We start from the raw sequence: 72089 nt of genomic DNA, 5'->3' as shown, positions 1-72089 counted from the left end.
AATCAGGTGGGTCATACCACAAGGAACAGAGAGAGCGAACCTCCACGGTAGGTTTATCGTGTGGAGCCCACCATCATGTCTATGTGCTATCCAACCTGTCCATCATGTAAGCCCCTACTAGATGAAGGGACAACCTGAAATTCCCCAAAAATCAGGCATCGTAAACCTCTGGCGGGCCACACTAGGTGATTTTATAGATTTTAGGCATGATTCTGCTCTGTTCCCTGTGATGTGGTCCACCTGATTTTTGGATCTTGCTGATTTTTGGATCTTAATTTCCATTTCTATGGTTACACTCATTCCACCGTTCAGATGCGGCACAATCATCACAGTGAGCCCCACAGAAACTTGTGTATATGGTACAATCAACACCATGAGATTATATCTGTCACTTTCTAGCATGTATTTTTCTGTTGAATCTGAGCCATTGTAGTTTCTCTTTACTGCTTATCTTCAAGTAACCGATGTAGGGTTGAGATTCTCTCTGAAAGTTTCTGTGACATGATCTACAACCTTGAGGCCCGTTAGCTCAATTGTCTGCATCATCAAACAAAGGGCCCCATCTGTACAGATTCAAGGCCCAACAAGGATGGTATAGGTATCCTAGGCTGGGAATCGTGAATGGAGAGGAATCATAGGATTCGCAGCCGGAAGTTTTATATAGAATATGCAGGCTTCCGATTCTAGAAGTGGGGCCCATGGTTCGGTAATCCAGACCGCTAGTCTGTTGGGCCCCCAAGGTTGGATTATACCCAAGAAAATCATATTGATAATACAATCTTATTCATTTTTGGTCCACACATAGATAGTTAGGAAAAGATGCAGCAAAATTCTACATTCAACTGAATAAAGGAGGCTGGATTCAATACAAATCTTTGTAGGCTAAGATTATCATGCAACTGATGTGTGGAGCCATATCCAATTCATCCATCATGCATGGGACTTCTTGTTATCCTAGCCGTCCAAAAATCAGGCTAATCCAAAATATAGGTGGGCCACACTATGTAAACTCATGCCTAAAACCTCTAAAATCATGCATGTGGCTTAACTGCCTTGAAATGGTCTGATTTTTGGAGATGTCCATTCATCTTGTTGGGCAGCATATTCATAATGGATTAGATGGCATATACAAAATACTCTTGGCCCCCACACACACCGGAAGGTTTTAACGGTAGAGCTCTTCATCCCAACTGTTCCCTGTGGTGTGGCCCACCTGAATTTTAGGAACCTGATTTATGTGATTTGAGGGAGAACATGAGGGGGCACACATGATAGATGGATTGGATGTCATGTACACAATACCATGGACCCCACACATCACGTTATAGGTTGAGGCTTCTTTTTTCTTTTTTTAACACAACTGGCCACACGCTACCGTGGTATTAATAATGAAACGCAATATATCTACCACCTAGTCATGAGTTGACTTAAAAAGATTTCAAAGCATAAAGATTGGAAAAGTAAAAGAAATAAAAATTCAAATGTTGGCGGCTAGGAAATTCTTATCTGTGAGATTCTGGGGCAACGTCCATCCATGTTACGATGCTTTAGATCGACGGTCTGGATCACCAAATCATAGGTCCCATCGACCCACCAATTGAAGCTAAGCACATCTCCAAGTGAAAATTTCAGGATTCCTTCATGGGAGTTCGAGTACCAAAAGAAGGAAGGCCATATTTCCCATGCATTGAGAGGGACCCAACTAAAAGAGTGGGTCCCATTGCTTAGGGGAGCAGATTAGGTGAGACCTCACAGTGATGTATGTGCCTTAAATCCACACCTTCTAATTATTTTGAAAGCTCATTTTATGCATTATCTCATAAATGAAGCTGACTCAAACCTTAAGTGGACCATATCATAGGAAACAGCTGTGATTGAATCCTCACCATTAAGAACTTCATAGATTTCACCGGAATGTTTATTTTCCATCCAACCTATTGATACGGTCACAAAAACCTAGATGAAGAGACCACACAAATATTATCTTGATCCAAACCGTTTGTGACCCACAAGAAGTTTTTAATGGATAATCACCCCTATTTCCTATACTATGTCCCATCTCGGATTTAGAACCACTTCATTTTTTGGATCATACCCTAAAATGAGCTTTCAATACAGATGAACGGCGTGGATGTAGTCACATACATCACGTTGGGCTCCACACTCCGGGACCCACCCACCTCGGTAGATCAGCGGTCTCACCTAATCCGCTCACGGTCGTTAGCGGCCTACCGAACTACGGTAGTCCGTGGCCTACCAAACTGAAACTTCTTCTCCAATACGTGAAAAGATGCAAAGCAGATATTACAGGTACGTTGTCCTTGGACTGTGCACTGAAAAGAAGAAGCGACGCCTACGCACTAACATGAACCATCCTCTCATTTCTCTGGAGAGCACCGAATAAAGATCAACATAGAGAAAAGATCACCGTCAAATCTAGCCGTACACACGCAGATGGCAAATGCGTGCTGATACACACCGCCCTCTATGATTTTTTCAATCGAAAAAAAAAATTCCATCTTTCGGATCGATGCGTGCACAAATCCGTTTATGTGCGCATAAGGCAGGCCCATCCATGGTGAAGGGACACCTTGAATAGACGGTGTCAGATCCGACGGCTCAAGTACCACCAAATTACTGTATTCCATGGCCTCCTGCTGGACGGACCGATGTGACCCGTTCATTTTCAGTTGGGACCCATGTGAGTTTCAGCCAATAAGAGCCCGAGGGTTACCATACTTTGGTAGTCCTGTGGACCACCATACTCCTTTTCCCCATAGTGTGGAGTATCATTGTAAAAATGTTCTTTGATTTGTTGCATCTAAGACTATTTGAGAAGATGGTAGTGGATGCTTCATGCCTCACTTTAGTATAACAATGGACATGATTTTTGGGCATTTGGGGTGTGGCCCTCTGAACAAATGGTAGGTATTTTGAATAAAAGCAAAGAGAAATGAGAGGATGGACAGCTTAAGATCATCACTTCATTGGACAGCTTAAGATCATCACTTCATGTAGGATTTGTCTACCTAGCCACTGTCCACACTCGTTGGACAGCTTAAGATCATCACTTCATGTTCATGGCAATAGATCAAAGAGACTAACACATATCTATATGTCCAAAATCATGAGTTAATGTATTTATCTTGCATCTCATCGATAAGAAGCCAAACATAAAATAACAAATGCATATGATATATCGGTTTTACTATTTTGGTACATAAAACTTAGATAAGTTGGTCAATGTTAGCTAATCTCTAACTTGCATGGGTGTGGTTGAAAATGTGTATCTTTTTCGGTGGTCCCTCAAATGCCTTATTTTTTAATTAAAATGATTAAACTGAATATTTCTATATTAAGACAAGACCGACATTGCCTTTTAAGTTAGGATTACTCTAAGAAAGATTAAGAAAATGAAGAAAGGTATTGATTTGAGGATTTTGAAATGTACTTCAAAAAGAGACTTTTAATGCCCTCTTTGTCGTCGTGTGAGAATGAGAATTATGTTTGTCACTTCCACACGCATGTAAATGATAGCTGTAGGCAATAGTAATGAGATAAATTTAAATTATTGAAGACCTCGTTGTGGTCGCGTAAGAATGAGAATCATGTTCGTCGCTTACACACACATGTAAATGATAGTTGTGGGCAATGGTTATAAGATAAATCTGGCTTATGGATAAACTTTTAGCAAGCTCTGGCCATTATAGGTGCGTTTATTAGATTATTGTGTTTTCACACACCCCGCATGAGTACTCCAACACACGACCTCAGTATTGAAACATACTGTCTACCATTGAGCCATGGGTTGGAACCCAAAGGCAATGCAGGTCTAGTCCCAATATAGAAACATTTAGTTTAGTTGTTATAAGAAGACAACTGATGCACTAAAGAGAACCAAACACATAGAAAACATCAAAGATTTATGTGTTTTGACATTGTACTTTACAAATAAGCCCTTGTCGGAAAACTAATTCTCAAAAGGATTACAGTTTGAACAATATTTTAACAAAAAAAAATAAAATCAGAAAAGAATTTATTGCGTAACCTTAATTAGATCCATAAACAATATTTATACCCCATACATGGAAACACCATGTTTGGATCAAGTCGAATCTTTAGATCAGGCAAGCTCCCCCACCTTTCATTGGGGGTCGTATCTGTAATTTTCATCACATCATTTTACAAAATACAAGACATCTATCCCCATGGTTATTTTAATAAAAAATGAGGCTTTTGAGAGAATAAAAAAGTTACACATTAGAGAAGTATGATATTCATGGCTCTCCCATGAGAGATTTCTATGCATGATCAGCGGTGTTGAGATGACGGCTCGCATTTCTAGCATATGATCAAGGGTTTGTTAGGGATGCTTGACTAAAAATAATTCACCTATTTTTCAACCCATTGTGTTTTGTTTGAAGGAAAATGAGTGTCACGTCATGTCTAAGATAGAAGGTTGGAAGGTGATATAGTTTACTTAATGCAATTAAGGGAGGCAAATAGAGTAGTAGATTGGTTGTTTAAATTCGTCAATATTCCTACATCTTAATACCAATTTTTTTTTCCCCTTAATTCGCCTCTTAGGCTTTGCTGTATTGAGGTTTATATATTTATTTTTTCTTTGGAAGTCAGTTTATCACATCATAGACGTATCCTCGCTAATTGGGTTTATTTACAAGATACAATAATTTTGTTTAGGTGGGCCTAATTGATCGAAGGTCTATATCTACTTAAGGGTTGGATACTGTGATTAGGCATACTAGTGGGCCCCATTAAAATTGTAATCAATCTCAAATTGGTGTAAGGGTGGTGACTGCAATTCACCTTTCTAGTAACCTTGGAATAATCCTAAATCATTCGAAGAATTTTGAGGAGTTTTAATGGGTTACAAACTCCTCCCTTTTACAAATACTTAAATAACACTGGCTCTCCAAACTTACTCATTTTCATTCACATGCTTCTCTAAGGGAGTAATATGAGAAACAATCTGTTTCAATTATGTAATAAGGTTTTATACAAAAATCTTGTTACGCCATTCTACTACAGACCATATCCTTAATTAAATAATAAAAATTATTTTGATAATTTGAATATCTTGCATGCAACTAGTTACTAAGGAGAATTTCATTCAAGTAGCAACATTTGGGTAGTTATTGTGCATTGGTGGCATCTAATGAATCTAGATACGCTTTAGATGCCCTAAAAATAAGGTTGACCCAATATCATCTATGGGGCTAAACAAAAAAAAATTGGAGAACCACCCAAAAGCTTCCAAAGTCATGAACCATCTTACCAAACCACGCAATGCACCATCTTTCCAAGAAGAAACTAGAAAGGTGTAAGCCCAAAGTCCTTAATATCAAGTTTTAATTGGAAGGCTGAGATGAAACCATGATGTCATCATCCACCTAATGCCACAGTGCCATGTGGGCACTTTGCCATTTTGAGACACGTGGTCAGCACATCTAATTAAGAACCTCACTTTTTGGGCCACGAACAAATATTATACTACATGAGGGGCATTCATTACCTTTTTACCAAAATTCCATGTGCATGATGAGAGGCCCAATTTCGGCCCATGCTCCTAAAGGCTCTGATTTTTTATTGTTTTATTTTTTAAATTGAAAATGAAGTTCTACTTTTATATCTATTTGTTGTCAACTTATCATTCAATGACATCTTAAAGTAACCATTTTGAGAGAATGTGGTGGTCCACACACATGCACTTGGAAATAGCACGTGGAATATCATCAGACCTTTTGATCAGTGGACAGGCCATGACTACTTTTCATTTTAACCGTCCACTGGTTGTCCACTAATCAGCCTGTTAGGACACAAGTTCACTGTAATGTATTTGATCGCGATTCATCTAAACAGTGGCCCATAACTTGGACACGTCAATTTGGGTACCATACGTACCACGTTCAATTTCAGGGTGCATGTGCATGGACAATCAGTCTCTCCCAGAGTAACAAATCCTTCCTCATGATTTTTTATTTTTTTTTATAACACACGCACACACACCCCACACACTCACACCGTAGTGGGCTTTCACCACCTATGGATACTCAAACCGGTGACTAGGTGTTGAAACTCCCGAGAGTCTACCACCCGAGCTCCTACCACCGAGCAAGAGCAAGGATCCTTCCTCGTGATTATGGAATGAAAAATAATCCATGTTTAGTGGGTAACATGATGTGCTGGCATGGAACAATCTCAATCTGGTTATAAACAGAACATACATTAATTTCTTAAGCTAAAGACAATTTTCCATGCAAGTGTCATCAGGGATCAAAGTGGGCCATTTAGACTTCTTTTGAAAACGACGGTCCACGAATGTGGGCCGTCGGCAGACCCGCACTATCACACGAGTGGGGCGACGTGTGACGTCCACGTGTCTCCATCAATTGGAACAAAAAGTGTAGACTATAAACAAAAAAATCAGGATAATGATTAGGATTGAGAATTAAATTAAACTACATTTTCTTTATGTCATAATCCAGTGTTACCAACATACATGAATTTCTAGCTTGCTCAGTGGTTAACACTGAAGTTCGGTGCATAAGCCAATTCTATCACCTGATTTAATGCACATGGCCATTGATCTAGACCATCCATTAATTATGTCAGCGCTTATGAGTTGCTCTTGGAAATCTTTTCAATCAGGCCATCCTAACCATTGGATCAAATAATGTTGTATTAACGGTCCATTAAAAAAATTCATTGATTAGGTGTTTGAGGAGGTTTGATGGTTGCGATCTTTTGGCCAGGGCCAATCGAAGACGTGGACCATGGATTGGACGGTTCTGATCAATGCGCACGGTCACCGACTGGATGATGGAGAGGCGGATATACACTGAGATGCAGTGTATAATTTTAATAAATTCCAATGGTTTGAGCTCGTTTGTGGCCACCCAACTCAAGTGCTGATGATTCCATACATGGAATATAGAAGAGTAGTGATTTACAGGCCAATGAGCTTTTCTCGATGCTGACGCCACCTCCAATCCAACCTTTTCAAGGGAACAGGACACAATCTCAGCCACTATCCCTTCCCTTAAATGGGCCTTCGCCACGTGTTAAAGGTAAGAAGAACCGAGCACTTGTCTTTTGGACACAAAAAGGAGAATACCCATGGAAGGAAAAGAAGATAAAATAAAAGTTGGGAATTAGAGTTTTTTTCGTCTCAACCACCCCATGTGTTTGATTAGGACAGGACCATAGTCATCCGTCCACTGCAAATATGCGTGTATGTAGCTAATCCAGACTGTCCAGATTGTGGGGCCCATTGCTGATGGAGCATTGTTAAATAATGATCTCATCGATAAGCAATCCATATTCATTGGACAAGTCCAATGCTTCAGACCATACCATCAGTGGGTTTGGCTGTGTACCATGCATCCAAGGTGGGCCCCACAATTTCTACCGTCCCGATTCATGGATGTATGCTACATGTACGTGGATAAGCCACCAACTTTTGAACAGAACGATGGTAAACTATCACGCTAGTCCGTTTACTAGAAAATACTCTGGCAGTGGTTGATGCTTCTTACGCTTGCACGCTAAAATTGTACAATGGGAAAACGTATAACTCAGATGGGACCGTTCAATTCATGGGATATAATCCACAAATCTACTGAACATGTAATTGTATCTAGCTGATTGTTGGAGATCTAATGAAAGGTTGAAAATGGAAAAATCATAAACCGTCCAAATTTAAGAAAATATTGTGTATTTAATCAACGGTTAAAATCCTCTAATCAATCTAAATATAAGTATATAAGCCATCCAGATTAGGTCCCACTGTTTTGATGAATTATCTTCTGTAGTTGTAAGCTACGTATAAATTTTGTGTGTGCATGCGTGTGGAATATCACAGTCTACCAGAGTACATAAGATGGATATCACCTGAGCTTTTGATCTTCCTGATTTTTACCTTCCTGTCGTATTGTAGTCTTGAAAAACTGATGGACGGTGTGAATTTGTCACGGTCATCAGGTAATCCGCTACCGTTGGACTGTATAGTAGGCGGATTCGTTCAGGTGGAGGGCCATGACAGTTGGGCCCAACTTGATGCATCTGTTGTATATCTACACTGTCCATCCGTTGTTAAATATCATTTTAGGAGACTAGATAAAAAATAAAGCAGATCCAAATCCCAGGTGGACCACGCCACAGAAAAAAGTGGTAATTGAACTCCCACCATTAAAAACTTCCTAGGGCCCACCATAATGTTTATTTATCATCCAACCTATTTATAAGTTAAAAAAAGACTTGGATGAATGGTAAAAATCAATGTCAGTTTGATCCAAAACTTTTGTGGGTCATAAGAAGTTTTTAATTTTCAATTACCACTGTTTTCCTATGTTATGGTTCATCTGAGATTTGGATCTGCTTCTTTTTTTTGGATCAATCACTAAAATGATCTTTTAAAACTGATGGACGGTGTGGATATACAAAAGATACATTGACATGGGCCCCACGGTCACTGCCTGACCAAACTTGTGTTACCCCGACCTGACCGAAGCCGCTCCCGACTGTATCATCAGAAAAACTTCGATACTCTGGCTGAGTTTTAAACTTCATACACTTGCACTCAAAATTGTACATCGTAATTTAAACTACACGACTCAAATATTGGGCCCCACCAATGAACGGTCAATTAACTGAAAAATAAACTGAATTGATTTATATTTATTTATTTATTTATAACTTGTTAGTAAGATAAACTGAATTGTTGTTCTAACTGGTCGATTAGTTTTTCGAGGTCACTTCATACTCTGGCAGGAAATGACAATTGATAAGTATTCACGAACAAATTGTACACGTGGCACATCTATCAGGAACTGAACCGAATAAACCGTAAATCTGATCTGTCGAATAATCCTAACATCTGATTTCTGTGGGTACCTGTTTGTTGAAATAACACCATTCGATTTCTTTTTTTAATTTTAACCGTCCAATAAATGTCCATCAATCCAATAATCGGATAATAAAATACGTGCAATTTTCAGTTCATAATACATCTAAAAGACCCATAATTTAAAAGGTTTAATTGGAATTACGTACTATGCACGTACGCACTTTCTAAATAAATATTAAGTGCCTGTGTATCATCCATCGCACCCTACCAGAGTAACAAAGTTTTTCTTTCCATGGGATTTGGGCAGTCCAATTTCAAGTGCATATATGCCACGTGTACAATTTTGAATGAACATGATATGAGCCACTCACCCTTAGCCACGGCATATGTTTATCGGGGAAGATATTACGTACAACCAGTTGTAATATAAGTTAAGGTCCATCCAATAAATAACTTCCGAATTTTCATGTGTGTGCAAAATCCAACCCGTCCAATAGGTTGATTCATAGTAGAATATAACGTTGTACAAAATTGGCTCAGACCACATTAGTATTTTTATATTTATCAATGTTTAGAAATTGATTTATAAAGTGTGGTCCACCAGATGAGTAGACGGGGGTGATTTTTGTACTAGGAGATACTCATGGAGGGTTCAACCTATTGGAAGGTTTGGATGTCAAATGCACTTAATATTTTGGAAATTATAAGGTGAGTAAACTATAACATGTAATCCAAGCGGTTGGATTCCACCTCATGCATTACCAACAGTGTTGGAAAAGGACGTACCAAACACACACACACACACTCTCTCTCTCTCTCTCTCTCTCTCTCTCTCTCTCGTGGCTTCTTACTTATAGATCCCATGACTCTTTGTTTTTTCATCATGTGACCCTTCACAGCTGCTATTTAAGCTGATTATCAACTTCTCCTTGCTTCTCTTCATTTCTAACCAAGACATTTCAGTGTTCCTCCTGTCTACACTCCAAAGATGATGCCCCCACAGCAAGAGACGGAGACCGTTGGCCGTATCCCAGCCGTCAGCCGATTGGAGAACGTCTCTGTCCATGCCGAGCCGACGGGGTTTGAACTCTGCGACACGACTAGCAATTTGAACGGTCGGATCGAAGCCTGTATGCCAGAACAGCCACGGACGGCTGCATGCGGACGTTCAATCATTTGGAAAACGTTGCACCCTGTGACATTGAAGGTGGGATTATGATTTAGGTTAATGCAGTGATTTTGTTATGTGTAGACGGTGGGGATCATCCGCCGCCATTTTCTGACGGTGATGATTCAGCCACTGTTTGCATGGCATGCATGGGTAGAAATCCGAACCACCCAAATCGTACCCATCAGAGCGATTTTCTTTTCTTTGGTCCTCCCACAATGGGCCCATGATCTGGATGGTCTGGATTGATGTTCACACATGCCACGTTTACGTGGGTGAGTCACCACCACTTAGGCCGCATGTCTCCTTCTTCTTTTTACTGTATGATGGTTAAGCTACTGGCGCAACATGCGCACGTTAGCAAAGACCCAGCACGGGGCTAACGTGGGTTGTGCTAAAATACGCAGTTCGAGGACGTGGCGTACAGTATAGACCTGCCATCGCCCGCGCCCAAGCCGGACCGGGCCTTACTCAGCGGCGTGACCGGGATCGTGCGGCCAGGAGAGCTCCTGGCCATGATGGGCCCATCTGGCAGCGGGAAGACCACCCTCCTTACCGCCCTCGCTGGCAGGCTCCCGGGCAAGATCTCGGGCAGCATCACGTACAACGGTAAGCCCTTCTCCGGTTCAGTCAAGCGTCGAACCGGGTTCGTCACCCAAGACGACGTGCTCTACCCACACCTAACCGTCCTCGAGACGCTAACGTACGCCTCTATGCTAAGGTTACCCAAGAAACTCACCAGGCAAGAGAAACTCGACCAGGCCGAGTCGGTCATAGTGGAACTCGGTCTGACTCGGTGCCGTAACAGTATCGTTGGTGGGCCCCTCCTGCGGGGCGTATCGGGTGGAGAGCGTAAGCGGGTCAGTATCGGGCACGAGATGCTGGTGAACCCGAGCCTGCTGTTGTTGGACGAGCCAACGTCCGGTCTGGATTCGACCACGGCCCAGCGGATCGTGGCCACCCTGCAGGGGCTGGCGAGAGGTGGGCGGACCGTCGTGACTACCATACATCAGCCATCCAGCCGTTTGTACCGGATGTTCGATAAGGTGGTGGTCTTATCGGAGGGGTACCCGATTTTCAGTGGGAGCGCGGCTCGGGCATTGGATTATTTCGGGTCTATCGGTTACGTATCGGGTCCGGCCGTTAATCCTGCGGATTTTCTCCTCGATCTTGCCAACGGTATGGAATATTATTACTTTTTGGAATGCTATGCTCGCGCTTGAGAAAAAGTAACCTATGCGCTCATTGATTGGTCCACCAGGTGGGTCTCTTGATGTGTGGACCAATCAATCATCAGTTGGGTTGATCTACTCTGCATTGTGCTCAACATTCACCTTGTGCATATGGCCAACGTGTCAGATGTGCACAGCATACAACCGTCGGAAAGGTATGGCCCACCATGAAAATAACTTGATGCAAACCTCAGTCTGATCCATTCATCAGGTAGGCCACACTGATTGATCTACGTGGGAAACCTCATGAGTGAAATAACCTGATTTTTTACCTATATAATCCTCATGGTGGGCCTCTTCTTTTGGATGGATTGGATTTTGTCCAAATGGAGACATGTTGACCATATGCACAAGGTGGGCCATATCTTTATTAACCATAGAGATGTATTTAATCTGTTTTTTAAATAATAATTTTTATTTGGGGTATATTTCCCACTTCTATTTTGGGCATCTGTTTTGAAACCTTTCGAATTTGGAAAATATGGTGGTCCATACTATCAACCGTTCACATAAATTCGATCCGGGCCCACCAATTGAGGTACCATATCATGGAGCATCTTAAAATTAGAAATCTATGATGGCCCACTTTTCAACGGTAAAAGTTCATTGATCAGAGAACACATGCTCCTCGTGAACGGTATCCATCAAAGCCCTTTTATTTTTGCATTTCCGTAGCCAGGAAAATACCATCCACACCATGAAAATTTCTTTCATCTTGCGGCAGTCATTCATGTATAGTCGATCACAACCGTACATTCCAGGAAGGAAAAAAAAAAGGAAGATCAAGATCATGCATCATCATGTGGATTTTGTCCACGTGGAGACATGTTGACCATATACGTAAGGTGGGCTGTATCTTTTATTATCCAGTGAGGTTTATTTAAGCTATTTTTAAAAAAATATATATTTTTTTGGGTATATATTTTGGCATCTGTTTTGATACCGTTCAAATTTGGAAAATATGGTGGTCCCTACTATCGAACCGTTCACATAAAACAATTCGATCCGGACCCACTAAATGAGGTGCCGTATCATGGAGCATCTTAAAATTAGAAATCTATGATTGCGCACTTTTCAACCGTTAAAGTTCATTGATCAGACGTATAGGATCATCTGGTCCGATCAATTTCTTTGGTCCACCCACCTAATCAGAGAACACATGCTCCTCGTGATCTGCATCCATCAAAGCCCTTTATTTTAGTATTTCTGTAGCCAGAAAAAATACCAGGTACTCCACGAAAATTTCTTTCATCTAGGGTGGTCATTCATGTATAGTCCATCACAACCGTACATTCCACAAAAATAAATCAAGATCGTCCATTACCATCTTGGAGTGGTGTGCATCTCGATGCACTGTAGGTGATGATCAACTATACACAAAACAATGGTGTATTTGCCTTATCTTTTTCTTTGGACGGTTGTTAACGGTTGATATACACGCAGGTGTGATACTGGACACAAAGCAAGGGGATCAACTCGAGAATCATGCTCGGCCAGAATCCGACGATCAGAATTCGATGAGACAGTCTCTCATATCGTCTTATAAGAAGATCCTATACAATGGATTGAAGGCTGAGATTCACCAAAATTGCATGGACCCGAATCTATATTCAGAAGGAAAACCATCTTTCCGGGGTAAGTTTGTTTCTCAATTAATGAATCCACATGTTGTTTACACTCAATAGTTAGGTGGGCCCCACATGTGATCAGATTTTAGAAAGATGGTCCCCACATTTTTCAACTGTCTGATAAAGATGGTCACATGATTTTAGTAAAGATGGTCCACTCCCTTTTCTTCTTTTTTTTCAACCGTTTGATCGAGATTGCATGGTTTTGACAATTGCTGGCACAAATGATTTCATGTGGACTCGGGCCACTCCACACGTGTGGGGGAAACGCACGTGCGTATTGAATGTGGACCGTTTCCAATCTTGTATACACGTGTGCCCAGTTGATGAGTGGAATAGATTGATGTTTAGGCCTGACCATATTGGGTAATGGGCCCATAAGATGAATGCATCCAATTGAGACTTTGATCTAACAATCAACGGCTGTGGCAGGTTCTGATGATCAATGGACCACAAGCTGGTGGGAGCAGTTCAAGGTTTTGCTGATAAGGGGTCTGAAAGAGAGAAAACATGAATCCTTTTCGGGTCTGAGGATTTTTCAGGTCATGTCCGTTTCCATTCTTTCGGGTCTCATGTGGTGGCATTCGGATCCTTCCCACATTCAAGATCAGGTAAATGGAGTTATCTCAACATTTCCTACCGTCGATCTGGGCCATTCATCTGGTGTGGCCCACCACTTACGCCATGTGTTTCAATTGTCGGGCCGGTCGGATCAATGAACACGTGTGTCCCACTTCATGACCAGACTGGAAATGGGCCCCACCTGGCGTGGAATAACGTCTCACGTACGTCTTACCAAAATTTTCCTACTGTTGGCACGTGTAAAACCTAAGAGTGGCCCACCACGTATGTGCAATGGCATGAAATCAAGGCCGTTCCGATCATCAGGTAACCGTCCATTTTAATGTGGACTGTTGTTCAATTCATTTTAACCGTCCATTTCCAGTAAATGTGTGTCCATTTAATAACAAACTAGCCCAATTTTCGGGATATGCCAAATTAAGGTTGTGGCCCATCTGATGAACGGATCAGATCTCGTATACACTCACCACATTTGATTCCATTAACGAAGTTTAAAGTTCAAATGAAAGCTTGCATAAGATGCTACAATTATCAACGGTGATGATCTCCCTGCAGGTGGGCCTCCTTTTCTTCTTTTCCATTTTCTGGGGTTTCTTCCCTCTCTTCAACGCGATCTTCACCTTCCCTCAAGAGCGATCGATGCTGATCAAGGAACGGTCCTCGGGCATGTACCGTCTATCGTCCTACTTCTTCGCGCGCATGGCCGGCGACCTGCCAATGGAACTCATCCTCCCAACGATCTTCATGATCATCACGTACTGGATGGGCGGCCTCAGTCCGTCGCCGACCAACTTCATCCTGACCGTCCTTGTCATCCTCTACAACGTCCTAGTCTCCCAAGGACTGGGCCTGGCTCTTGGGGCCGTCTTGATGGACGTCAAGCAAGCAACCACGTTAGCGTCCGTGATCATGCTCACATTCCTTCTAGCAGGTGGATACTACGTGCAACATATCCCACCGTTCATCGCATGGCTGAAATACATTTCCTTGAGTTATTACTGCTACAAGCTTCTCTTAGGAGTGCAATACACTGATCATGATTACTATGAGTGTGGGCCAGGGGTCACATGCAAGATTGCTGATTTCCCAATCATCAAGCATCTGGGCCTTGGCAATAAGGGCTATGATTTGATGGCCTTGACCCTGATGTTGGTGGGGTATAGGCTTGTGGCTTATTTGGCTTTAAGGAAGGGCCCACTTCATTAATCATGGCCAAATAAGATTAAGGGTTGGAAAAACAAGATTACATCCTTAATCAAAATTGTGTTCTTCAAATTGATTTTTGGGGGATGACTTCAATACATTGTTTGGGAAGAAGATTTCTTATACGCCGACGGTGCGGTGCGGTGTGTAATGGTTTTCGGGTTCAAACCCGTTTGGTTTGGTCGGTGATGCGTGTTAGGGTTTAGGTGTTGTTTAATTATTGTAATCTTTTTTTTTCTTTTCTTTTCTTTTCTTGTTTAAAATGTATGTATATCATAGAACTTGTTATATGCAAATGTTGAAGATTACTAAATGTGAAATAATAAGGTGTTTGATTTTCTTAAAAGTGGAGAAAGCAGATATGATAGTATTGAAATAGACCAATGGATTATTGTTTAATTATTGTAATCTTTCTTTTTTTTTAAAAATTGTATATATATCATAAAACTTGTTATATGGAAATGTTGAAGATTACTAAATGTGAAATAATAATGTGTTTGATTTTCTCATAAGCGGAGAAAGCAGATATGATCGTATTGAAATAGACCAACGGGATTATGATCTATGGTGCTTCTTGTTTTTAAAGCAACGTGCGTTCGGGGCGGTAGTATAAAAATATAATTTCCCATCTCTCCATGTAGCTTTCTTGTTGAAAATCAAGAACACGAAAATTGTATCTAGAGCTACTTAAAATCTTATGTATATCTCTACCATACATATCGAGAATTGCTATGCAATTAGACGATTCCAAACAATTAAACCAAGGTGAAATGATATGACATGCCTTTTCAAGCTATTAAAATTGATAGCGATCGGACTCACATGGAACGTTTCACTCAAAAAAGATCTACTTTTAATATGACTTTATTGCAAAGATACAATATTTTTCGCTGAAAAAGAGATCTATTTTTTAGGACCACCTCGTTGCAAAAAAGAAATCTACTTTTTACAATCACTTCATAACACACCTATAATATATGAGAGCATATTAGTTGCTAACTGGGTGGGTGTTACCCTTACCATGTGTGGGTCACCTTGATAAATTTCTTGTATATCCCAGTATTCCATCCATTTTCTCATCTCATTTAATGATTTTATTAAAAGATTTAAGCAGATCAAAATCTTTAGTGGACCACACCATTGTAAAAAAGAGACGAATGACCATTAGGCTCTAGAAGTCTTGATTCAAGCTTATATTTATATTTTCCCTTCACCAAGAGCTGTTTGACCTTATCAACAGGTTAGATGGCAAATAAACATTACATTATTTGTATTTTTATTTTTTATTTTATTTTTATTATTATTATTTTTTTACGGTGGGCTTTGGGAAGTTTTTAATGGTGAGAGTTCAATCAGCACTGTTTCTTATGGTGTGGTCCTGCTTATATTTTGGGACCATGTCCTAAAATAAGATAGAAAAACATATGGATGGCGTTATGGGAAAAATGGACCGACCAACTAATGCAAGCCAGATCAGCGCTTCAAATGACAGCAGGCACGACCCAATCGTCTAACCCTCATCTCCCCGACCAAGTGTAGAGAGAGGTCGAGCTTGGTCTCTCAACACTAGGTCGGAATAGTCGTTGGTTGATCATGCACTACAAGAAAACAACTACTCAAGTCGGCACATCTCAGGTCGGTGCGCCTCAGGTTGGTAAGACCCACTATCGATTATATTTGACTTGACCTCAATCGCGTCTATCCGCAATCTCAGCCAAAGATTCAAGAGAACGACTCCAATATGGATCTACCCAGGATTCTAACCAAGGATCTAGAAAGATCCTCCCACTAAACAAGGAGTCTGAATCCTACTATGACTCATCCCTGCCAAACAGGGAAAGGCCCTCTATGCTGCCGCCTCTCCCCATCTATAAATAAGGGTACCCCCAATGGTGAGAGGTACGCACAATCTCTAGCCCAAAGGTTCTCCATTCGACTGAGACCCATATTCCATACTTGAATTAAGCATCGGAGGGTCCCTTGCACGATTCAGGTTCTTCCTTACCTGTTCTTTGTGCAAGTTCACCAGTCCAGGTAGGGCTAACCAGATTTCTGCATCAACAAATGGCATTGATTTATAACACATTATCAAGGTGGCCTCGTAGTAACACTAACGCATAATCCCCTCTCCCACCAAAGAAATCTACTTTTTACAATCACTTTGTTAAAACATCTACTTTTTACATCACTTCATCACAAAGGTAGGAAATATTCCACAATAATCAACCAAAATATACATAAGAAAAACGTGTAGAAGAGGATTTTATACCTCACATTAGAGCTGGGCATCGGTCCGAATCGAATCGGATTGGGTCCAACTCGATCCGATCCGAAAGCTCAATTGCCTGACCCGAACTCGATCCGATCCAAGACCGAGTCTGGGTCACCTGACTCAGACTGATCCAAAATGTGGATTGCCTGATCCGATTCGAGTCCGACTCGATCAGGAAAACCGAGTCGGATCGGATTGGGCATGGTTCGGATCGGTCCAGATGTGAGTTAATATATGTCACGTATGCAATATTGAAGTGCCTGTGTATTAAGTGTCATACGGAGCGGGAGTATCATACAACTCCTCTTTCCAATTTCATCTCATCTTCTTCCTGCGCCTCCACATACTTATGCCAAAACCCTAATTTAGTAATCTCTATCTGTGAATTTTTAAAGCCTGTCTTTCTTGAAATTCCAGTCATACAGTCTCATTTCGCTAGGATTTGCAGAAAAGATGCTGCCTTTTCTTGTAATTTCAAATAGGAGGTTCTTGTCTACCACTACAAAGGTAAATAGCTAGAAGCATGGAACCCATTTCAGAGCTCTAAGGACGCGTTTAGATGTACTATCGAATCGAACCGCAATTACAATTTTGTATCAAGTCGGGATTGTGACTTAATTTGAGTGCCTGTGTATCAAATACATCTGGTCCAGATCAGATCGGTCCAAATCGGATCCAATCGGATCATATCGGGTTGGATCAAGTCCAATCCGAACTCGACTAAAAAAGATTTCAGATCTGGATGAGGCTACCCGATCCGCACCAATTTAGACTGTCGGTTCGGTTCGAATCGGGTCGGATCTGGTTAGATCGGGCTGGATCCACCAGATCGGATCTGAAATGCCCAGCTCTACCTCACATAGGTATGTGGAAGGCGACTTTTGCCGATGAAGCCACATACGAAGGTTGACTTCATGGAGATGGACTAGAGTACTCCTATAATATTTTTGTGCCGTTAGAATAATGGTGGTGACTTATTCCCTCACATGTCGCTGACTTACAACTATATAGACCATCTAAGTTGTGGGTCCCATTGTGGATGTAGCATATATCTAAAATCAGTTGATAGTAGTGATTGACCATTAATGAGCTACAAAAGTTTTGGATCAAGCTGATATTTTTTTTCTCCCCTTCATCCAGGCTTATGAGACCTTATCAACAGTTTTGATGGCAAATAAGCACTATCGAAACAATGAGGTGCTGCCTAATAAGTTTTTAATGGTAGGGTGTTCAATCATCACTGTTTCCTGTGGTATTGTCCACTTGATAATTGGATATGCTTCATTTTTGGGATTAAGATCTAAAATAATTCGAGACCGGGTCCCACCTAATCTACTCTCCACATGGAGGGTGACTTTATGGAGAAGGGCTATTACCAGCTCCGGTGATTCGAATACACATCAATTATCGAGCTCCGCTGTTGTCCACTATAGACGCATTCCCTCATGTGTCGCTGATGTACAACTATCCAGACCATCTAAATTGTGGGTCCCATTGTGGATGGAGCATATATCTAAAGTTAACATTATGGCTACCAAATGGTGGTTAAAAGTAAGATAGTGAATGTTCCAAATTTAAAGAGAAAAAATGGTCAATTTTTCAGTTATGCTTCCTCCACAAATGGGCCGTTTAGATTGCCATGCAACTAATGGGCCATCATTTTTCTGCAAAACTAAGTCCAGCCCAAAGGCCTCTAGGATCAGTTAAAATCCGGCCGAAATCAGGGTTGGGCTGAGCCTGGCCAGCCCAACCCACTTGTCGTCTTAGGGCTCCACCGAAACTAGCTTGGTGGACCCTATTTTGACTTTGGTTGAATAACCCGGCCTGACCTGGCCCGAACATGTATGCACCTGACCCGGCTCCGACAGTGGGGATCTTCATGTCAGTGGTCTAGATTAGATTCTATTGCTAAAATCCAGAAATTTGAGTGGGATCTGATCCATTTTTCAAGTTGGGTGATATGGAAAAGGACATGGTTTGAGATTTGGGTCTGGTCAGGTTTGTTTAGGTTGGGCTGGGCTAGGTTGGCCCAAGTTGCAAATGCTCAACGGCTAATTGAAGCGTACCATGATAGGCCCCGAATTGAAAAGTGGGAGAGAATTTTTGATACTCTAGCAAAGTGTAGTGCGATGATTGATATGTATAATATGGTAGCAATGCTCTTAGAGTTGAGATTTTGTTTTTTGTTTTTTCCTTTTACTTATATATATATATTCAAATCATAAATAGACACCTGATACTTTTAGTAACTAAAGAACTCACGGTGATTTAAAGCCTCACATGAGCATATACATAAGACAAGGCGCAACATTCATTGACTATGGCCACCCGAAGTAGATAGCATCCAGCAGGGTAGTAAATGCGTTGTATACAATGCCAATGAAAAATTGTCATTTTGTTGTTAACAGATGTCTTAAATTTGAAAAAATTTGATTAGCCTAAGAAAGTTTGGGTGAAAGTCCAGCAACAAGTTACTTTGGAACTTCTGAGAAATTCGACCAGTCAAAGGACACTTCAATTAGCCCAAACTCTGGTTCAACTAGTCAGAGGTTATGCAATTGTACGCTTTGAATAGCCCGAGCTCTGGTTCAATTAGTTGGAGGTTACGCAGATTGTGCGCGGACTGTGTAAATTTGAGGCGGTTTCCAAATTATTCCAAGTCAGTGCAAAAGTTAGAGTTTCCCAACTATAAATAGGAGCTCCTAGGGTGCTCCTAAGGTAATTCGAAGGTCATTCTAACATATTCCAAGGTTTCCTAAACTATTTCAAAAGGTTTCTAAATAGTTCTAGGGTTTCAAAGGGTGTAGGAAAGGGTGAGATTCGAGGTTGTTCGAATCGGATAAGTCCTTTCTCTTTATAATTTATGCTTTCATAGTGGATTTATGTAACTTTGTGTCTTCATTTTTTTCCAAAAGGGTTTTCCACGTTAAATCTGTGTTCTCTTTGGTGCTCTCGGATTGCTATCCTAGATTAATCTCTGTGTGATTCCGCAGTACAATCCCCAACAAGTGGTATCAGAGCAATCATTGGGACACAGATTTGAATTTGCAAGATTAGCATCAATGGGAAGCACTAGGTATGATATTGAGAAGTACTCAGGAAAAAATAACTTTGAGTTATGGAAGATCAAGATGATCAGTTCCTTAACCAATCAAGGTGAAGATAGTGCACTTGAGGAGCGAAAGCCGACTATGACTGATGATAATTGAAATACTCTTGATAAAAAAAGTATTATCCTCGATCCGATTGTGTCTCACGAATGAGGTTCTCTATAATGTTTTGAGGGAGAAAACTACAGCTGGTTTATGGGCAAAGTTAGAAGATATTTATGCTAAAAAATTCACTGAGAATCGCCTACACTTGAAGCTACAGTTGTTTACCTTTAGATTGGCAGAGGGTGGAGATGAAGAGGCCCACATTAGTAATTTTAATAAACTGATTTGCAAATTGCTGGACATGGAAGAAGTGATCAAAGATGAAGATCAGGCATATATATTTTTGAATACTCTACCGCCATTATATTAGTCATTCAGGGACTCATTGTGCATAGCAAATAAATCCCTAAGTATAGACACCGTTATCTCAGCCCTTCAAGGGAAGGCCATGAGAAAGATACATGGTGGCAAAGGGACATCTTCTGATACACTGTTTACGAGAGGCAGAAATTCTGAACAAGGTACAGCATCTTCAATGTCAAGGTTTAAGTCCATGGGCAAAGACAAAGGTAAGTTAAAGTATTGAAATCGTGGGATGACTGGACATATGAAGATGGATTGTACAAATTCTAAAACAAAGAGAGAAGACTCTGAAGCTTCATCCAGGGAGGCCAACGCTGTCATGTCTGATGAATATACAAGTGGATGTGAAGGTGATGTTTTGTCCATGTCTATAATCGGCCACTTATACAATAATCATAGGAACGAGTTTATTCTAGACACAGGAGCATCTTTTTACATGACTCCTCATCAGAGTTGGTTCACCAGCTAAAAAGAGCGCGATGGTAGACAAGTGTTTATGGGCGATGACATTGCTTGTAATATTGTGGTTGTTAGTACGATGTGCATCAAGATGTTTGATGGGACAAAGTGTACCCTAAATGAGGTGAGGCACGTTCCTGATATGAAGAAAAGTCTAATTTTTCTCGGTGCACTCAAGGCTATAGGATAAGAGTTCACTAGTCTTGATGGTGTCCTTAAAGTATCTAAGGGGGCACTTGTAATCATGAAAGCACAACGACTCGGTAACATTTACTAGTTGATCGGGAGCACTTCAATAAGTGGAGCTGCAATGGCTTTAGCGGATTCCACCTCCGCACATGTGTGGCATGTTAGGCATGACCACATGAGCAGGTAGGGTATGAAGGCTGAGACACGTGAACAGAGATACGGAGCAGGTGGAGCAGCCACCTGTGAGAATAATCACACCGCATAATCGCAGGTTACATGCAAGGTATATGGACGACTCTAATATCGCATATGCTCTAGTTACAAACGAATTGGATCCGTCTACTATTCAGATGGCTCTAGGTGAGCCCGATGCTGAGAAGTGGAAGGTGACTATAAACGATGTGACGGTACTCATTATACCAGATCAATACATGGGATCTAGTGGAGCTTCCAGTGGGCCGGAAAGCTATTAGATGCAAGTAGATCTTGAAAAGGATATAATATAGATACAGAGCGAGGCTGGTAGCGAAGGGTCATACTCAGAGAGAAGGGATCGACTTCTCAGAGATATTTGTGCCGATGGTATAATAGATGTCTATTAGATTCGTATTGGTACTGGTTGCCCAATGCGTTCTCGAGCTGGAACGGATGGATGTAGAGACTGCACATATGCACGAGAAATTGGAAGAGCTGTTCTTCATAAAGCAACCGAAGCGGCTCGAAGTTTAAAGGGGCAAAGAACAAAGGTTTGCAGGAGGTCGTTGTACGACCTGTCGCATATGCAATGGTATAAAATTTTGATTCTTCATGGTGAGTTGAAAATTTTCTAGGAGTGAATACAATCACTGCGTTTATTGCAAGACACTGGGTGATGGCACGTTCATCATCCAGAAATAGTATGTTGATGATATGTTGATAGCCTGTCATGATATGTCTGAAATCAACGTACCGAAGACTCGATTATGAGGGACATTCGAGATGAACGATCTAGGGGCTATAAAGATGATTTTCGGCATTAATATTTATAGAGACTGGAAGAGGAGTAGGCTTTAGTCTCAGGTAGAATACCTTGAGTAGGTATTGATCAAGTACGCGATGGACCAAGCAAAGCTGGTAAGCGTTCCTTACACGGCTCACTGCAAGCTTTCCTTAGGACAATGTCCCAAAACAGATGAGGAAAAGCAGGATATGTCACATGAGCCTTATTCGAATATGGTTAGCAGTGCAAGTCATAGTCTATATTAAACCGGTTATTTCACAGACAATCGATGTTGTGAGCAAATACCCCGACAAGCAACATTGGGAGGCGGTGAGATGGTTACTTCAATACATTCGAGGTACAGAAGACTACGTCTTAACTTTTGAAAAGACAAGAGCAAAGTTGGTTGGGTATGTAGATTCAGATTACGTAGGCAGTGTGGATTCCAGAAATTCGACTTCATGTTACTCGTTTGTACTAGCGAGTGGAACAATTAGTTGGATGTCGAAGCTTCAGTTCGTGGTGGCTCTTTCCACGATCGAAGCTGAATATATGGCAGTGACAGAAACGTTTAAGGAAAGTATTTGGTTGAGAGGCATTATAAATCAGTAGAGGCTTTAGCAGGAGGCCGTGTCGGTTAATTGTGATAGCAAGAGTGCTATCAATTTGGCTAAAATTTTGTTTATCACTCACGTACTAAACACATTAATTTTCGTCACCACTTTATCCGATAAGTGCTTGAAGAAGGAGGTGCAACTCTGTAGAAGATTCACACCAGCGTGAATCCAGCAGACATGCTCACTAAAGTCGTTCCTACAGAGAAGTTCAAGTTCTATGCAACTTCTCTAAGCTTGGTGATGTCGTAAAAGGAAGATGGAGTGTGCATGAGAAGCATTGATTAAAACTATGATGTGCTGCAAAGATAAGAGAAGAGGTTAAAAAGCTACACGTTTGAATATTGAAGACATGGTGGAGATTGTTGTTAACAGATGTCTTAAATATGAAGAAATTTGACTAGCTCGAGAAAGTTCGAGTAAAAGTCCCGCAATAAGTTACTTTGGAACTTCCAAGAAATTCGACCAGTCGAAGGACGAGTTCAACTAGTCGAAGTGTCCTTCAACTAGCCCGAGCTCTAGTTCAACTAGTCAGAGCTTACGTAGATTGTGCGCTTCGACTAGCCCGAGCTATGGTTCGACTAGTCAGAGGTTACGCAGATTGTGCGCGGACTGTGTAAATTTGAGGTGGTTTCCGAATTATTCCAAGTCGGTGTGAAAATTAGAGTTTCTCAACTATAAATAGGAGCTCCTAAGGTAATTCTAAGATCATTCTAAGATATTCCAAGGTTTCCTAAACTATTCCAGAGGGTTTCTAAATAGTTCTAAGGTTTCGAAGGGTGTAACAAAGGGTGAGATTTGAGGTTGTTCAAATCGAGTAAGTCCTTTCTCTTTGTAATTTATACTTTCATAGTGAATTTATGTCACTTCATGCCGTGGTTTTTTCTCGAAAGGGTTTTCCACATTAAATCTTTGTGTTCTCTTTGTGTTTGCTTAGTGCTCTCGGATTGCTATCCTAGATTCATCTCTATGTGATTCCGCAGCACAATCCCCAACACATTTAAGGCCCATACTAAAAAGAACATACTTATCATTTCAAGTTGGGATTCTTTTACCTTTCACTGTTGGTTCCATGTATAGTCTATCCATGTGGCCATTTTTTTAAAATGTGGATTAGCACTACTTCGATAGGACCTAGCTATAGAGATCCTGTTAGGGACTTTGTGGGGCCACCGTAATGTATATGTTTTATTTATTTTGACAAATCATTTTAGGGCCTGAGACCAAAAAGTAGTCAAAACCAAGGCTCAAGTAGATCACACCACAGGAAAAAGTAGAGATTGAAAGCCTACTATTGAAAACTTCAACTTCTTACTTGCTATAGAAGTTTTGCGTCAAGTTGATATGTATTGATCAAGTATGCGATGGACCAAGCAAAGCCGGTGAGCATTCCCTACGTGGCTCACTTCAAGCTTTCCTTAGAACAATGTCTCAAAACTGATGAGGAAAAGCAGGATATGTCTCATGAGCCTTGTTCGAATGCGGTTGGCAGTGCATGTCATAGTCTATATTAGACTGGTTATTTTACAGGCAATCGGTGTTGTCAGCAAATACCCCGGCAAGCAACATTGGGAGGCGGTGAGATGGTTACTTCGATACATTTGAGGTACAGAAGACTGTTGAGAAGTGGAGCCACATCTGGGGCCGCGCTCGACCGGTCGTGGGCCCTGCTTGACCAGTCGTGGCCCCCTGCTCGACCATTCCTGGACTGGCATGACTCGAACTCCAGGGAGCATCGGTTTTTGGGTCCAAGGTGCTCGACCGGTCGCAGATTCGTTTCTGAATCTGATGCGAACTGCGGATTTCTGTGTCGCCTTTCGCAGGGGTGCGAAAGGGAAGTTGTCAAAACTATAGATTGGGGTCCCTAGGGCTATTTTAGGGTTAATGTGAATATTGAAAAATATTTTTAAGGTGTGGGCAAGGAATTTTCTATGTACTTCCAAGGGAGAGGTTAGTATATTACCTTGTAATCTCTGTTCGTTCTTCATAGTGGAAGTTTGCATCCATGGTTTTTTACCCTAGTTTGGAATTTTTTCACGTATATCTTATCTTGTGGTTTGTTTGCATAGTTTTGATCTGTTTCTAGTTTATATTTCTTCTTGTTTATCGTTTGTGGGTGAGGCCTGAGATTGGATTTAGGCTCACTGCGTTGTTAGCGTGCTGCGCAACAACTGGTATCAGGACTATTGGTTTAGTTCTATTGGGAGCGATGACAGAAGAAGGGAAAACTAGAATTGAGAAGTTTGATGGTTTAAACTTTGCCTTCTGAAAGATGCAGATGGAGGATTATCTGTATCAGAAGAACCTCTATATTCCTCTAGGAAGAAAAGAGAAGAAACCAGAAAAGATGACAGATGATGAATGGTTTTTACTGGATAGGAAGGCTTTAGGAACGATCAGACTCTCTTTGTCTAAGAGCGTCGCCTTCAACATATCCAAGATGAAAACTACAAAAAAATTATGAAAGCCCTAGCCACCATGTATGAAAAGCCCTCAGCGTCCAACGAGGTTCATCTTATGAAACAACTATTCAACATAAAAATGTCAGTGGGAGCGTGGCTGAACATCTAAACGAGATCAATATAGTCACGAGCCAGTTGGAATCCGTTGGCATTATTTTTGAGGATGAGGTCAGGGCTCTATTGACTTATTTAGTTTATGAGACAGTTGGGATGGTTTGGTGATTGTTGTAAGCAATTCTTTAGGGTCGACAAAGCTGAAATTTGATGATGTCGGTCTAATTCTCAGCGAAGAATTTACAAGAAAGGCATCAGGAGTTTCAGGAGATTCAAGAAATGCTCTAAATGTTGAAGGAAGAGGAAGATCGCCGAATAAAGGAGGCAATAAACACGGGCGTTCTAAGTCGAGGAAGAAGTCCAAGGGACTGAAAGACAAAGACGGGTGTTGGCATTGCGGCAAGAAGGGGCACATGAAACGTGATTACAGGGCGCTTAAGAAATAAAAAGGAAGCTCTCAAGGTGGGAAGGATTCAGTGAATTTATCTGAGAAGAGTGATACAGAGGCGTTGATTTTGTCTCTTGATGCGAGGAATGAGTCTTGGATTATAGACTCGGGTGCTTTGTTTCATGTCACTTCATGTAAGGAAGTTCTGCGTGATTATGTGTCAGGTGACTTTGGGAAAGTCTACCTGGGTGATGACGAGCCATGCAGTATTGTTGGAAAGGGGGATGTTCATGTAAATCAAAAAGACAGAACAGTTTTGAAATTAAAGGATGTCAGACATATACCGAGTTTGAGAAGGAATCTGATCTTAATGGGGCAGTTGACCGATACTGGTTTTGTGACGACATTCACCAGTGATTCCTGGAAGATCACAAAAGGTACCCTGGTGATATCTCGAGGCAAAAAGGAAGGGCCTTTATATGTGACTTTAGGATCGTATAGTTCGCTCTCAGTCGCATCAATTGGAGTGAATGGGCAGTTATGGCATCAGAGGTTGGGACATATGAGTGAGAAAAGGATAAAAGTGTTATTGTCAAAAGGGAAGCTACTGGGGCTGAAGTCTATTGACTTGAAATTCTGCGAGGACTGCGTGTATGACAAGCAGAAGAGGGTAAGCTTCAAGAAGACGGGACGCGCTCCAAAGACGCATCTGTTGGAGCTTGTACACACTAATGTGTGGGGACCAACACAGGTATTATCTCTTGGTGGCTCACGTTATTTTATTTTTTTATTGATGATGCTAGTAAAAAACTGTGGGTCTATTTCTTAAAGCACAAATCTGATGTATTTGATGTATTTAAGAAGTGAAAAGTTATGGTAGAAAACGAGATAGGTAAAACAGTAAAATGTCTCAGATTTGATAATAGGGAAGAATATTGTGATAAGAGATTTGAGGAGTATTGTGCAGCAAATGGAATCAAACATCAGAAAACGATTCCAGGGACACCGCAGCAGAATGGTGTGGCTGAGCGCATTAACAGGACCATCCTTGAGCGCGCCAGGAGCATGAGGTTACATGCAGGGTTGCCCAAGACCTTTTGGGTAGATGTTGTGAATACTGCCGCATATCTCATCAATAGAAGTCCCTCAGCACCATTGGATGGTGGGCTACCAGAAGAAACGTGGACTGGGAAAGAAGTGAACCTTGCACATCTCAGAGTGTTCGGTTGCACTTCATATGTTCACATTGATGCAGAGCACAGAAACAAGTTGGATGCGAAGTCCAGGAGGTGCACGTTTATAGGCTACGGGCAGCATGATTTTGGCTACAGGTTTTGGGATGCAGAAAACAGAAAAATCATCAGAAGCAAGGACGTAGTCTTCAATGAAAAAGTGATGCATAAGGACAGTGTGCAGGAAAATAAGGCCAAGGAGAAAGAATTCGTAGAGTTAGAAGAGTTACAGGACACGGGTGTTACAGCGCCACAGGATGATCATGCACAGGAGCATTATGAGGCAGAGCCACATACACTGGGTGTGAGGAGGTCTACTTGGGAGAGGAGATCCACAGTCCGATACTCACCCTCCTTACATTATCTACTACTGATAAATAATGGTGAACTAGAGTGTTTTGAAGAGGCATTACAGTCGGATATACGGGTTAAGTGGGAGCAGGCCATGGATGAGGAGATGGACTCTCTTGAGTTTAATCGTACATGAGAGTTAGTCACTCTACCCAAGGGTAAGAAAGCTCTTCATAACAAGTGATTTTACAGACTGAAAGAGGAGCATGATGGTTCGAAACGGTACAAGGCCAGATTGGTTATGAAAGGGTTTCAACAAAAGGCAAGTATCGATTTCTTTGAAATATTTTCACCTGTGGTGAAAATGTCTACGATTCGCATGGTCTTGAGTATAGTGGCTAAAGAGGACTTACATCTAGAGCAGATAGATGTTAAGACAGTCTTTCTTCATAAGGACCTTGAAGAAGAAATATATATGCATCAGCCGACAGGATACGTGGCACCAGGAAAGGAGAATAAAGTGTGCAGACTGAAGAAGAGTTTATATGGTTTGAAGCAGGCCCTAAGGCAATGGTATAAGAAGTTCGACAGTTTCATGTCGGGAAACAATTTTAGAAGATGCCATGCAGACCACTGTTGTTACTTGAAGAAGTTTGATATGTCATACATCATCCTTCTTCTGTACATTGATGATATGCTTGTAGCCGATTCAAACATGAAGGACATCTCAGATCTCAAAAGACAACTGTCTAGAGAATTTTCCATGAAGAATTTAGGAGCTGCAAAACAAATCCTAGGCATGAGGATAAAGCGTAACAGGGAAAACAAGAAAATGGTTTTGTCACAGGCAGAGTACATAGTTAAGGTACTTGATCGATTCAATATGGGAGGTGCTAAGCCGGTTAGCACTCCATTAGTGAACCACTTCAAGCTATCTAAGGAGTAAGGTACAAAGACGCAGGAGGAATGAGACTACATGGCTAAAGTCCTATACGCATCAGCTATTGGGAGTCTCATATATGCTATGGTGAGCACGAGACCAGACATTGCTCAAGCAGTGGAAGTTGTTAGTAGGTTCATGAACAACCCCGGGAATGAACATTGGGAAGCTGTGAAGTGGATCCTCAGATACCTAGTAGGTACTGTGGATATAGGGCTGTGTTATGGAGGATCAAAAATCAAGCTATAAAGCTACGTAGATTCAGATTTGCTAGGAGATCTCGATAGCAGAAGAAGCACTACAGGTTATGTCTTTACTTGAGTAGTGCTGCAGTCAGTTGGGTCTCTCAGTTATAGAAGATAGTATCTATCAGTATGACGGAAGTAGAATATGTTACAGCTATAGAAGCGTGCAAGGAGATAGTGTGGATGCAAGGTTTCATGGAAGAGTTGGGTAAGAAGTAAGCAAATTGCAAGCTGTACAGTGACAGTCAGAGTGCAATACACTTGGCTAAGAATTCAGTCTTTCATTCAAGGACCAAGCATATTGCCATCAGATATCACTTTATACGTTCGTTACTGGAAGATGGATCGATTGTTCTGGAGAATATTCATACAAGTGAGAATCCTGCGGATATGCTGACCAAGGCGGTCACATGGGAGAAGCTGAAGCTCTGTTCAGCTTTGATTGGTCTTCAGGCTTGAAGACTGGGAGGTGATGCACTCCGGATGAAGAATACGAAGGTTTATGGCGATGTGTTTCCAAGTGGGAGATTGTTGAGAAGTGGAGCCACATATGGGGCCCTGCACGACGGGTCATGGGCCCTCGTGGGCCCTGCTCGACCGGTCGTGGCCCCCTGCTCGACCAGTCGTGGACTGACATGACTCGAACTCTAGCGAGCATCAGTTTTTGGGTCCGAGGTGCTCGACCAGTCGTGGGCCATACACGACCGGTCGTGGGGTCAGCTCAACCGGTCATGCAGTCTGCTCGACCGGTCGTGGTTACGCAGATTCATTTTCTGAATTTGATGCGGACTGCGGATTTCTGTGTCGCCTTTCACAGGGGTGCGATGGGGAAGTTGCCAAAACTATAAATTGGGGTCCCTAGGGCTATTCTAGGGTTAATGTGAATATTGAGAAATATTTCTAAGGTGTAGGCAAGGGATTTTCTATGTACTTCCAAGGGAGAGGTTAGTATATTGCCTTGTAATCTCTGTTCGTTCTTCATAGTGGAAGTTTTCATCCGTGGTTTTTTACCCTAGTTTGGAATTTTTTCACGTATATCTTGTCTTGTGGTTTGTTTGCATTACTTTGATTTGTTTCTAGTTTATATTTCTTATTGTTTATTGTTTGTGGGTGAGGCCTGAGATTGGATCTAGGCTCACTGCATTGTTGGCGTGCTGCGCAATAGAAGACTACGTCTTAACTTTTGAAAAGACAAGAGCAAAGTTGGTTGGGTATATAGATTCAGATTACGTAAGCAGTATGGATTCCAAAAATTCAACTTCAGGTTATTCGTTTATACTAGCGAGTGGAGCAATTAGTTAGATGTCGAAGCTTCAGTTCGTGGTGGCTCTTTTCACGACCGAAGCTGAATATATGGCAGTGAAAGAAACATTTAAGGAAAGTATTTGGTTGAGAGGCATGATAAATCAGTTGGGGCTTCAGCAGGAGGCCATGCCGATTAATTGTGATAGCGAGAGTGCTATCAATTTGGCTAAAATTTTATTTATCACTCACGTACTAAAAACATTGAGGTTTGTCACCACTTTATCCGACAGGTGCTTGAAGAAGGAGGTGCAACTCTGGAGAAGATTCACACCAGCGTGAATCCAGTAGACATGCTCACCAAAGTCATTCCTATAAAGAAGTTCAAGTTCTGTGCAACTTCTCTAAGCTTGGCGATGGCGTAAAAGGAAGACGGAGTGTGCACGAGAAGCATTAATTAAAACTATGATATAATGTAGAGATAAGAGAAGAGGTCAAGAAGCTACACGTTTGAATATTGAAGACATGATGAAGATTGTTGTTAACAGATGTCTTAAATATGAGGAAATTCGACTAGCTCGAGAAAGTTTAAGTAAAAGTCCAGCAACAAGTTACTTTGGAACTTCCGAGAAATTCGACCAGTCGAAGGACGAGTTCGACTAGTCGAAGTGTCCTTCGACTAGCCCGAGCTCTGGTTCAACTAGTCAGAGCTTACGCAGATTGTGCACTTCGACTAGCCCGAGCTCTGGTTCGACTAGTGAGTGGTTATGTAGATTGTGCACGGACTGCGTAAATTTGAGGCGATTTCCGGATTATTCCAAGTCGGTGCGAAAATTAGAGTTTCCCAACTATAAATAGGAGCTCATAAGGTAATTCTAAGGTCATTCTAAGATATTCTACGATTTCCTAAACTATTTCGGAGGGTTTCTAAATAGTTCTAAGGTTTCGAAGGATATAACAAAGGGTGAGATTCGAGGTTGTTCAAATTGGATAAGTCATTTCTCTCTGTAATTTATGCTTTCATAGTAGATTTATGTCGCTTCATGCCGTGGTTTTTTTTCGAAAGTGTTTTCCACATTAAATCTTTGTGTTCTCTTTGTGTTTGCTTGGTGCTCTCGGATTACTATCCTAGATTCATCTCTATGTGATTCCACAACACAATCCCCAACACATTTAAAGCCCATACTAAAAAGAACATACTTATCATTTCATGTTAGGATTCTTTTACCTTTCACTGTTGGTTCCATGTATAGTGTATGCATGTGGCCATTTTTTCAAGATGTGGATCGGCACTACTCGGATAAGACCTAGCTATAGCGATCCTGTCCGGGACTTTGTGGGGCCACCATAATGTATACATTTTATTTATTTTGACAAATCATTTTAGGGCCTGCGACCGAAAAGTAGTCAGAACCAAGGCTAAGTAGATCACACCACAGGAAAAAGTGGAGGTTGAAAGCCTACTATTGGAAACTTCGACTTCTTACTTGCTATAGGAGTTTTGCGTCAAGTTGATATTTATGTTTTCCCTTCATCTAGGTTTATGTGATGTTATGAACAGGTTAGATGGAAAATAAACATCACGGTCAGCCCTAGGGAGTTTCCAACGGGATGCTAGGTGGTCTCCCACCCACATAAGATTTTGAAATTTTTATCTTCTTCATTTTTGGGAACGTCCACTAGAATAAGTGGAAGAAACATACGGACGGTGTGGATATCATATGCATGCATTATGATGCGTGCATATCGTGATTTCTTCAATCGCGATGGGTGGAGAGCATCCAGCGCCTTGCTTCACATAAGCACACACATCGTTGTAATGGGAATGGTCTCATTGTCCAAATGCGTGTTAATTACCATACATTTGAGTCGTGTGGGGTCCACCTGCTGATGTTTACGTGGGATCCGAACCATGCATATGGCGTGCCTCTTCATTTTACCACTCTTAACAAAGAATCATCCCAATCAAAGACTCAGGAGGGACACCACACAAGGGACAATGTACAATCACACCTAAGACGTATGCATTCACCTTGTGTGGCCCACCTTAGCGTTGGAATGCCTGAATTTTTTTAACGTCCCTTCATCCTGGTGGGGCCCACCTGATGAATGGATTGGATGGCACATACAAAAGATGGCAGGCTCCCACGTTCCATCTGGATGTTTCAATGGTGGGCATCAGCCACACTACCTAATGTCCTCTATTGTTCCCTTCGTCGTGGCCCACCTGAATAATAGAATATGGATCAGTTTGAATTTGGGAATCGGATGGTTTGGATTACACTCACACATCACGGTGGGCCCCACACAGCTCGAATGCATTGTTGAGTGATCATTCCCCTACATGCATGTGCAAAAGATACACAACGTGTACGTGGGCATATAGCACATTCAATCAGACTCTCCTAACGCGTATCAGAGCAATAAAAAATCAGAGTATCTAATTCCCAAGCAATTTTCATAATATTCCATGCCCACATGGGCCAAATCCCATACCTCTCCCATATCACCTTTCCTTCCATCAGCTGTGAATCTAATTCCATGTGAAGTTATAAATATGAGTGATTGAAATTGCAATTGCTCACCCAAACATCCCCCAACTGCCAATCCTCTCTATTTTTCAGTCTTAGAAGCTAAGAAAGATGGCATCAGTGAAAGCTGAGAAACCTGTGGGCTCTCAGGTGTTGTTTGGGCAGCCCAAGAAAGAGCCCGTCAAGACGGGCGGCGATGGTGGGGCCAAAGCTCCGGCCAAGAAGGCCGCCCCGAAGAAGGCCGAGCCGAAGCCGCGAGAAGCCAAGAAAAAGGTAATCACATGCATCCATCTATACATACATATACATGCATGCGTACCAACGGTACCTCATGCAGATGTATACGACAGTGACTGGGCTTGAAAATAAGGCCCAAGCCCAGACCACAGGCCTAGAAAGTAACCCAAGTCGGCGTGGCCCATGATCCAACGTAGCAGCCAAGCCAATTGAAAGCCCCACCAATTGGTAGGGCTGTCAATGGGCCAGCTAAAGCAGGATCGATGTCTGCCCAAGCCCGGCCCGTATAGAGAAACCCTAGGCCCGAGCTCATGAAGGTGCGCAAGCCCGGTCCGTGATGATTATGCACGGGCCAAGCAGAAGCCCAACCACTCATTCATTAGTGCAAGATCTGGGCCGTTGATTTGGTGTGCACTATCATTCATGATATATGATGGAAAAAAAATCCCTTGAAATCCCTAAATGGGCGGCTGAGATCTTAGACAAATGCCAGACCTGGCCCAATTAATAAATGGGCTTAAATTATATGCGTGGGCCCATACCTGTGGGGCCACCCGGCTCATTAAATTTAATAGCCCTACTAATTAGGGATTGCTTACTGTAGATTTGATTAGTTATCTTGTAATTTCTATCTTTTCACAGGGAAAAGGTGGCAAACCAGCTGCGAAGAACTAACAAGAATAGATGCGCGCAGCTCTTATGTTATACCCTTTCTCGTCTTTTTTTTCTTTTTTTCTTTTTTTGAATTTTGTGTGGGTGTTTTGTCTTTTATGATTTTCATGCAATGTTGCTTGTTTAGTGGGGAATTAATGAAAAATAAAAGTATGCATTAAGGATGACCATGAGTTTCAATTCTGAAAAGTGGGGCCCATGCTTCAGTAATCGAGACCGTTGATCTGTTGTTTCCCAGAGTGGATGGTGCATGCCTTAAAAATTTCCTCAATCAGCTAATCTTGAGCTTTCGGTTTGTGGCTTGCAGCATGGGCTGTCAACAGACCTGGCCCTCGGCTGAGGTCTGTTCAAGCACTAATCGGCAAAGGGCTGACTCAGTCCGGACCCATGATGCCTGAAACAAATGGGCCCAAGCTCAGCCCAAGATAATTATTCTCGACCCAAGCCTGGCCCTAAAAATATAGTCTAATGCCAGTACACTTGATAAATGAGCTTAAAATTAAACCTGGCCCACCCCTCTCACCTTATGTAATGTCCTGAAAATCATGGGTCGAGCAGGAGCCCAATTCCCGAATTCTAATGCATCACTTATGCAACATAGATAATGGTGATTAATGTTGTTTGTATTAGTGCATTAAACATGAATGAGATTATATCAAAGCAACATATCATACTCCAGAGACAGTTAAATTACGCAAGTGGAAGACTGTGATATATATATGAAGCATATAAATGGTTGTAAGTCCCCAGAGTATGAACAGGTTACCAAGTTAAATAATTACATGTTTAGTTCCAAAAAATACAAAATGAGGAAGTGTAATATCATCTATCCATATCCCCGTAGCCTCGGTGATGCAACTCCAGGTCTACATAGACCCGTCAGAAAGTTGCAAATAGGAAAACTCCTCCTTATCATCATAGAAATCAGGCTCTACCTCGCAAGCATCGCAATCATCTGCAACTAAACCAGTGTCTGGTTGGTGTTTTAAAATACCATCCTAGAGTGGGATTGAGTGATCAACTCAGTGGAGGTATAAGGCAAAGGTTAACATGTTATCAACTCAATCAAGCAGTAATGATAAAGCAGTACATCAATCATATCATAAGTACTCTTGTTAATGCAAGGATGGTATGCGATAATGATGCATACCCTCGCTTGTACTCCCTTAGCGACATCATCTCACGATCGCGCATGACAACCTCCTTAAAAGTGCGCTTCCTCGCCAAAGCACATGTAATGTGGTGCATGATACTGTTAGCCAAGTTCTTGTTTAGGTTTATTCAAACAATGTGTTTGAGAAGCTAAGGCACCTCCCTTTATATCAATTACCCAAACAATAATCTATCTAGGGTCGTCAATCCCAGTTAGTCACATACAATAGATGGTTCCAAGTCGCTACGGAGAGGCTCGTCACCTCAGCGCAGGCTTGGGTTATACTCGAGGTTACTACGGAAAGGCTCGTTACCTCATTGTAGACCAAGTATACGCTCGAGGTCACTACGAATGGCTCGTCACTTAATCGTAGGCCAACAGCTCGAATACAATATCACATACCACTGTATTCGGCTCACGAGACTGGGTTGGTCACTGGACACTACAGGGAAGCTCATCACCCTGGCGTAGGCCGACAGCTCAACCACGGTGTCCCAACCATCATGTCTAGCTCATGAGTCTTAAAGGATCGAGGTACCAAGGTTAAACGAGCTTTTCACTGGAAAGTTGGTACCTTATATTCAAGCAGTAGCGTCCATTTATGGTGAACATATATTAGGTCAATCGAGTTGCTTGACAAGCTCGACTAGTACGAGCGTACGTTGAGTTGATCGACATGAAGCATGTAAGCACTTCGCGTGGCCTAACCATTGTCGACAATCAATGTATGACTCGGATTCCTCAAACATGTCTTGTGTAGCGAAACGACCTCGACCACCACTCGAGAAACTTTTCCGATTGGTTGAACGATGCAGTTGTCCCAATCAAACTTCAAATATGATAACATTCACATGTGTTAATCAAAAGCAGCATGTAGCAACCAATTTAAATATGAATCTCATATAAGCATTTTAACAAACACATAGAATACATGTTAACATACATCGGCATTCATCCATAAAAAAAGTAGTAATAAGATAGGTTGTGTGATGGACATTGTAACTATAGATAAGGGGATCGAGAATCATATCTCAACACCCTAACCAATTACATTTCAATAAGCATTTTCTCATTTAGGCGTTTTATCAAACGCTTAGGCTACACATATTAACATACACGTAATATAGTAGTTATAACAGGTATTATAACAAATCCTTTCACAAGGAAGTTGCCACAAGTACAACAATCATGTACCCTCAAACATAAATCATGGCAAGCACAAATCATAATTCCATACTCATACAAATATTTCAACAAACACATAAAATGCATGTATTTCAACATAGTTCATATATATGTGTAATATGCAGAAAACATCGTATCTAGGCATGTGATAGTAATCAAGTTAGACATAATCATTGCTGACATTGAAAGCCTTGAAAACCATAACCTAAACGTTTATAGTCCGCACCTTTCGCCGGTAGACTCGTAACAAACTCAGTTCAAACACTATGTCTTCGTCTACGGCACAACGACAACCTATAGCATGAAATAAGTTAGTTATTCCGCCTATCACTCTATTTGGATATCTACATCAAATTAGGGTTAGGATTTCTCACCCAACAACAAGATCGAAATCGCCGGTATGGCGACACGAAAGCGGTAGTTAAGCACGTGGAGCGGTGGCATTGAATCCCAACGACAATCCCTAACTCTCTCTCTATTCTCTTTACTTTCTTCTTCTCTTTTCTCTCTTCTCTCTCCTAGGGTTTAGAAATTCGTATGGAACGGGAGAGGGTTTAAGGCCCTTATATAGGCCTAGAACTTATGAGAATGGCCCCAGGGCCATGGTATACTTAGGTTATAGCCAAAAGTTGGCTATTTCAGTCCAACGGAGCACATCTAGAGGTCCCTTTTCTGCGTACAGTCCGGAGTAGGTTCCCTGACATTGAATTTAAGTCAAGTTTTCGGTTCGATCAGATTTACAGATCGACCGCAGAGGATCAGATTCAGTTCAACGGTCACCATTACTTGATCAGGGCCACAAGTACACTAACATGTGTTGAAAATTTTTTCTGATCTGAGGGTGTAATTGGGTTAGAATCTAACGGTCTGAATCCTTAGATTTGGCCTGCAAGCGAACGGCTTAATTCACTTAAGTTTCAGTTCACTTCTTAAAGATATTCACGTTTCTCACACACTTCGCTCCAGGATCAAGTTGTGCCTTTCTGGATAGTATTAGGACTTGATTTCCAAGATTGTTGTCAAGCCTAGTAAGGCGGTCATAAGCGTATAGTTTCACGTTAATCAGATTTTCAATGCGCGGTCCAGGTCCGAAACGGAGTTTCAAGCTGATCCCGAGAGCAACTGGGTTTTGAGATTGATCATAGGTTTCTAGGCAATATAGCGTTAGCGATCCTACTAGTTTTGGGTCTTACAGATCGTATAAAAAGCTGTTCAAGCTAATCTAGCGTTTAATTCAGTTTAGCACTTAATTAATTTTCGTATAATTTCTAAAGGATTTGGTCCTTAGTGATTTCTGCTTGAGGTGATACTCGGGTCTTTGTACAGATTTTTTCGAGACGTTACACCTTATCTCCATGCCAGGCTTGAAAAGCCCAATAAGGTAGCACGGCCCATTTGCAGCCCTACCTACAAATAGCGTTTTGGGAGGCATAAGCCCCATACTTTGGAATTGTTGGACTTTTCCTAGTTAATAAAATATTTACCATCCATTTACTGGCCATTGATGGGATGGTTGGGATCATCCAATCCTTTTGGGGCGTATTTGGATTTGCGTATAAGGGTGTATTGTATTGTATCCAACTACTGTTCATGTATACGTTCGATCAATTTCAAAATACATCCAAATCAACATGCTATAAATCAGTGTTTGGATAGGAGGTATTGTTCGAGCAAGTATACAAATTCTTCCTCGATCAATGTTTGGATACGACGTATTAGGGTTGCGTATTGTATATACGTATAATAATATTGATAACACTTGTACGATAGTGACTATTTTTAAGTTTTCAAAATGGGAACCCACATTGGGCCCACTATCATGTTTGTGAATAATCCTACCCGTCCATCAGTTTTGTGATTTCATTTTAGTACAAGTTGCCAAAATTGAACCGTATCAAAAGCTCAAGTGAGTGTAATCTAGGATAATTAGATGTCCATAGTTGAAATAGGGATGGGGCCACAAAAGTTTTGATTCATGCTAATATTTTTGTTTTCAGTTCATCCCAATAGGAATGACGTTTTTAACGGTATGGATGGCATCTAAAATGGCAACATGTCCTAAAATGAACTCACAGAACTGATGGACGAGGAGGATTATTCACAAACATGACAGTGGGCCCCACTAGGGTTACTAGCGCGGGAACTTCTTGCAAAAGGTGTCTGCAGGAAATATGGTGCATGGTAGAGTAGAGTTGATTCGACGTATTCTGTGTGGGTCCCTCAATGAGGTCCACGCACATCCACACCGTCCATCTATTTGAGTTGTCAGAAGCAGTTTCAATTAGGGTCAAATAGCCAATCGATTTCGTCTGATCAGAATTTTGGACTTGACATAGGATCCGATTCGAACTGTACATATACAGTTGTGGGACCCACCATGATCTGGCCCACTTTTTTTAATCCGTACAATACTATAGAAAAAAGGATGTAGAATACTGGGAGATAAAACCTTGAAAAAATGTTTAAAAAAGACTAAAAAAAATCAACATCTTAAACGCAAATGTGATCGGATGGTCCACCCAATCTGAAAGTCACTCGAATACTCCATTCAAAGGTATGTTCCAAAAAAAAAAACACTGTTCACTCTGATCCATCATATCTACTTTCAAACCGACTTCTACAACTTCAAAAGAGAATGATTCAAACAGGAATTATTATCTCCTGACACTCACATAAACAATGATAAAATAAACTCCCTAACAGCTGCATATAATATTAACAGAACAAGCAGCAAACCAACAAGTGAACGATCGATAATTGGTTCATCTCTAACACCAGCAGCTGCCACTCTTTCAGGTCTGCCATCTTCTGAACCATATTACTGATTACGGTTCGCTCTGTGGGAGCAGGTACACACGTCCCAGTATCCATCGTCACCGGACGATGTGATGCACGAACACTGTCACCGTGAGGTGTCTTTTCGGCCGCTCGATCGAAGACGGTGGCCTAAATGATATAGTAAACAATCATAATATTTGTTAATCCCAGTAGTAGTAAGATGAAATACTCAATGCTATGAGGATAAAATCTAATAATGTACGATAATAATAGTATCAACCAACCTTGTGTTGATTCCATGCATTCATGGCATCTTCGTAACTCCTGAAGGACTTGTGTTTGCAACCACTGAATTGGTGAACCTGTGTACTGTAATCTTCCCATTTGTCATATATTCCTAGGTTCCTTCCCACAAACACCACATAAAACTTTCGGTTCATTTCCCTACAATTGGTAAATAACTAGATTATTAGTGCAAAATATCCATGATGTTGAAGCTTATCAGTTAAAAATTGAATAAAAAGCAGCAAAATCAATGTTATCTAGGAATAAATTATCAAGGTCAAAAGCGTTTCAGTAGAAAACTGAATCAGAAGTAGTAATTCAGTGATATCCTCTTAATATTATCTATCAAAATATCCAGTATAGGACTGTATCAATAAAAAACTGAGTCATAACAATATTTCAATATTAACTTGTCAAGATTATGCAGGACAGAAGTGTATCAGAACAAAAATGAATCAGACGCAGAAATTTGAGAATCAAACTTTCCCAAAAGTAGAACTATATCAGTAAAAATCTGAATTGGAAACGGTAATTTAATGTTATTCATGCTGATTATGCAGGACAAAAGTGTATCAATACAAAATTGAATCAGAAGCAAAAATTCAATATTATCCTGTGAAGATTATCTATCAAAATTCCCAAAAGCAGAACTGTATCATTAAAAAGCTGAATTAGAAACTGTAATTCAATGTCATCCTGTCAAAATTATCCACGACAGAAGTGTATCATTAAAAATTTGAATCAGAAGCAATAATTCAATGTTATCCTGTCAATATTATCTATCTGATATGCATAATAATCAGATATTGGAATAGTTCAATAGCCACACGTCACTGCCATAAATCTATGAGCCCTGAAATATGCACAACGTGCATGATCAATGTCCTATATGAATCAGAACCTGTGGGACACTGTCCACCAGTTCAAGTCAAAAAAACCAATCGACTTGCTAAAAACCTGTAGCATTCTCATTAATAGCATAATCAATATAAGCAGGTCAAAATTATAAAATTAGAATTGTTGATCCAACAGTAATTAAGGCACCCGGAGTATTAAGTTAAAATCCCCAACCAAGCCAATTCAGGCTCGGGTAAAACAGTTTCCACACCAATCCAACAAAAAAAATGATGGTCTAAAACAAAACTGTCAACATATATAACAAGTGGCTCACTTTTACTTTGGGTCACTGTAATGAAGGATAACTTTCTGTATCCATTCATTTCTCCTTTTATGTCCAATCTTCATAAAAAAATCCGACACTGACTAAATCGGACTGCAAAACCCTTGCAACCCGAATTTGGTCCTCATGGCTAAGACCATCCACGTCCTCCAGAATCCCAAGTAGCCATTGCACACGCGTCATACTCTTGCCCTACGCCATAGTAATCGTCAGGGTCTTTACAACTTCTGCCATTTCCCCCATCTTGTTCTCAATCTGTTCACTTGGCTTACCCTTTTTTTGACAGCATATGTCACTGGCATTTAAGCAACTGTGACGAGATTCTAATGTTGCCTCCATTAGGCTTTTGTTATATCGCTTAGCCCGATTTATGGATCCCTCGCCACCACGAGTGTGGGGAGCAGGCCTCTGATCATCTTCATCATCGGATGAGAGATGTACGGTCTCAGAAACCTCCTCCTCAGAGCCTTTATCAGAATGTTCATTACGCCCTCGTCGTTTTCCTGAAATTGAAGAAGAGTAAGTCATGCTTGCAAAGGAACTGTATGCATAGTCATTGCTGAAGATAAATTTAGGTCGTCATATCTATCAATGTGTTTTCCGCGCACTCATTCAGCGTAGGGGTGCGACTGTACAAACAAAGACAATATATTTAACATCAAATTTTAAAACCAGAAATATAGGCTTCCCAAACACCGTCAATAGCGATAACCATCTTCTTGTCTTCGTCCCAACCAAAATCAGAGGCATTGAGCATGTCCTTGATTGCCTAATACAACCTCTTCAAGGTCCGTAAACGATTAGATATTTAACGATTTTCTAGTAATATGCCACAACTATCATGGATTTCCGTGATTGTTGCCTTGTATGCCTCGAGTTTAAACCCGATATCACTCTTCAGTCCAAGATTTACTTGTTCCACTAAGGCATCTACCAAGGAATTATCCATGTTGTCAAACCACTATATTCTACTAATTTTACTAGTATCAGCTAACCTACACGTCGGGTTAAATAGACTCTTTAGTGATGGCCCTTTATGCGAGGGCGTAACATTTTTTTCGAGAGTTGCAAGATGTTCTGTTGATGAACTTGGGCTTTGGATTGAAGGACCACTCCTCTGTAAAAGAGATGATTCTACATTTTTTTTCCTTGAGTCCTTCAATGTGCTCCTCAGGAAATTTATTTTATCTACAAGCATAAAATGTTAATAGAAATATAACAGTTACAGCCAGATGATGCACAAAAGTAATGATTCATAACAAAACATGATGAGATTACACGCTAATAATAATAATAGTCACCTCAACATTGTGAATATGTGTTAAAATATTCCTGGTTTAAACTAAGCGATCAGTACATAAACCAAAAAAACTAAATACGTCGTCTTGTGCGTGGAATACTGTCATTTCACATTCTCTCAGCCATCTCGTCTCTCTTCCTTGCCCACTCATCCCGTGCACAGTCCGTCACCCGAGATAACGCTCGTCCTTCCTCCACGGTAGTTACCTATACAGGGGATGGCGAAACGTCCTCTATATTGTCTTCACTATCCTCTATTGCCTCAGACAGTCCATTTTCACCACTAACATAGATGAAATTATGAATGACACAGTAAGCTATAATAATTTTCACTTGAGTTATAAACTTGAACTGAGGGAGTATGTAAAATAGGAAAGCAGCCTTTTAAAAGCTTAAAAGAACGCTCTATGACATTTCACAATTGGGCGTGGAGATAATTGAAAAGTTATTTTTTATTGGCAGGCTTCCTTCCATTACGAAACTCATTCAAGTGATATCGCACACCTCGATAGGGTGTCAAAAACCCGAATGAATGCTATATCCAACATCAACAACATAATATTTTTCTACACATTGCAAGATATGTTTCAGTTATGTTTTAGATGTAAACTCCTATAATGTAAACAATCACCCCCTATATATGATTACCATGAGGAATAAGAAAATAGTCAAGGCAATGGGTTAGTACATTTTATAAGACATGAGCATCAGATGCAGAGCCATCCCAACCAGCAAGCAGGTATACAAATTTCATATCAAAAGTATATGCAACCAGAACATTCTGTGGCAGAAATCCTTTCTTATTTCTGAAAGTTGAGTTTGATTCTTTTGGCAAATAAGCTGGGATATGAGTGTCATTTAGGGCTCCGATGTAGTCCTACAATCAAACGTGCACCACATGATTAGTTCATTCCTTTTATTGTGCAAAATTTTACTAATGACATCCAACATTTGTATAATATTAACTGAAAGTATGGACTCCACAAAGGGTTATCGGATATTTCTTTGGGTGTGTGTAATATAGGAAACTTCATATATTCTGGATATAGACCGATTATAGCACTCAACACCCTAGTAAAGTGTCTACTTACAATCTCACCAGATTTTGTAAATCGATGACTAATCACACGATTATGTACATTGTGTCCGATAGTATGTAGAAACATTACAACCTGCTCTTCCATACTGCATCTCTTAGTATCAGAGAGGAGTTTCTGATCTCTCAAAAATGAACATAATTCGAAGAAATTGTACCTGCACATTCTCAGCTACGCAAGACAATTAATATCGATCTTTCTTATTATTCCATTGATAAATCTATCCCTCTCAATGTGACAATCCTTGGGCTTTTTCTTAATACAATAATGACGATAATATTCAGCAACCCCCATAATACATGCAGAGGCTGCAATGGCTGTTAATGCAATAGCTACTTCATTATCAGTCCATTCACTAGCAAAGGACCTTTCGTTGCTATGTTCCGCACTATCGGAAGCCATGAGATTATTGGAGTAGAAAGTTATCTGAATGAGAATTACAATCAATGATTTAATTTATATCTATAGCAATAAGAAATGATACCATAACATTCATTATAGAAAATAAGTCAATTTAAGTGATGCATGTGTTAACAAGTTTTTTTAAAACTTGCTGATTTACACATCCATCATCATCGAAATATTACAAGCATGAATCTTTGTTTACAGTTTATTCAAGCATGAATCTCTGTTTACAGTTTATTCAAGTATGAATCTTTGTTTGCAGTTATTTATTTAAGCATGAATCTCTATTTAGAGTTATTTATTCAAGCATGAAAAACATGTTACTCCGTTAACACACACCGATTGTTATCGATTATTTAAAGTAGAAAACTATGTCTACAAGTATATTTTAAACTTACTGATATACATATACTTAAAATATTTTTTTAAAAGCTGCCAATGAACATCTTATACTGTGATAAGCATGGGTATATCACAAGTAAAATTTTACTTACCTGCTTTTCGAAATAGAGATTGTAAATAGATGAAAATTTTTCCACAAAGAGCACAAATACGTTTATTGTCTGCATCGACGCATGACGAGTTTTAGGTGTTAGGAATTGATTCAGTGATTAAAATTGATGATTAAGGAAGTGGTAGTTAAAATCGGAGCTCTGATAGTATGTCCATCATAGCACGCATGCCTTGCTCTAAAAATCTACACAATGTTGAATAAGGAAAACATATTCTAAAAGGAGAGTCATCTTAACAAAGGCCCTTCCAAATCAATTTCGACAAAAAGATAGATTGACAAATTAATAAACAAGGGAGAGATGAGTAATACCTCTACCATTGAGCAACCCGGATAATGCACACCCTTATGAAAACACAGAACTTCCCAAGAGTAGATGGTTTAGAAGAAGAAAAAAAACATCATGGTAGTAAACATGTAAAGCCCTTAAATTTCAAAAGAAACTCTACCACCCACACACTATAACCTACCTTTAAACAGCCACATGCAACCGTCATATCCAATCTTCCACACTGACAGGTGGAGATTGTATAAACCCTATGATTCGACATCCTTAGATTTAACTGATGGTGGCCTCAGTCAACGGAATAGGGATACCTAGAAAGAGAATAGGGATTTCACATATGAGGGTGTATACACCGACTGTATACACCCCATCGCCAAGGGACTACTTGCACTCCCGACTTAGAATCCACTAATAACATAAATCGGGTAATGGTTTCAGCGTAGTTGCGTATCCAAGTATGATATAGAAGCAAGAAATATATACCTGAACGATTTCAGGCGTCCGATCTGATTTATAGAATCTCCACTCTGTTTGATGTAAGAGCTTGAAGAGAATATCAACTGTATGATGAACCTCACACTTCGGAGAAGAAATGGAGCAGCTGAATGCCCACATTCAATGGAAGGGAGATGATCTATGGTGATGCTGGTGTAGGAAATTTTTTTAATCCATAAATAGAAAAATCTTCAAAGCGATAGCTACTCTCTCGCGTGAGAATACAGTGAAATCAATAGACTGCACCGCACAATGCAGTGTCGTCTGAAAATAGATTATTACCCTTTGAAAATTTTGAGTTTCTGATGTATTCGCCGACATGGTAACCCACGAACACGAACTCTAATTCAAACATTATATAATGCCAAAATCGACCTTTAATACAGTACTATACAATCCGAACTGCGAATCCAAACAGGCCCTTGATTTTTAGGACAGATGGGCAACTGAGGCCCCACATGATGGACAGGCCAAATGAGTGATTGCCTTTTCAACAGAATTGATAAGGCCAGCCCTATCAACAATCAACCGAATTTCAATTGAGAAATGTTTCCCAAACACAGTTGTACGTGAACATGCACATAAAAACATCATGAGAATGTAACCTAAGAATGGATCACATGCCTTGCGGTCTAACGATAGATTTGGATGGTTTGGATCAAGGTGATGAGTATTAAGTGAGCCACACAAAGATGTAATCCTACATAATCTTTACACGGGATGATGGAATGGATGGAATGATTAGACTAATTTCTTATAACAACACATGCTTTTGGGATCCCATTACATGGAAACTTATTATATATGTAATTGTTTTCATTTTTTTATTTATAAATATGCAAATGTGCATATTTTAGTTTCTCTTGAAGTTTCACTGAAAACATCCACCATTTTTCCCATGTTTCCCTGCATTTCCGTTTATTAACAATATTATCAGCAATATCAATGTTGTCTCCGTATCCTGACCAGCAAAACTTGTAGTAATACCAATACTTCAAACACTGGATAGAGTAAATGAAAATTTAAATATGCATTAAGGACAAGCAATACGTTGCATGGACATGAATGGCCCATATCATTGCATCGGTTAACAATTTGGATAAGTGGGGCCCACACTTCAGTAATCAAGACCATTGATCTGCTGTATCCCACCATGGATGGAGCATGCCTCAAAATTTTCCTCAATTTTCCTCCATAGGCCAATCTTGATCTTTTAGTTTGTGGCTTGCAGATTGGTCTGTCAAGAGGCTGGGCCTGGGCTGAGACCTGTTCAAGTGTCATAGCCGAAGTGATGGCCTGAAACAAATGAACCCAAGCTTGGCCCAAAATAAGTATGCACTACCGAAGCCTGAGCCTAGCTCAAAATAGACCAACCCTAGGCCACTTAATGAACGGCTTTAAAAATTAGGCCCAGTACAGCCCTCATACCAAATATTCCTACCATGCCGCACCTGAAAGCCCGGTAGGCCCGCCCGGCCAACTGGTAGCCCTACCTACAAATAGTATTTTGGGAGGGTTGGGCACCATATCATGGACTTGTTGGACCTTTTCCCGTTAATAAAACATTTACCGTCTATTTACAAGCCATTGATCAGATGGTTAGGATCATTCAATCCATGTGATTTTTAGGACAGGTGTGTAAATGAGGCCCCAAATGATGGGCAGTCCAAATCAGTGATTGCCTTTTCAACAGAAATGATAAGGGCAGGCCTATAAACAATCAAAAGAACTTGAAGACTGAGAAATGTTTCCCTTATAAAGCTGTATGGGAACTTCCACATACGAACACTTCTTTTCCCTCCATGTCATTTTTAAATAACATTGACACTATAAATATCAACTAAGGCAGAATTTAGGGTAAATCTGTTCACTGAGCGGGGCATGCCAGAAAGCAATGCCATCATCTGTCCATTGATTTAGAGGGTGTAGCCGTCCTGATGAGTGGACCATCATTTCTTAAAGGAGCAAAAATTTCCACATTTAAAAAGCCTATAATGAGAAATTGCTGGAATTCACAACATAAAATATACAAATGTGAAGAGATTGAACAAACAAGACTAATAGCAGCACCGCCGCCGCCACCACCAACAACAACAACAAATTGAAGCAAACATTCCGGGGCGCTCTCAATTGGGATAAATCCCAGAAGCCCAAGATGTTTAAAATGGGCTCACATCATGAGCCATCTTCAGCATGAATTCGGGAACGAGGCGCCGCCTTGGAGGCGCCCTTGCATCGTTGGCAAGGGCCACTTCATCGCCAGCATGGATGACTGCAATTATATCTTCGAGCAGCTCATCTTTACCACCTCTCAGAGGATCCTGCATTGCACCCGCACAGAACAAGCGTTGAAAACAAGTTTCAAGAAAAGAGGAGAGGAGACGCAAGATGTCCCATGAAGTGATTTGCTTGGACCACCATACTAACATGGGACCCACCCCTTGGTGATCCAACTAGTTCATATGGCAGCCCCATCATAGATGGGAGAAACCTAAAATCCTCCCCTGTTGGATGTTCCTCACGATCAGATTGGGCCCTGTTAACCGGGGACCATCTGCCATACTGTCCATTTTCAAGCCAACGCTTGGATGGCTGGGATCATACTATAGGGAAGACACTTTGGTATTTAATGGGAGCTCACCAGATGACTGGCTTCGCTTAGCAAAAGGTGGACCTCTTCTCTACCATTGATGCATGAGAGAACCTTTGATACTCTGGCAGTGTGATGGATGATACACAGGCGCTTAGAAATTGGACATGTGGCATATGAGTCCATCCCAAATATGGTTCCCAGATTAGATGTATCATCAACCCAAAATTCCAGTTATTTGATTATCTGATTGCTAAAAATTTATAGCACGGTTAAAATGAAAAATATCCGACGGTCTTATTTGAAAAAAAAAAAAAAAAAAAAAAAACTGCAGAAAAAGGGCTAGGATTATTCAACCAATCTGATTTTGGGACCATGACATAGCAATGTCCTAATGATGATCTTAATGCATAAGATTTCGCCAAATCTTAATTTCCCCTATTTTATAAGAATATTTCAAGATTTGTAATTTTCCTAAAACAAAATATATTAGGATTTACTATTCAATTCAGTCTATAAAGTATAAACACACAGCCTTCATCCAAACCAGTTACCATCTTTGAACAAAAAGGAAACAATAAATGCATGGGTCGCAGTGAAGCTGCAGTTGGGAAAGAACAAAGAAATGTATTCCGCAAGAATTTTTTACCTGAAGAAACAAATCTGTATGAGTTTTGCCTTCATACAAAATTAAATCGACTTGAACTCCAGCTCCCCGAAGAGCATCAGTGAAATCCTTACTGCTTATGAAAATTGTGTCAGTATATGGTGGTCCCATGTTACAAGCTCCAAGCATTTGTGAGGATGTGTAGTATAAGAAGTCATCATTTATGGAGTCAGGTGGACGACCATCCGAATTTTGAATTGATGAAGTATAGGGTCCTGCTCTAGTGTGCAGGATTTCATACAAGCGAGATGCGACAGAAACCATTAATCTCATGGGCATGTACTGGAAATTCCCAGATTAGAAGGTCCCAATCCCAACCCCTTCATTAAGGTGGCTAGTAGATGGATGGTTAAGGATGTCTGTGTTTTGTGGGGGGGGGGGGGGACCCACCATGATGCGTTGATGGCATCTGACCAGTCCATCAATTCCGGAGGTGGGTCAGACAGTAGAAAACAGTTTAGGAGGGACACCTACCATTGATCTCCAATAGGGCACACCAGAGTGTCAAAACAGCCTGATGGTCGCGACACCCATTCATCTAGGGCAGATGCTTCAAGTGAATGGGTGTTGGATGGTATACACACAACATGGTGGGCCCTCCACAAAATCATGGGTGGGCATCCCCCCCTCAACTGTTTCCCAGTCATATGGACTGCCTAAGTCGCAGATCGCCGTGATTTTTGCATTTGCCCAAACAAGGGCAACTCACCTGATGATCAGAGTGGATGTCATCAACACATCACAGTGGCCCACAAATAATTCAACATTTTCATTTAATCATTTCCCACATGCACACATACCTCACCATGGTACATTATACATTTAATAGAGGCAATGGCAAATATAGAAGGGTTAGATCTTCCAATCTAGGTGACTTCCAGGGCGTCCCCAATATTCGATGATGAAAATTGCAATTAGTTGCTGAGCTGGAAGTGATTGTCCTCTATTAAAAAAAAATAGAAAAAAGGGCATCCCAATCCACCATGAGCCCCATCAAATCCATGTTTAGACCACCAACCCATGAGGCCTATATGTATGAAAACAGGACATATCCTGATTAAGGCCATAAGATTCCTCTTTTGAATTAGAGAGTGATCATTTCATCATCATCATCACAGTCCCTTTCAGAAAATAAAAAGGATACCTGGCGTCTGATGGTATTGAAGAATCTGCAGTTCCATGGAAAAGGATAATACGAGGCAGGAGCGAAGCCGCATGTCTGATACTTGCTTTCCGCACCATACTTTCAGGAGAATAACGATCCAAGGATTGCTCCCCTTCCATTATGCTGAAATAACAGTTCAAAACAATCTTTTGAGCAGAATTCTACAATGCAAGTGACCTAGACTTGCAAAAAGGCATTGATAAAAAAGAATAATCCATGCTTACAGCTACAGAGAATCCACAAAGTTGGTACCTGAGAAAGATGGAACGATATAGACCTCGTCTATGGAAATGTTCAACTAAACTCGGTATGTTGTACCTATTGCAAGGACACGGTATAAATATGCTTGTATACACAGTTACACACACATAGCCATATATCCATAAGGATCAGATTATCTGCGCAGGAATTATATGATCGAAGTGAGCATACAGAAGGTGGGTGGGGCTTTTGGTCATTACAAGTGGGGCCCACGGTTCAATGACCCATATGATAGGTTTATTGGGCCCTATAGTCCAAAATTCTACTCCGTAGGATCATCCATACCTTTCAATCTGCAGCCTGCAAGGAGACGGATAAGAAGAGAACTGCAATGGTTCCAGAAAAGGTCCATGTTGTGTCTAGGATCTTCCAACCCTTGAGGCTTTTGGAGACCAACAGACCAGTTGTCTGGATAGAAGGATCATGGGCCCCACCAATGTATACTCAAAAGTCTTATTTGAAATCCCTAAATGAGATTTGAGAAGAATTTACAGTAAGCACCTAACAGGTAAGTCTGTCAACAAAGGACATCATGAGATAATGGGAATGATGAATGCTGAATCTTCTGTTTTTCGAAGAAGCTAACTGAACATCAAGACTTCCAGCGTAACACAAACAATAGTGGCTGTGTTCTCGAATCCATCATAAGCCACCAAGACACTTATGCATCATGGTGTAACAAGTTTGAACAATGGTTAAATGCCTCTGTGACTCAGACCAATTCATCCAGTCTCGAATCATGATTCACCTGAGTTAAGGGTGAATCGCCGCATCTAACCTTATCGAGTCCGAGTCAACTCAGACAAGTCACACAGGACTTGTCCGAGTGTTAAAACCACGGTCTCAACACATGCAGCTCAGGTATCAACCAAACTCATTACACCTGTTACCAGTTTACCACTGACATTCCAAATGTTTGTAGCAGCCAAACTCATCTTTGTGCCTGTACTTTATGTGACAAGGGCATGGCGCCTTCCTGAAATCATGCCACGTTCACACATGTGTGTCAGAGTGTGCAACACTGCTTGAGCCAGCTCATAAGAAGCTAATCCTTTGTGATCCATTATTATTGTATTTTATTTTTGAGATAACTGTTCACATAATTGATATCCAAGTCTGAATCACATTATTATCTGATGTTTTGAGATGTTTTATATAAAATAATTACATTATGCTAATAAAAAACAATATTACGTTGTTCAAAATATTTTTCCGAGTAATGATGATGGTGAAAATGAGTGAGCAAATCTGACCTGTGAAAGCTACCAAGTTAGATAATCCATATCCATGTCTAATGCCTAAACATGTGTCTGTCCACGTTAGCCAGGACTTCTACTTTAACCATAAAGTAGCATTTACATTACTTCCAATAAGGTATTGAAACTACTCCCTTATATTTATTGAACTTTTGTTGCACTATCCAACCTCAAAAGTGGGCTCATGCAATTGCCAGCAGATACTATTAAGTCTCAAGTACAACCATAACTTGCAAATTAGCACACAAATGACGACAGAAGAAAACACAAATAGTGTAATCTTGAGAATTAAGTATGCCTGCTAGTTCTTCGTACAGATGGACACTGGTTATTTTAGTCAATGACCAAGAGCCACTCCAAAGACTGTTGAACGATGAAGGACAAAAAACACCAGGTTTGCAATTTTGAGATAAACAGATAATTACCCGCCAGATATACCGAAATAAGCTTTTATCTGAGAAACACTCCAATTAGTTTCATCTCCTTCTCCACATTCTTTAATTGCCTGATCTAACAGAGCACAAGCAGCAATATGTGCACCCGCAGATTGTCCCATCAAATAGACCCTACATGAACAGCCACTTACATGGAAACTTTCAGTGTGAAGGCACATGCGAGGTAACTAGACTCCCAAGTAAGAGAAATGCCAAGGCTACTTGCAAGAGTAGGATCCTGAATCCTACACTCCTCACTTGTGCCAATGTCTCTTGTGCCATCAGATGCGGTATGTCTGCATAAGATCCAGAATGTTCATCTAATAGGGCCTACTGTGTCAGTATCATGGCTCGAAAATTTAGTTGATCCAATAATCAGGCAGGCCAGGTGAGGGTGGAAAACGGACAATTGAAATAGAAATGACCAATGCTCCACATTTGTTGTATTCATGCGGCCCATCTTATAACTAGATGAGCCTGATTTTCAGGCCACAAAACGCAATTAGTGCGGCTCCCCAGATGAAGGGAAATTATCTCACTCACATGGGAGAGTAAGATACAAGATCCTACTCTAGTGAGTAGCCTTAGCAGAGTTCTCAAAGTAATATTCACTAAGTCCATTCATAACCCAAAGTTATAATGATAATAAATAAATAAAATCTGAATACCTGTTACCTGTTAGGGTCACCTCCATATTCAGCAATATTATTGCATACAAACGAGATTCCTTGAGATGCATCCTTCACCATATCACTGATGGTTCCCTGAGGAAAATTTCTGCATACAAATGTGGACCATGAAACATGTTGATTGCATGTGTGCGCTGATGTACGTGTACAGGTATGTGCATATGTTGGATCAGACAACAAAATTGTAGAACCTTGAATTAAGACAACAGAAATACCTGTAATCAATGCATGCGACAATGATATCTCTTTCTGCTAACTGTTTCCCCAAAAGAGCACCCCATGCTTTGTACCTGCACCACAAAACCTCTCAAAGATATGAGCACAGAATAAACAGATTCAATTCATCCACAAAAAGATAGATATGGTGTCAAAATGTATAATTCTTGGATTCATATTTCTACTGCCAATTCAGAAAGATACGATCCACTGAAGCATAAGCTTAAAACCTCACCCGATGATCCAGGCTCCTCCAGTTACAAATGCCACAACTGGTTTTGGCTCATTAATATTTGTCGGTAAATATAGATCAAGTCTGCAAATCAAAATATTTTCAGCTAGCTGGTTAGAGGATCCATTGAAATGTGTGATGTGCAAATTCAACGCATCAAAAACATGGAACTAGAAAGTGAATCTCAAGTGATGCATCCACAGCCTAGTACCTGTTTCTTGGCTGGTCTCCATAAACTACACTCCTGCGGACCTGACTTGAGAAGAAATAGTAGTATCCAACTGCAAAGAATTAAACTCGTTTAGAGGCATGGGTTTTGAGGACATATTCCTTCTAATGAGATTGTTTCCAAAGAAGACAAGTGACTGAATCCTACATAAAAGAAAATAGTACTGTTTTGAGTAATATAAAGCTTAAATAGCCAAGTAGTCTGAAACTCATACAAGACTTAAAGCAACATACTGCAGGCCCATTTCAACAGATTCCTAGACTTGTCAGTTGGCACCCACCCAATTCATAAATGAGATGATTTACGGGGAATACAGTAGAAGCCCATCATTCCATCATGTCATGTATTCAACCAGATACCCTCTTCTGTACCCCTTTTGCTTCTCTTTAATAGAATTTAGTTGCTTATCTAACAAATAAAGAATAGAAAAGGTACCACTCTCCCAACATATGTTGACAGACAAGGGACGTCTCTATGGAACAATTCAAGGATTGGGTTGGCATCCAAACACACCTTAGATGCGCTGGCAAGTACTCTGAATAAAAAGGTCTCCACAGAAAAACGAACCTTGTAGAAAACCTGGCATTAGTAACATTGCGTAACAACCAAGGGCAAGAAACTTTGTAATCCACCTGTAGCCTACCCTGAATGAAAAGTAAATGATTAGAAGTATTATAAGTACAAATTACATTTGCAGATTTTAGATTCCAAGTTCACAACAAAAAAAAAAAAAAAAAAACAATATCACCGTCATCGTAGCCTTCTCCCAGCAATTTGGGGTCTGCTTTTAAAAGGTACATTGGCAAAAGTTTCAGAATCAAGCCCATCAGATATCAACCTCCCTCTTTTAACCAGGCTCCTGGAAGCCCACGGTAGAGGCTCACATCAGTAACACTTATGTGCCAAGATGATCCCACCCAGTACTAACCCCCAGCATACCCAAAAGGGAAAGCAAGCAAAGGAGACTTATGGAGGAGCAGTTGCCAGGCATATTGCCGAGCACGAGTCAGACACATGGGGTGTCATGCTCAAGTACATGCTCATTAATCCTTCATATGCGTCAACAATTACATGATGCTATCTGTATTATGTCCATTATGTTATGGTGCTTGGTGCTTGTGTCGCATTTTAAACAAACCTGGTGAGACAATTGCAAACATTACAAGAGAATCTATGTTCCTCGAGCAAAAGGCGAATCAGACGATGAAGCACTTAATTTCTCAAGTTCTTTTTTTCCCAAAACTGCATGCATCTCAATGGAAGGGATTTCTATGTCCTTGTAACACTATATCAGAAATTCTACAAGTTGCATGCATTAATGAAAATACATGAAGAATGAAGAAACAAACATCTAAGCAAAAATAAGAAGCATCTAATCCACGGGCCTGGATAGTTTTTCTTTGCTTTTCTTTCTTTCTTTCTTTTTTTTTTTTTTTTGAAAACTAACGATTTTATTGAAAGAGAACAAACCAACAAAACAACAGCAACCACAAGAGACCCACTGATCACTCCATTAATAAGGCAGCCATAAAGCCAGAAACATTGGGACAACCCAAAAAATATGTTGTACAAGATTACAGCTACAAACCTCCCCAACCATGGCTCTGAATGTCGGTATTGGCAGGTTTATGGGCCCAGCCAACAATACCATATGGGGGTGGTGTATCGGCATCAGCCTTGTATCGTCCCATATCGGTCATTTTTTAGCCAAAAAAACTTTTGTGAAAATATCAACATGCATTCAGCATGTGTTCAATGGTATATCAGACCATTCTTTGGTAAGAATGGTGGCTATCGTGCTGACCTGTTGAAAGTCAACCAAATGGGCCTTCATTGAACAAAAATCAAGCATGATGTGGTGAATTAGGTCCCATTACATTAAAATACAAAAAAGAATAATAAGAAGAAGAAGATTAAAACATTATTAAAAAAAAAGGTTTACCCTTTTCTCTAATTTTTCCCACACTGATCCATTCCGCATCAATTCTTCAACCACTCGAGTCTTCCTCTTTTTTTCTTTTTTGAAAGATTAGTACCACTGTATTAACAAAGCACCAGAAAGGCAGCAGAGAATGCAAAAAGAACGCACCCACCCCTGCATCCCAAAAGAAGACAGACAACAAAAGAACATTCTACTCCCCAACATTACTCAAGCCCCATTCCATAACAAACCCCAATGCCCTTCATATTACCCACTCAACATTTTGGCTAACATTATAAAAACATCTCCCATTTCTTTCTTCCCAAATTCTCAAAAAAACCGCCAACAACCACATCCGCCACCTAGCCTTCATCTCCTTCCCTACCTTGACACCATGCCAAGCCATTAACAACAGAATGTAGCATGGCCCAAGAGACAAAATCCACTCAAATCTTTTGTTTTGATCCCCATAATAGGTCTAGATTAGTCTAAATTGACTTCCCAAAAGGTTTTGGACCTGTTTAGAACACCCACCAAATGCAAAGAGTAGCATGTATCAACCACTCCAAATAGGAATCAGATAATGACATGCCTGATATGCCACCATGGCATTCTCATTTTAAGGCAATTTTGAGGATAGGAGCTTTTAGCACATCTCTTTTTTCATCAGTGAGAGACAAAATTACTAAAAGGAGAGATAAAGATATATTGGAGAGGGAAAAGATTCTCAATACACAGGATGACCACTCCACACCTTTCCTAGGAGTGTCAATGTTGTCATTGGCTTCCATAGATGAAAGGCAAACAGAATGATGAATCATGAAGCTAGCACTCTAATTTCTTAAAAATAAAGGCCAATCTTCAACATTCCATCTCCAGTTTTGTTGCCCAACAGATGAATTTCTTAGAATTGCCTTCAACCACTTAATTATCGAAGAACAAATCAGGAAAGACATAAAGTTGCTCCCAAAGACCCTTAGCTTCCCACCATGTATCATACCTCATTATACGCATTTTGCAAAACGGGCCAAAATGCCCAAGTTCTGAAAAATGCACATGAGCCACATTCCATTGGCATTCTAGGGTTCATCTAAAAGAACCGAACATCCATTATTGAGAAAAACAAATCAGGGAATCTTTACTATCTAGAAATACTGAAGTGGTTGTCAGACTCATAATTGAGGAAACAACCTGTAAAACAGCAAAATGCATGTTCCCATGTGCCATAGTTCCATAACATGTCAGAAAATGCAAACCATTTCAGAAATAATTAATAAAAATAAGACCAATCTGAAACAGACATCCCAAATTTGCCAACGATGAAAGGCCCACTGCTTCAAATGTCACAACATTTTCCGCAACAGTACCAAATTATTCCCAACAATTTCCGCAACATTTTCCCAAGTGCTCATTTAGGATCTCAAAGACACCCTATTTGGAAGATAGCTTCGCTGACTGTTTGGGAAGAGAGGAACATCAGATGCTTCAGAAATGAGTCTCACTCTGCTTTGTCCCTCCTCCATAGAGTTAATCAGTTCATTATAGAATGGGCTTCAAATGTAGACAAACTCAGGGGTTGTAATCTTTTATTTCTAGGTGTGTAGTTGGTTCACCATCTCAGCGTCCCTAGTTTCTGGTTTTTCTGTTCTCTCCTGTTGTATCTCTTTCTTTTTTTAATGAATTTGCGTTGCTCTTCAAAAACAAACAAAAAAAAAAAAAAAAAACAGTACCAAATTATTCAAAAACCCAGAATTGAACTCTACATTTCCACCAATCCAAATTCCAAAAACGCAAACTAATGGAAATTTATCACTTAAAAAAATAAAAATAAAAAGCCCCAATGCAATAAGAATTGATTATAATATCTGCTCAATTGGATCAAAACAATCACCCGAAACAGAAATCCATCACCCACTTTGTCCACAAAAACAGCCCCATCTTGCCAATGGTGGCACACCCACTACAAATTTCGCAAAATCAGAACAACAACACCAAATAATTCAGAAACTCTACCTTAGATTCTAAAATTCATCAACCCAAATACCAAAATTTGATTCTATGATACCCTCCTAAGAAAGAAAAACACAATGATAGAACCTAATCATTCAAAAAAAAAAAAAAACTTACCCAAAACAGAAAGAATTGGTTTTCATGATCCTCTCAAATGGATCAAAACAATTGCCCAAAACAGAAAATCCCTGACCCATTCTTTTTTTCCCTTCTCTCCTTTTGATAGGTAAATCCTTAGCCCATTCTCCACACAAAAATGACCAAATCTTGCCAACGGTGATACACGCCCACAACAAATTTCCCAACTTTCACCACAACAGTGCCAAATAATTTAGAAAAATCAGAATTGGACTCTGTAATTCCACCAACCCAAATTCCCAACAAAACTACAAAACAGCAGAACCTAATGTCTTCAGAAACAATTACCCGAAACATCACGAATCAGTTATCCAGATCAACATAGATCATAAGATTTAAAAAAATTACAAAACAGCAAAACCTGTCTTTTAGAAACAATTAATTGAAATAACACGAATTAGTTATACATATTAACATATATCATAAGATTTCAAAAAAAATCACCGCAGCAACACCAAATTATTCAGAAACCGGAAATTCAATTCTACAATTCCACCAACAAACAAAACCAGCGCTTCCAAAAACACAAAGAAAATTGAATCGAATGACAACTGCAGAATTTAAAATTAAAAATAAAAATCAAAATCAAAAATCAAAAAAATAAAAAAAGAACAAGAACATGAATGCAAGGATCGAAGGCATAGAGAGAGAGAGAGAGAGAGAGAGAGAGAGAGAGAGAGAGAGAGAGAATACCCAAGGTATCGGAGAAGCCTGAAACTGAGACGGGTGAGCAGGTACGTCTCGGCGGCAGCGCGCCCAACGTCGCGGCTGAAGGACGGCTGGCGGTAACGGAAGGCGGGGAGGGATCCGTCGCTGGCGACGCGCCTGCGACGCTGATGGTTATTGCTGAAGCTGGGGATCCGAGGGAGAAGAGCCTTGGTGACGGCCTCGTCGTCGATGGAAGTGGAAGATGAGGAGAGGATGGACAGATCTTCTCCAGATAGAGTCATCGTCGCCATCGTCGGCATCGGGATGGTTTGATGGAGGAGCTGTGGTTGCATTGCAGAGAGAGAGGGAGAAGAAGAAGAAAAAGCTTTCTTCTTCTTCTTCTCTGCTTCTTTGCTCTGTGCAAGCTCCGTCTTTTTCTTCTTCTTCTTCTTTTTTTTTTTTTTTTTTTTTTGTTATGCAGAGAAGGCGCTTGTGAAAATGACTGATGAAAGAATGCGGAAGAAAGAATGCGATTTGAGAGAGGGGGAGAGAGGAAAATAAACAAAGGAAGAAGCGAAGAAGGCGATTTCAGGGGAACGCGGATTGCCTGTGCCCGCACAGTGTAAGTATCGGAAGCTGTGTGGGGCCCACAGAGATGGGCCTGACGAATCCACTCCGTTCACCAGTTTTGCAAGACCACAGTAGGACTGAAATCTAAAATGGTAGCAGATCCGAAACTCCTGTAGACCACACTATACGAAACAGCGGGGATTGAACGCCCGCCATAAACTAAAGTGGGCCGCACAACGGGAAAAGGGGGTAAGGAAATGTCTACCGTTGAAACCTCTCTGAGTTCACGTTGCTGTTCTTATGCCATCAAAACCGTTCGTAAGGTCATTCCTTCGGGGATAACTGAAAACACCCAAAAAAAAAAAAAAAGGCCTGATCCGAAACTTCTGTGGCTTCACAAATGATTCGACGGTAAACGTTTAATCCCCACTGTTTCCTAGCAAGTGGCCCACCTGAGTGTTGGATCTTCCTCATTTTGGGTATCGTGCCCTTGCATAATCTGAAAGACCGATCGACGGAGTGGATTTCTCACAAACATCACGGTGGGCCCCACCTAGCTTCTGACGCAGGAGCATGCTGCGACAGCAGCGTGTTTTGCAAAATGATACGGTACACCATGTGTATTGTAATAAATCTACGCAAGGGTAACTCGCGCAAAGTAGCAACAGGGCTTACTTTCACAAACCTAAAGCCACGTGGATGCAATTTTCATGAGATCCACACCGTCCATCACGTACTATGACATATTTTAACCGCTAAATATAAAACTTGTGATAATCAAAAACTTATAAATGAAACAGCACAGGAAATAGTTGGAATGGAACGCTTAACCTTAGTTTTATGTGGGACCCACCGTGGTGTAAATATTCTATCCAATCCATTCATATAATTCACCCGATTAGGATGGAAGAATTATCCAATTTTTATAGAATTAAAAAACTCAGGTGGGCTGTGATATGTGGAATTAGAGATTTTAGGAATAATCTTTTTGGAGTGACCCACTTGAGCATTCAATCAACTTCAAATTTGGTATCAAGCCCAAGAAAGGGCCTTTTTACGTGATAGACGGCGTGGATTTTAGGAATACTAAATCTCGTCTCCCATGGTAGTGAAAGTAACGTCGGTAGGTGACAAGCGCGAGGTGCCAAGTGCTTTCCTTTGTAATAGGTAAGCCATCATCCCCTGTACGGGACGCGGGTTGCACACGGACGCGGATTTCCCTAGGAGGCTTTCGCAGAAGTTCTTACCCTCACCTTGATGTTTTTTTATTTTTTATACACGCGCACACACCACCACACACTCACGTCATGGTAGGATTTCACCACCTATGGGTACTCAAACCCTTGACCCGGTGTTGAAACTCCTGAGAGTCTACCACCTTGTAAGAGTAAGGACCCGGGCCACCATGATGTTTGGCACCTGATGTTTTTGATAAATCCACATTGCCAGGTTTTGTATATTGTGGAAGCCTTTTTCTACAACATGAGACCAATCATAAAATGGATCCAGTGCTCAAGTTAGCCGTGGAAGAGGTAACATTGGGGAAAGAAATGTTTGCTCGTGGAACCTTCTTCCATCCACATAGTTGTTTATATGTCATTCAAATTGTTTATAAGGTTATTCCTTATAGAATTAGCTAAACTAACTAATAAGTCTACTTGATACAAAACATTTGTGGCTATATGATTGTTTCAACTGGGTTTAATCAATCCCCACTTTATTATCTTGTGTGGCCCGCTTGAGTTTTGTATAGGCATCAATTTCGGTATCAATTCCTAAAGTGAACTTTCATTTGTAATTCAACTTATGGAATATGCCGTGTTATTAATGCAAGTGTTCTAAAATTAAATATATAGCTCAACTCAAACTAAACAACTATGACCCTAATTGCTAAGATAGACGGTTGATTATTCAGTTACTCACATAATATGTTAAAATTATCAGGAGATAATTAGAGGGTATGGTTCGTCCTCAATGCTCCAATTATATTACTGTAAATTTTTCTTTATATACTTTAAAAATCTACAAATATACTGTGTAAAACCATCCAAATTACACACAAATCCATTTTGATTGGCTTTCAAGAGAATTAGTGAAGATAGGGATGAATACTTCCAAAACAGATGACTTACAAATATTACGTTGGACCTCACCTTGGCATCTGTTGCACGCTGTCCTGTGCCAGTGCCGACGTTCCTACTTGCTATCCTTACGCCCACTGTGATGTATGTGTTTTAAAACGCCGCCCAACTATTTTAATATCTCATTCTAAGACATGACACAAAAATGACGCGGATCTCTGGTGGACCAAACTTTTTCGGAGCCACCAAATTTCTCGACACATCTCTATGGTTCCCATTGCACCGGCAACTTTGAAATACTCCGGCAAAGTGTGATAGATGATAAGCAAGAACTTAGAACTTGCACACGTGGCATAGAAATAGTGAAATAAAACCGTCCAAAACAAATCTATATGTACGATGAACCAAAGATTTACGCTTATTTGTACATCTGACAATCGGATTGGTAGAAAGTTATTGAACGGTCAGAAATGAAAAATTATCCAACGGTTACGAACAAGTGTCCATGAATCAAAGATTAGAATATTTCAACCTTTTAGATCTTGGGATCGTGACTTGGAGACAGTGGCCACACAATCTACTCTTTTTTTATGAGTTAATATACATGCACGTGTACAATTTCACAGTGCCTGCGTATCGACCGTCATAGGCACGCCGAGTATGATATCACTCTAAAAACAATTGAAAAGTGAGTTTGCATGCCACATTACCACCGTTGACTTGTAAAGCACTTGCTTACCTCGCGATAGATTCCTACTAGGGTTAATTCCTCTCAAGTGGAGGAAGCTAGTTAATGTGCATGAAATCCACACCGTTCATCGAGTACACCAACCCTTTTTTGGCACTGATACAAAAAATCATCTGGATAAAAAAATAGATGGGCCACCCATTATAAAATTATACATATAACCTTCAAATGCACGTCGTTTAGGGTATTTGAATTTTGGAACAACTTGATTTTTGGAAATTTGTTTCATCGTGAGGAGGAACATCAGATAAATGGATTGGATGACATATAAATAAACTGATCACGATGGGACCTACACAAATTTATGGTGGACATTTCATCCCAACCTTTTATCATGGTGTGGCCTACCTTTTGGATTATCATAATTTTTTGGTTCAATGGTTAAGATGAGGCAGCGTACATGATGGACGGTGACGATCTTATTGAAATTCTATCCACGTGGCTTTTGGTCTGCGAGATCAGCCCCGGTGGTTAACTACCGTGAGGTACGCTAGCGCAGGGAGAGTGCCCTTTGAATACAGAGAAGGGGCCAATATGGAGTCGGTTTTTGTGGACCGTAGAATCGCTGACACGTGGAGCCAGCCTCGAAGAGGCTGGAACTGGTCGTCCGTTGGGGACGCGGTTGAAGGGAGGCCGTGCAACAAAAAGCTTCGTGGGGCCCAACGTTATGTGTGTGGGAATCCAGTCCGTCAATCATTTGCGTCAGCAGGCACTAGAATCAGATCCCAAGAATAAGGCCTATCTAAAACTCAAGTGGGCCACAACCCATTGTAAGCCTACCATTGAAACGTTCGTAAGGCTCAACTGAAGTTTTGGATCAGGATGATATTTGGTTTTTCCCTCTATCTTGGGTTTTTCCCTATTTTGATGGGGCTCACTTATGAACGGCTTGGATTGCATATAACATTAGGGGTTCGGGTAGTTTAGACGGTGTGCGTTTCGCAGCCTCACTGTTCCGTGTTGTATGGCCAATTTTATTTTATTTTTTAATGCTATTCTTAAGAGCGGATTAGCTGTTAACTGCGTAACATTACCCTCACAGTGGGGCCCACCTTGATAATATGTTGTATATCGACGCAGTCCATTCATTTTTTTCAGTTCATTTTAGGACGTGATCACAAAAATTAAGCAGATTCAAATCTCAGGTGGACCACAACAAAGTAAACAGTGGTGATTGAATGCACACCATTAAAAACCTCTGAGGGGCCGTTATAAGAAGATTTTGTAATTATTATTTTCAATCCAACCCGTTGATAAGGTCAAATAGACCTGGATTAAGGTACAATATAAATATAATATTTATCCAAAACTATTGTAGCCAATAAAATATTTTAATAGTCATTTATCACTTTTTTTAGTGGTGTGGTTAACCTTAGATATTAATCTCTTTAAATTTTAATAAAAAGTTCTAAATTTATCTGAATAAAATTATTAACGGCGTGGATATAAAATAAATTCATAAGGGCCTGTTTGGACAGGCACACTGGATGACTTTGGGTAGTATTAGGGTGGATTGCATGCATTTTAAGATGGTGTCAGTGGATGACATGCAATCCCACTGATTGCTGTATCCAACGGCTCAGGTATGGCGTGTTTGGACGGGTGGATGGCAATTCAGTGATTGTGTTTGGATGGGCTGCTGGTTGGTGCTCCGTGGGACCTATCACAATGTATGTGTCTCATCCATCCTGTCCATCTAATTTAACAGATCATTTTATGACTGTGGGGTCCACCTTTATGTACATGTTTTATATCCACTCCGTCCATCCATTTTTCTATATCATTTTAGAGCAGAAAAGAAAAGCAGAGATAAATCCCAGGTGGGCTAGACCACATAAAACAGTGTTCATTAAACACTCATCATTAAAAACTTCGTGGCTGCCACGGAAGGTTTAGATCAAGATGATATTTGTCGTTTCCCTTAATCATTCCTGTGTAATCTTATTAACAGGTTTGATGGCAAATAAACATTATGGTGGGCCTAGGGAATTCTTAATGGTGTACATTCAATCAACACTATTTCTTTTGTTGTGGTCCACTTGAAATGTTTCTTTGCTTTATTTTTGGGATCATACCTTAAAATGAAGGGGAAAATTCGATGGACAGCGTAGATATAAATCATATAAATCAAAGTGGGCCTCACCATCATGGATCCATCGAGCTCGGTGGTTCCCGGCTCCACCGAAGAGGTCGCTGTTCTTCCACTATTCTGGTGAAGAATTATATAATACCTAGGCGGAACATTTTATGTTATACACGTGTTTTAATTATGATAGATGGTCAGTATGGTTGGGTAATCCGGACCGTATTTTATTTTCTTTCCAACCTGAATCGAGTGTTTCAAAAAAATATATCATCCACATGTAATCTTAGCCTTCTGATTTAAGGATTTTAGATAGACGGCTTAAAATAGAAATACAACAGATCATTTTTAGGTCATGAGCTTAAAAATGAATCAGATCCAAATCTCAAGTTGATCAAACGGCAGGGAACAGTAGTAATTGAAGGCCTACTATTAAAAACTTTCTCAGACCCACTGTGTTTCCGTAACCATTTATTTTCAAAATTGATAAAGAAAAATAAATAAATACCAGCTTAATCTAACGTAAGTTTTAACTGTCAATTACCACAATTTCATGTGAATTGAACATCCACTTTTCAAAACTTCATTATCCTACTGTTTCTCATGGTGTGGTTCACTTGAGCTTTGGATATATTTCAATTTTGGGCTTGTGCCCTAAAATGATACTGAAAAACTGATGGACGGTGTGGATAAGAAACACACATCCATAGTGGCCCCACAGAGTGTACCAATTCCTTTCTGCCACATCAGGGCCTCACCGAACACTGTTTCCCCAGCCCCACCAAATCTCGTATGGTATGAACCGTCGGACTGCCCATCAAAGTTCCGGATTCTTCCTTGAACAACTGCGCGAGTGCAATTCATTTTGCACTCACTGATGACACGTGCCAAATATATGACAAGCGTGTGAAATCGGAGATGCCAAGCGACCCACACCACGTAGATCTAAATAAAAGATTCTGGCCAATCTTATCATCATGTGGGCCACACATATACGACCTGTTAAGATAAATTGACAGACCGTACAAATTTGATTTTTGTGTGACTAACAGGATGTACAAATCGCCTTCATTTTCCATTTATGGAACCTTGTTAGTGAAGCCCGTGGATGAGCGGATTGGATCTTGCACGCGTGTGTTGATACAGCACGTGTAAGAGGCAGAGAATACACTAGCGGACAGCACCCTCTGGCTCGGTTACTATATCGTCCTTTTCAGTTGTTGAGAAATCCGTTATGGCTCCGTTGAGAAATCCGAGGATGCGTCAAGGAGATATTACAAACCGTGATTCTCCGAATATACCACGTAATTAAAGATGAGATTCTCCGCAGGCGGTTTGGCTGGTACCGTGCGGCCCACCTTTATGTTTGTACTCTGCATGGACGCTGTTCATCCGTTTTTCCTTATCATTTCTGAGTCATTATCCCATAAATGAAGCACATCTAATTATCAGGGACCATATCATAGGAAAGAGTGGCGATTAACTATTAACAGGCCATCAAAACTAGAGTTAGGCATGTCTGATTCGATCCGGTGAATCCGACCCGATCCGAACTGAACCGACAGCCTGAATTGGTGTGGATCGAGTTGGGCCAATTAGATCTGAATATTTTTCGGATTGAGTTCGAATCGTGATCAATCTGGACTGATCCGATCCGAAACTCGATCCGATCTGATTCGATTTGACCGGATCCGAAGTGGATAAACAACATGCATTCACGGTGGGCCCCAACAGAGTTTACTCAGTAAGTCCGTGAGATTCTTCCAAAAGAACCGTACACAGTAGGAGTTTTTACATTAACGATGTAGATCATCATATGGTTTTGCTGACTAGGCTACCCTTGCTAACAAACTTCTTTTACTGGAAAGCACATTTGCTAGTTTATTCATTATACCTACACACTAGCTATATAGCTGTTGTAGGTACGTGTCGTGCGAAGATGTGTACTAACACTCCTCGAGCTTCGAGTTGTATAAATGGTTCAAAAGAGATCAAAGTTATATGGGCCTCACAGTGATGTATTTATTATATCTACATTGTTTATATATTTTTAGAGATTATTATAGAGCATTATCCAAAGAATGAATAATATCCAAAGATCATCTGGACCACACCACAAATAGCAGCATAGACAATGATTTTCACCATTAAACAATTCGTGTGATCCACTTGATAGTTAGATCTATCTTATTTTTCGTCTCAAGCCTTAAGACGAGCTCACCAATTGGATGGACGATTTGGATATAACACATATCCCCTGATCAGACCCACAAAACTTGTTAATGTCAATACAGCAATGCACTCACGTCACTGCACTATCGTGCACAGCACACAGCACTACCAACTATGTAGACACATGTGATGCAAAGGCGAGCGGAGACGCGCCTTGAGCTCCGAGTTGTACGAACGACTCAAATGAGATCAAAATTACATGAGCCCCACAATGATGTATTTATTATATCCATACTGTTTATCCATTTTTTGTAATCATTTTAGAGTATTTGAAAAAAAATAAAATTGAATCATATCTAAAGTTCAAATGGACTACACAAAAAATAGCAGCGAGGATAATGATTTTCACCGTTAAAAAATTTGATCCGAAGCGTACTCAACCCAATCCAATTCAGTTTCCCTGATCGAGTTGGACTCGATTCAGATCAGGCCAACCGTGCATTTCCTATAATAGGGCTTTCAATCACCATCATTTCCTATAATATGATCACCTGATAATTGAATCTACTTCATTTTTGACATAATACCTAAAATGATCGGGTAAATTGGTTGGACCGCATGGATACATGATACATGCATCAAGGTGGGCTTCACAGTCCTATCAGCTCCTTTGTAAACGCTCAGTTGGGCCCACCATGATGTGTGTTGTTATTCATGTTATCCTAAACCCTAAATCCTAAATCCATTCATTTTGCAAGTTCATTAGCCAAAGCTCAAGTGGACCACATCACAAGAAATAGTGGAACATTGGGGATTGTACACCTATGGTTGAAAACTCTACAGGCACATAAATTTCATATGAAGCTCATAGCATGTGTTTTCCTTTCATCTAGGGTGATATGATTTTATCACCAGGTTGAATGGCAAGAAAATATTATAATGGGCCTAATGAAGTTTTCAATAGTAAATATATATGGTATGATTGAGATTTGGATCTGCTTTATTTTTTAGCGTATACCTTAAAATAAACTATGAAAATGTACATACCATCTGAATAAAACACGTACATCATGGCAGGGCACATGGTTTTGACAGGGCTGACTAGCGTTGGATACTACACGGATATATTCTGTTTTTAGACTTAAACAAGATTACATCCGTTTTAGACTTAAAGAAGATTCATCCCCCATCTACAAACCTGATTTTTCATTATATATACTAATTCAAGTTTTATACTGATTACATACTGACACTGCCAGCAGCTGCTTCTCTGTGAACCTGGACATGATGGATGTGCTTTATGTCTGTCCATTTTAACAGCTAATTTTAAAGCATGGGCTAAAAAATAAGGTAGAATTAAAATTTTGGTAGACTGCACCATTCGAAACAGTGGTGATTGAATGCCCACCATTTAAAACTTTTTAAAGGCTACAAAAGTTTTGGACCAAGTTGATATTTTTGTGTTTTCCTTTGTCTATACTTACGTCCCTAGGTGCTAAGATAGAATGATTAAAACAAGATTTGTGAGTATCAGCTGCCTTCCCAGCCACCAATTGTTGAGCCATCATGCAATTTAGAATGAGAGGGAGTGATCATGCAATTAAGAATTGGAGGGTTAGTCCTTTTAGTAGGAACATTTTATCTTGCGCCAATGATTGCGGATCTTGTGTTTCTCAATAGTACAATAATTGATAGAAAAGATTATCTATATGGACAAACAATCGAGTTAAACAATTACTGGGATGTGATCTTTTAAATAAGGACTTTGTTGATCGGAGATCTTTAGGGTTTTCTATTTAGTCCAAGATCCTTGTAGCGGCAGAGATCATTGGACTCACATTCCTAATCGCGTCATTCCATTTCCTTCTATTTTGAAATGAATTGGCCTCATCTACATGTACCACTCATGCTAGGGCTATATTTTGCTACTCTTATCTTATTTGCAAGTGTTCATACAACTTTATTTGCAAGTGTGCATACAGCTCTAGTTTGTGTTATTTTGCTTTTGCAGATTAAGTAGACGAAAGACATGAGGCGAAAGATATACTTGAAATACAAATAGGATCTCGACCATCACTACGTATTGTCAACACATGGCAGTATCCCATTGGTCCGTCCATGGATCCATCAACGCCTAATAATGCAAATAGAAGGATGAAAGCAAAAATGCCACAATAGTTCAAATTCAAGGGGTTTTCCTACTTTCGGTTGTTATGGGTAAGTGCTTTTTCCTCCTTTATGTGTGCCTTTCGGTCCTCTTTTCGATAAAAAGAGAAACGTGCACGCATGTGAGTAGCGCGTCATGCTAACAACAAAAGTCTAGGATGTGGGGCCCACTATATTGAATATGAAATCTACTATATCCATCAGATTCTATCCTCTATACTAGACCCTGGGAAAGAAAATCAGCTACATCCACAACTCAGGTGGGCCACACCACAGGGAACAATGGAGATGGGATGCCATCCCTAGGTTTGTTATGGGGTCAGCATGGTGTGCATCTTTCATCAAACCCGTTAATCAGGTGTAACCCATAAGGATCAGATGAAGATACCAAAATCAGCACGATCAAAATCTCAGGTGGGCCACAAAATGCGTGAACTTAAGGTTTTCTAGGACTAATTTTGCATCGTTCCCATTAATGTCGCCCATCAGAGTTTCTTTATCAGGCTGATTTTTTGCGTGTACGGTTCAAGCAGCGGTTCTCACCTGATGGATGGGGTCGATTACATATATGGTGGACCCAACAAAGTTTGTGTTTTACACGCTGCAAAAAAAAAAAAAAAAACAGGTGTTGACGTGTTGTAGACGATTATAGGCTGCCGCTCATACATCCCTTGTCTCCGGAGGCGGATTGGGTAGTTCGTAAACAGTGCATACTTTCGGGCCCACCGTGATGTATTTTCTTTATCCACTCCGTCCATCACTTTTTACAGATCATGTTAGTGCATGAGCCCAAAATCGAAGCATATCAAAATCTTAAGTGGACCACACCACAGAAAACAGTGCGAATTGAATACGGATGTTGAAACCTTCCTAGGGCCCACAGATATTTGTCATCCATCATGTGGTCACATAGACCTGGATGAAGGGGGAAAAAACAGATTTTCATCTTGATTCAAAAATTCTGTGGGCCTGAAGAAGTTTTCAACTTCGGTATTCAATTCCCACTGTTTTATATGGTGTGGTTCACTTGAGCTTTTGACATGCTTCAAGTTTGGTATCAAGTCATAAAATGATGTACAAAAATGGATGAACGGCTTGGATAAAACACATACACCAAGGTGAGCCCCATAGGCTACCCACAAGCCCTTCACTACACTATCCGCGTTCCGAATCTCCACGTACGTACCCGGCACGACCATGTAAATGCAGTGGGCCCCAACAACTATCTGCCATGGATAGAAGATAGGCCAACCAGATGGGGACAGAAAAATTTTATGATCCGATCCATTCATAAGGTGGGGCATATTGCCATCAGATTGCGGGGCAAAATTTATGCCCATCCAATCGTCAGGTAGATGACAAATTACAAAGATTAAAAAAACAGAGAGAGAGAGATGGGAAAAAGATCCAACGGTCCGTATTCAACATACATAGAGAAGATTCCTGTCAGGACTTTTCCATGTTTGTTTTTTATCAGGTGGGCCCCACGTGTATAAAAAAAAAAATTGAACAAAGTTGGCACGTTCGGATCTGCCCATTGGAAAACCATGGTGGGGCCTACCAGATAAACCATCAGCGCGATTTAAAAATGAGACCGTTGTATGAAATGATTGCCAGAATTGAAAAGGAGTGTAAGCTGAGCCGTTGCCTGATATCTCAAATTCAAAAGTTCATACATTAGATGGGGTCCGTTCATCCAGTGGGTCCCACAGTTAATGTGATTGATGAGAGAATCATAACGGTTTGAAATCCTGATTTTCACCCTCCATTCACTGGACAATGAGATTTTGATCAGACGGTGATAATTTCAGAATCAATGAAGTTTCCGTATGATCGCCAAGCACAGGATCATTTCATTTGATAATGCCCATTTGCGGATCGGGTCCCAACATCACGGCCGTCCAATTAAATGATACTACAAGGACGAGGCAAGCTCAAGGGTCCATAGAGGGTTGCATTACGTGCAGTAACTGTGGTCACTGGCAACATATGAAAGGTGCCCGGTCTTCAAGGGTACCCGGGCCCGGGTTGACCGGGTCTGCCTGAATACCCTGACAAGGTATATATCCACAGGGCATTTGACTCTTTAGTCTTTTTACCTTGATTTTAATCGGATTCGGGTTGATTAAGGTTCAAATAAGAAAATTTACTTGTCAAGCCTACTCAAATGATCCTCTATCCAACCGTTCGTTTGTTTTACATACCTAAGCACATGTTATGAGTGAACTGGCTTGATATATTGACAGATGATCTAGATGGCGCAGCTCACATCATTGAAACTTTTTTTTTTTTTTTTTTCCGAAGAAAAATGAAGAAAAGATAAATAAAACATAAGTTGATGTGTTTGGCGAAGGACCTTAAGTTATTCTTTAATCACTCTTTTTATAGATTGTAGAAGTAGTAAAACCCTCATTACGGTTTCCTTATTATTTTAGATTTTTCATGCATATAGGAGTCCTTAGTTGATCCAAAATTATTAACTTGCATTGGAAAGAAATTAAGAGTTCCAACTCAATCTAAACTTGTTGCCTTTTCGGATCTTATTCTCGTAGCTAATCCTTTATAGAGATCTTTGTGGTCTAATAAAGATCAAGCTTAAGACTACCAAAGTTTCTATAGATCTAGGATACTAGGTTGGGTTTCGAGAACCTTATGGGCTAATTCGGATGGGGATCCCTTTAAGAAATCAAGGTTACTCATCCATAGGATCCTGCTACCTTAATGGATTGGAGTGTTGTAAATAATAGTTGGATAAGATTCATCATATCAAGTTCTCCTAAACATTTTATTGAGAATTGGTCAAATTAGATTTTGGATCTAGTTCTCTTATTCTCTTAGTTCTGATTAATATATACAGAAAATCAGACCGATGCGTTTATTTTTCCTGATTTGGGCCTAAGCTATGGCTGGGTTTGCTCGGACACCAATCTAATTTTTGGATCTTTGAAAACTTCTTGAATGCCAAGTTTTTGGAAAGATTCCCCATTTTGAAAGAATTGTAAGAAACAGCCTTACCAAGAATATCATAGTTGGATTTGTGATAAGATTTGTTCTCTCGGTGAGTCTCTTATAAATGTGGCAGGTACATCGCCTTGTTAATGGGCATGATAATCACGGCCACGTGACATGTGACGATTCACCATTTCAAAGGCATGCATAAGGGTTTGTGACATCGCATTAGTATCGAAATGCATAACGTTGATGTAAAATCAATTAAAAATTTCTTCGAGTGTGAAAACACCTTATGTGCACTAAACGCTTAATGGAACCACGTGACAATTATTATTGCACCAAGTCAAGGAGTCAAAAAATGGGTGTAAAGAATGTGCGAGTATGATTTCCATGAGTACTAAACTCATAGGGTTGATACGTGGTGGCTTTTTATTGATCCATATCTCAATACTAAAAATGGGTGTAAATAAAAACATTAGATCTTGCTATACAAGAGGAACATACATTTTAAGTTAATGGTATAGTAAGTTGGAAGGTGCTACTGCTTAAACAACCTACAATAAGATTTTCTCCACAAAAAATCTATTAACACCCAAAATTTTACCCACACAATTTATTTAGGTGATAAGTCATAACCTATAACTTTTTAGTACCCTTACATTCTCTCTACATGCAACCAACTCGCTCTTTTTCTATCAAAGAAATGTAAGAACTCTATTTAGTGGGCCTCACTGATCAACAGTCTGGATTGTTATACAGTTGGACTGGATGATTGAGTAGACCAGTGGGCCCCACTTCAGGTGATGCGCTGCGCAGTCTATCTGCGCAGCTCTGCGTACTAGGGCTGGAATGCTATAACTGTCTTACGCAGACAGCAGTTTGAGTTGAACTAGGATGCTACAACGTGGAGCATGAGAGAGAGAGTTGTGATGGGTTTCAAACTCCCTCTCCACAGACTCTATAAAAGAGAGCTGGGTCCCCAATCCTACACCGACAGCAGAAATTCTAGTCCCATCTACGGATTTGCAGAAAGGGTGTGAAGGAGAGGAAGATCCTAAGTTCTACAGGTATTCTGGTATTCTTATCCGGCTTCCATGGCGGCGTCTCAGCTGGGTAAGCTATCCGACCCCTGATCGCCATGTCCCATGCACAGACAGATCCGTGGGCCTATTCCGCATATAGATTAAATCCCACATTTGGTATCAGAGCTATCTGTGCATAGGAATGGATGATCAAATTCATCTGTTTAAGATACAGATTCATTAAGTTGATTAGGGATATCCGAATCCCTGAATACAGTAATATTAAATTAGGGTTTTTTCGAATTCCATATCTCAAAATTGGGGATTCCAGTCTAATAACCCCAAAATCCAGCTTATATTAGGGATTTCGGATTTCAAATCCAAATTCAGAGATTAAGGATTTTGGATTTTAATCCCCAAATCCAGATTTCGAAATTTAGGGATTTCAATTTTTTCGAAATCAAATAAATAGGAATTTCGAATCCCAATTCCCATATTGGGGATTTCAGTTCCATTACCCTAAATCCAGTTTTAATTAGGGATTTTTTTTTGGATCCAAAACCCCCAAACCCAGACAAACCGTTTGGGATTTTGATTCCCAAACCAGCTGTTAGGGTTTTGTCTCTCAATCCTTACCTGTATCATCCATGAAGCTAGCCATGCCTGACGACAACGCCCGATGGATGCCGGAGATTCGGCCACCTTTTCTGATCATGACTCTTTCATCCAAGGCTCTTGATGGTCTCCTCCTATCTCCGTCAGCCATCAACATCGTGTTTTGTGGCCGTCCGATCCTTCGTTCAGAGGCTGGGTGTTGCTGCCATTGATCACGGCCACCTTCCTGGATCTAATCTTCTCAGACAACGGCAATACGCGTGCGGCTTATGGATTTAAGCAATCAGATTCTGGCCGCGATTGCAGTTCGTCTCTCAGGAGTAGCACAAAACTCGTTTTTGAAACTACGGCGAGCAGCAGCAGCGGCTGTTTTTTCGAACAGAAACAGCAGCAGCAGCTGTTTTGTTTCGAACGGAAACATTAGAGGCAGGGATTATACCTACCCGATTTTTTGGGTGACGGGTTTGCGGACCCGATTGAAAGATAGTCGGGTCTGCAATTCAGGACCCGAACCGGGTTTTCCATTATCCAATATTTCTATTAGTGGGCCCAGACATCATTCAAGGCCCATTGGTCCGATAATCTGGTCCACTTGATATCATTCTGATATAATTTTTATTTTTGGCCTGGACCATATATGGGTTCAATCATGAGCGTATGATCTAACTCATTCAGGAGGATAGGGACCATTTATTATGATCTGACCGTTTATTAGTTTGATCAGGAACTTTCATCTGACTTTTAACTCATCTATTCAAACTTATGGACGGCCATACACAGATCTACCCAATCCATAATATCGGTCCATCATTAGAATGTCAAGAGCTCGATTTAATCATGCTCATTTGAACAAGTACAGATCAAATGAGAGTCCTAATCAGGCCCTATTATTTGCCCATCACCCATATTTAAGTTTTGATATGGACCGTTGGAAAGTAAGGTGTGAAACCTGTTTATATGTTTCACTTGAGGTCCCTTTATTTCCAAAAGGGTTAGTATCAACTGACTTATGGACCGCATCGGACTAATTAAGAAATAATCCATAGAGAGGCAGGATTATAATAGCAATCTTAAAGTCTATATTTGTAGTTTTGGATTTGGTTGTGTTAGCCACCATAGTGACCTCAATCGATGAAAACTTTACAAGTACAGACTTGTAACATTGGGATTAGAAAGATTGCATACAGTTGCGTTCATATTTTCATGCGTACGGTAACGAAAACACAGACGATTACCGTTTGACAGTCAAGTGAACGGGTGGAGTAAATGGTGTAGGTAATGTAAAGCTGAAAGACTCATCTCACCCACAGGTGTTGAGTGTCTCAGATTTACATCACTGACATCACTTAGCTTCATATTTAGGAGGATTACTAACATGTTGTCATTACCACCCATAGGAGGAATGATGATGATGTAACAGATTCTCACTAGGATGAAATGGTTGGGCCCATCGTCATCCTGGATGATTCAGTTGATGCCTCCCTTAGCAACTGAATCAGTTATCTTTGCCTGATATTTTGTTTACTAATCTGTTTTGTGGAATAAT

The 72089-nt window shown here is 40.5% G+C and overlaps 2 protein-coding genes and 1 long non-coding RNA gene across 7 annotated transcripts; 2 read left to right on the top strand and 1 right to left on the bottom strand.

Moving 5' to 3' along the window:
* Window positions 1-9725: 9725 nt before the first annotated feature.
* Window positions 9726-15025, top strand: LOC131235021 (ABC transporter G family member 21). 2 transcript variants are annotated; one of them, XM_058232098.1, is made up of 5 exons: window positions 9730-10073; window positions 10442-11213; window positions 12710-12901; window positions 13327-13505; window positions 14032-15025. In XM_058232098.1, the coding sequence occupies exons 1-5, from the start codon at window positions 9855-9857 to the stop codon at window positions 14680-14682; spliced, it is 2013 nt and encodes a 670-aa protein (XP_058088081.1). In that variant the 5' UTR covers window positions 9730-9854; the 3' UTR covers window positions 14683-15025. The 2 variants fall into 2 exon arrangements, with proteins under 2 accessions (XP_058088082.1, XP_058088081.1); XM_058232099.1 differs by lacking the exon at window positions 13327-13505 and having other exon boundaries at window positions 9726-10073; window positions 14032-14649.
* A 17055-nt stretch (window positions 15026-32080) lies between these two features.
* LOC131235311 (uncharacterized) lies at window positions 32081-33171 on the top strand. The gene is made up of 2 exons (XR_009166053.1): window positions 32081-32368; window positions 32975-33171. It is a non-coding gene; the product is annotated as an uncharacterized LOC131235311 (long non-coding RNA).
* A 12389-nt stretch (window positions 33172-45560) lies between these two features.
* On the bottom strand, window positions 45561-56621 carry LOC131234325 (isoprenylcysteine alpha-carbonyl methylesterase ICME). Of its 4 annotated transcripts, none has more exons than XM_058231122.1 (11): window positions 56180-56616; window positions 51985-52061; window positions 51400-51469; window positions 51192-51272; window positions 50956-51030; window positions 50727-50828; window positions 50043-50183; window positions 48353-48418; window positions 48080-48223; window positions 46918-47008; window positions 45561-45999 (listed from the first exon to the last, which is right to left on the bottom strand). In XM_058231122.1, the coding sequence occupies exons 1-11, from the start codon at window positions 56485-56487 to the stop codon at window positions 45838-45840; spliced, it is 1317 nt and encodes a 438-aa protein (XP_058087105.1). In that variant the 5' UTR covers window positions 56488-56616; the 3' UTR covers window positions 45561-45837. The 4 variants fall into 4 exon arrangements, with proteins under 4 accessions (XP_058087105.1, XP_058087107.1, XP_058087106.1 ...); XM_058231124.1 differs by lacking the exon at window positions 56180-56616 and adding an exon at window positions 52166-52232 and having other exon boundaries at window positions 51985-52056; XM_058231123.1 differs by lacking the exon at window positions 48353-48418 and having other exon boundaries at window positions 56180-56620.
* Window positions 56622-72089: the final 15468 nt, after the last annotated feature.

The sequence above is a fragment of the Magnolia sinica genome, chromosome 19 (assembly GCF_029962835.1).
Source record: "Magnolia sinica isolate HGM2019 chromosome 19, MsV1, whole genome shotgun sequence".
In the NCBI taxonomy this organism is placed as follows: Eukaryota; Viridiplantae; Streptophyta; class Magnoliopsida; order Magnoliales; family Magnoliaceae; genus Magnolia; species Magnolia sinica.
This window is presented reverse-complemented; position numbering and strand designations above follow the sequence as displayed.

Excerpts from the sequence above, each read along its gene's own strand:
- LOC131235021 (XM_058232098.1), top strand. The coding sequence starts at position 9,855 with ATGATGCCCCCACAGCAAGAGACGGAGACCGTTGGCCGTATCCCAGCC. Across the intron at positions 12,902-13,326 it reads AGGAAAACCATCTTTCCGGG|GTTCTGATGATCAATGGACC; the intron begins GTAAGTTTGTTT and ends CGGCTGTGGCAG. Across the intron at positions 13,506-14,031 it reads CTTCCCACATTCAAGATCAG|GTGGGCCTCCTTTTCTTCTT; the intron begins GTAAATGGAGTT and ends ATCTCCCTGCAG.
- LOC131234325 (XM_058231122.1), bottom strand. The coding sequence starts at position 56,487 with ATGCAACCACAGCTCCTCCATCAAACCATCCCGATGCCGACGATGGCG. Across the intron at positions 52,062-56,179 it reads AGGCTTCTCCGATACCTTGG|GGTAGGCTACAGGTGGATTA; the intron begins GTATTCTCTCTC and ends CTTTTCATTCAG. Across the intron at positions 46,000-46,917 it reads ATACAGATTTGTTTCTTCAG|GATCCTCTGAGAGGTGGTAA; the intron begins GTAAAAAATTCT and ends GGTGCAATGCAG.